The sequence below is a fragment of the Cornus florida genome, unplaced genomic scaffold, assembly GCF_030987335.1.
Source record: "Cornus florida cultivar Cherokee Brave unplaced genomic scaffold, ASM3098733v1 CherokeeBrave_3.0.0_Hap2_Chr06, whole genome shotgun sequence".
NCBI classification, from domain to species: Eukaryota; Viridiplantae; Streptophyta; class Magnoliopsida; order Cornales; family Cornaceae; genus Cornus; species Cornus florida.
Window position 1 is genome coordinate 97,640,684 of NW_026775576.1, and position 60,983 is coordinate 97,701,666.

General features: G+C 35.0%; 2 protein-coding genes and 1 non-coding gene across 4 annotated transcripts; all 3 read right to left on the reverse strand.

The window, feature by feature from the left end:
• Positions 1–3,073: 3,073 nt before the first annotated feature.
• Positions 3,074–4,672, reverse strand: LOC132314677 (putative F-box/FBD/LRR-repeat protein At4g03220). The gene is made up of 3 exons (XM_059813509.1): positions 3,731–4,672; positions 3,453–3,629; positions 3,074–3,361 (listed from the first exon to the last, which is right to left on the reverse strand). The coding sequence occupies exons 1-3, from the start codon at positions 4,670–4,672 to the stop codon at positions 3,074–3,076; spliced, it is 1,407 nt and encodes a 468-aa protein (XP_059669492.1).
• A 21,767-nt stretch (positions 4,673–26,439) lies between these two features.
• Positions 26,440–34,319, reverse strand: LOC132313198 (PRA1 family protein A1-like). Of its 2 annotated transcripts, none has more exons than XM_059811881.1 (8): positions 34,011–34,319; positions 33,626–33,666; positions 33,453–33,531; positions 29,209–29,295; positions 29,046–29,134; positions 28,868–28,939; positions 28,610–28,764; positions 26,440–26,778 (listed from the first exon to the last, which is right to left on the reverse strand). In XM_059811881.1, the coding sequence occupies exons 1-7, from the start codon at positions 34,166–34,168 to the stop codon at positions 28,661–28,663; spliced, it is 630 nt and encodes a 209-aa protein (XP_059667864.1). In that variant the 5' UTR covers positions 34,169–34,319; the 3' UTR covers positions 26,440–26,778; positions 28,610–28,660. The 2 variants fall into 2 exon arrangements, with proteins under 2 accessions (XP_059667864.1, XP_059667862.1); XM_059811879.1 differs by having other exon boundaries at positions 26,440–26,783.
• A 60-nt stretch (positions 34,320–34,379) lies between these two features.
• TRNAV-CAC (transfer RNA valine (anticodon CAC)) lies at positions 34,380–34,453 on the reverse strand. The gene has a single exon. It is a non-coding gene; the product is annotated as a tRNA-Val (tRNA).
• Between the last annotated feature and the right edge of the window lie 26,530 nt (positions 34,454–60,983).

Here is a 60,983-nt window from a genome sequence, read left to right on the forward strand (position 1 = left end):
AACAAATTTGGGATAGAAAGACAAAGTTGTCTCAATCTTTTGGGGGACGAGATTGATACGAGCAATGTCTTTGATGGGAAGGAAGTGGAGAATTTCAAAAACAACCTCATCAGGAATATTACAGATAAAACTCTCCTTTGGCCCTTGCGCTGTTCTTCCCCGAGGCAAGCATTGTTGTGATAAAAGATTAGGTTTAGGGTTGTTATAATGAAGCTGTAGTTACAGTATTTGGTTAAACCAAATACTGTAACTACAGCTTCAATAAATACGGAACTGGTAGTTAGGGCTCAACTCGGACTCGTTTGTTAAATAAATGAGTCGAGCTCGAACTCATTTTTGTTAAGATCGGCTTGTGATTCGTAAGCAAGTGTAAGTTTTTATTTTTAAAAACATAGCACATCCGTATAAATTTAGTCCAAATACATGTGGATCTTTAATTGGCGCAAGTTGAAAACATGTAAATATTGAATTGGTCCAACTGGAAGCCCATCTTGCACCTATAATCCCATTCAAACTAAACAATACAATGGCCCAAGTTCATCTAAGTCGTTGGATCTTACAATATTGAAAAAGAATATATATATATATATATATATATATATATATATATATTAGGTAGAGTCAATTCATGCCCAGAATGGGCACATGTCCCTCCTAGTTTGGCCCGCCCACTATATTATTACAGTATTTTTTTTAATTTTTTAACTTACATATGAAAATTTGTATATAATACCCCACCTAAAATTATTTTAGTTTCTAAATTTTTTTTTTAATTTTTGCTTATTTTCCTCTTTTCTCTCTATAAATTCCCTTAATTTCCTTTAAAAAGTAAAATTTTCCTTCTGCACACTCTATTTCGTTTTCTTTCCAGAGTTATGTCGTTATTCTTTCATTTTTCTTGTTCTTCTACTATCTAAAATTCTTCGTTTTTGACTTTGTGATATTTTTTTCAATCATGCGTTGCTACTAGCTAGTACTATTTAGCGGGAAAAAATTAATAATAATATACAAATGTTTATGCACATCTTTAAAGTGCCCAAAATCTTTAACTCATATGCTAGAGAGATTGGTATGATTCGTATTTTAAGTTGTTAACTGGGTTCCAGAGTGGTTGTTTTTTTTTTTTTTTTTTCAGAGTTCCAAAATCTTTAACTCATATGCTAGACAGATTTGTATGATTCATATTTTAAGTTGTAGATTGAGTTCCAGAGTGTGTGTGTTTTTTTTTTTTTCAGAGTTCCAAAAATGAAAGAGAAGATAAAATTGATATGCATTTTTTTATTCTGTTATAAGCACAAAACCGGCCCGACAAATTGTAATCACAATATTCATATCCAAAATTTGCCTTCGAGATAGATAAAGACTGAGCTAAATATTACAATTAAAAAAGAATCACACACCTCCAAAAGAGAAATTCACAACAGATTTTTGATAAAATCTTTGCATTTTCTGTATCAATTCATTGTTCTCGAACCAGATGCATCTATTAGTCATAATAATAAAATTAAATAAATAAATAAAAATTTGTATTATATGTTCCAAGTGATAGAAGTGCATGAAAGCTAATATAAAAGATAAGTTTTACCCTGCTTCGAATCACCAGAAAATTCAATTGGATGCAAATTTAAACATGGAAACACTTTGATCATCTTGGTGATGTTCAAATTTCCTATAAACCGACTCTCTTTGATTCTACTAGCAAATGCACAAAATTGCATATTTGCCAAAACCTTTTGTCGGTAAAAATCTTTTTCAAAAAATAAAATAAATAAAAAGTGGTTGGAAAGACCAGCATTGTAGCAAGATGAAAAATGACATAAGCTAATATATATTTGTTCTATTATGTGTCAATAAGACCTTCTAATTCTTTAAGAGGTTTATCTAAAAGATTCGTAATATAACTAGAAAGACGTTTCAAATACTACACATGAGTTACCCATTTGATATCTGTGTAGCCGAAAATCAACAAATTCGACTACGCATTGTTCACAAAATTTCGGGTCTTCCTTTTCATTTCCGATTACTGGATAATTTCCACAAGCACAAATTCTGCTTTTTATAGGTCCAAAAATTCTTTGGCAAACTAGTCCATCTTTTTTTCGATTTATTGGTTTTGTAATGAAAAGTAGAGGGTTTTGTCACCTCTCCAACTATCTCTCTCCATTAGGTAAGAGTTCAATTTAGTTGAGCATTCTTCTCAATACATAGTGTAAACTAAAGGTCTCATATTACTTTGAAATTCTAACTTTTTGAAAATATAAATATTAAAAAAAAAAAAATTTTCTAACAGTTTCATCTCAAAACAAAATTTAATGTTTCACAAACTTCTTTTACGTATCCCATGCTTCCACAAACTGTAACAGAAACCACATGAACATGGCGTCATCCAACTTAGTCTCCTTGAATTTTTTTTTTAACAAGCAGCTAGCAAACAAGAGGAAGAGAGCAGTAGCCAAGCATCAACTGAGATAACAGGTCAACACAAAATCTAATGTTGCATTAGGAAAAGTCTCATAGAATGATGATAACTTTTCGCACATTTGCCTTGATCTACTAACATCAATATCGTATGAAAAAGTAACATCAATATCGTATGAAAAAGTAACGATCATTTTGTCTAGTGTTTTTGCTTGCTTGATCAAATATTTTATCAGTCCAACTTCAAATCCCCAATTATTAATTTGAATATTCGCTTCCTTCAATTGATGAATAAATGCAAAATCGTGAGACTCTCAATACTGTATATCAAACTTACATTGATCTAAAGCCAACAAGTTGCTTAGCTAGTGATATTTTTTATTTGTGCACATTATTAGTCAAAAAATAAATGAAATAAATAAAAAGTGATTGAAAATATATAGTGGTAATAATATATCATACAACCATTGTAGCTTCATGAAAAATGACACTAGCACATATATATATTTGTTCTATCAGGTCAATAACATGAGTCCATTTTAGTTCAGCATTCTTCACAATATAAAATGTAAAATTAAGTTCTCATAATACTTTGAAATTCTAACTTTATAAAAATATAAGTACTAAAGATATAAAACTAATTTTTGTAACAGCTTCATTTCAACACAAAATCTAATGTTGAATTGGGAAAATTCTCATAAAATTCAGATAATTTGTCACGAATCTGGCTTGATCTACTAATATCAATATTGCAAGCAAAAGTGACCGTCATCTTGTGGAGTGCTTTTGCGTGCTGAATCAAATATTTTATGAGTCCAACTTCAAATGCCCATTTATTAATCTCAATATTGGCTTCCTCCAATTGATGAAGAAATGCAAAATCGTGAGACTCCCAATACTGTATATCAAACTTACGTTGATCTAAAGCCAACAAGTTGCTTAACTGAGAGATGAAAAACAATGATATTAAAAATAAAAAATATTGAGGCAAACAAGAAGAAAAGCAAAGAAAAACTATTGAATATCAATATTACCTCATAACCAAAAGGGTATAAATCAAAGCAACTCATGGTCAGCGTCTTCAGATTAGGGAACATTCCAAACAAGGAGGCTAATGCAAGCATTTTATTATCCTTCTTAGAAAAAGATTGCACAACCAAGTTTTGAACATTAACCAACATATACCATAGCGAACCTCGTCTAAAAAGCACCTAAAATAGAACCACAACTAGAGTCAGTTTTAATTAAATTGTTAAGTTGTTGTCTAAGAGATATATATATTATTAAGCAATTGTGTATTCATGAGCCGTACCTCATTAAGAAAGCCAGCTAGGAGTGTAACTGTTTTGGCATGGTTCATAAATTGAAGAAGCAGAAGCAAGCTTTTACTCTCTACAAGCATTGGAGCATCGATGTTCACACTTTGTAGGCACATAGAGCTCCCTTGGAAGCAGTAACGATCATCACACAATTTTACTTCACGAAGCCTTGGTGCAAAAATTCTTAATAACCAATCGCGGTGAGAGAATATGACACCTAGAGTCTGGAGTCTCTCGGCAGACACAACTACTCTGTGAAGGCCATAACAGCCAGTTATGTCCAAATATTCAAGAGACGAGCTTGTGATATTGAGATTGTCTATCCCTTTTACACTTACCAGATTTAACTTTTTAATCGCCGGGAAGAGAGATGAAACCCAATCCTCAGATAAGCTGCGAGCAAGTCTTGCATATTTTATGTCCAAAACCTGGAGCAAATTGAAGCTAAAAGAAGGCAGTTTCAGATTGCCATTGTAAAGATTCAATTTGATCGTTCTAATGAAGGTGGACAGTGGTAGAGAAAAGCATTCTTTGTCTTTGGAGATTCCAAATGATAGATCTAGTTCTTGCGCTTTACAGATCACTGTAGTATTGTGAATCCAATTGCCTACACGACTATTATCCAATCTCTGAGTCTCAGCAATTTCACAGGGTGAGGTCGACGAGGTCAGAACAAAACGTCGCAGTTTCGCCCCATTACGCAGAGTGAGAAACCTATCTGTCCAATTACCTAATTTGCATAGATCCTGCAACTCAAAAGCAAGAAACAAATCTGGGACAGAGAGACAAAGCTGTCTGAATCTTTTGGAGACAAGACTGGTACGAGCAATGTCTTTGATGGGAAGGAAGCATAGAATTTCATGAAAAAGGCCATCAGGAATATTGCTGAATCTATCAAAACTCTCCCTCCATAACCTTGACAACTCTTCTTCCATGTATAACTGCAGCTTCATTCTAATAAACCTAACCCTAATCTGTCTTAAATAAATAAAAATCGGCCAGAGTTTACTCTGGGCTGGCCCAATAAGCCTAGCTGTCGATTTCAATTATTCACAACAATGTCACACATTTTTAGTATATTCCACAAGTGCATCAGCCGATGATTAGCCCGCTCACCCTAAATCTAACAATGGATCTCATGAATCAAATATGTTCTCTGGCTTCTTATTGTTAATTAATTATTTTTTTATTTTTATTTTTATTGCCAATTACCGATAAAAACACAAATTGAAAATAATAATAATAATAACACAAATCTTTCCCTCTGAATTCAAAATTAAGATTCAAATCAAATACTATATTTTTCACAGAATTGTTGTCTTCTTGTACACACAAATTTCATAACTGCAAATTAAAGAACGAAATATGTATCAAATAATAATTTTATTGATTTATAAAAATTGGGTACAATCCTCTAGGGTCCGTTTGGTTGGAGGGTTATGAAATGAAAAGAAAGGAAAGGTAATGGAAGGAAATGAAATATCATGTTAAAGAAAAAGAAAGGAAATTGAGGGATTTGGAAGGATACAATTTAGGCATCTTGGTTGCTTTTATTATCCTTCCAAAAGTGGGAGGAAATGGAAGGAAATTGTAACGACCCAAATCCACTGGATCCGGATCATTAAACGGGTCCTTGCCCGACCCAGAATCATCAAAGAGTAATATGGTCATTTCACGTTAAATTTAAATATTTAAGTCCAACAAGGACAAGATGGTCTTTTGTCACAGTTCTAATGGTTTGAGACTCCGAGTGTATAATAGTCATTTACTTGTGTCAAATAATAAGTAAAATAAAGTCAGGGGCAATATAGGCTTTTCTATGGTTAAAATATAATTATTGTATTTTATTTGGTCATAAAATAAATACTCGTAACTCTAAATAGGTGATAAAAAAAAAAAATTTAATTCGGGAAACTAAATAAAAAATCTATGGGACAGGAACCGGTCAACGTGTATATATTACACGTCAGCTAGTTTGGGTCATGTACAGTAATATTGCTCACTGCCAAGATACCGGTCAACGTGTGGGAGGCTACACGTCGACTGGTTAAAGACGTGTACAGGGAAAAAGCACATTGCCAAGATACCGGTCGACATGTGGGAAATTCACGTCGACTGGTTCAGGTCATCCGGTCGATGTATGGGATTTTATGTTGACTGGTTGGGACACTCACGTACATGTTTAAATACATTTCAACACCCACAATAACAACAATCACAATGTTAATATAATTTATCACACGTTAGTTAAAATACACTGAAGGATTTAGTGTAATTAAAAGTTAATTACATTTTTCCCAATGGCCATATACAAAATGAACCTAAATATATCACTTGTTGCAAAGTAATACATCTTTAGTCAACACTTTACAAAATTATTAGGCCCAAATACAAACGATAGCAAAAGAGACATTTTCCTACTCTGGGCTAAGACTGGGGTGGATTAACGTCCGCTACTTCTTTGCCGTGTCCTGAAAATGTTAAATATAAAGGGGTGAATAAATTGCTCAGTAGGTGGTACCTAAGACATACCTCTTGTAACCTCGTAAATCCAAATAATGAATAGAACAATAGGGAGTGGGGTCATGCTCAACCAGGAAAAGATACAATATCAATTCCAAATTCAAAACAAACAAATGCCATGCCATGAATGCAATGCCATGCATGTCACTCCCTATTTTCAGAAAACATCTATCGCTTCACAAACTGTTAATATAACCCGTCCTTTGGTGACTCCGCAGCGACACGAGAGAAGGATTGGCCACTATCCCTGACCCTTGGTACGCCCGCGACATCATTTGGGGCCCAGATAGCTCAACCACGCTAGGGCGATTTCCTTAGTTCCCTCTAGGTTACATTAACACACCGGCCCTTTGGTGACTCTGCGACTATCGGGTTTTTTCAAAATCATTTTAATCAAAACATTTCCCCAAAAATCCCTTTTTCATTTATTACAAATCATTTTCCTCCATTCACGCCCCTTGGTATGCATGTATGCCTCATGCTTTCAATGCCATGGCAATAAGGGATTTTATACCACACAAATAAGCATGTTTTACAAAAATTATTACACATGCTTTCATATACCACTTCTAGCAAGTTTACAACATATTAAAGGAGTAATCAAGAATTGAATCTTGAAACCAAGAAAAAGAAAAAAAGAAGAGTCTAGAATGGGAGAGAGAGAGAGGCTTACGGGAGTGAGAGAAGAAATAGAGAAAATGAGACCAAAATTGTGGTCTCTAATACACTTTAGAAGGTTAAGGTGAGTCCCACCAATTTTTCTTTTTTTTTTTTTTTTTTTTCATTATACACCATATATATACTTATACACATTAATTCACAATCACTTAAAACACGTTAAATAAAATAAATATGATGCAAATGAATCCAATCAAGATCCTCGGATGCAACAATTCCGGCAGTGTAATACCCCTAGTTTAAAAGGATATTTTAACTGTTTTAATTATTTTTTTGGCTTTAATTCCATTAAATTGTGTTATTTGATTTGTTACCTGATAGAATTGTTATTAATTAATTTTTTTCATTTTTTGAATTTATTTACTTATTGTAAGTTAGGTTTAAAATTTACATGGGTAGCCGACGTTGATTTTAACCTAGGTACCTATGGGCCGGGTTATATCTTTATGGACTTAGGGTTATCAGGATTCACCTATAAATATAAGCATACTGGGGTTTAGGGTTTTAGAAAACATAAAGCTACGTCTGTATCACCAAGGGCTGCTAAGAAACAGAGCGTGAACTTAGGGAATTGGCAGAGCAGTTCAAGGAAGACTACATAAACTGTGGAATTAGAGTTTCAAAGTCTGAAACTCAAGGCAAGTCTTGTTCTTCTCTATCTCTATAATCTGTGTTCTGTGCATGTTTAGGAAGACTCCAGGAACTAAACTAAGGCTTAAGTATAACCTTTATGTATGTTTAATTAATGTTTAAACTCATGAAATTTAACCTGTTCTTCGTTGTTTCAGAAAGATAGTAAAGAAACTGTAGTTCTGTAACCTTGCTCCGTTATGTAGTGTTTCGTTTTCAATTTAAGTTTGATGGTATATCATTGTTTTAAAATCAATTTGGAACTGAATTAGGCCTTAAAACATGCACTAAAAGTTTACTACAAGAACTGGTACTCACAGAAATCAGAGAAGACGATGAAATGGACGAAGCTGCTAAGGGGAAAAGGGAGCAGGCTCTGAAAAACCCTTAGAGCCGGCTCATAGAAGGTAGAGCCGGCTTTAGGATGTTGTGGAGCCGGCTCTAATGAGCCTAGAGCCGGCTCTGAAGAAAAGAAGAGCAGGCTCTTTTAATTTCTAGAGCCTGCTCTCTCTTAAACTGTCCAGAAATTGCATTTTGTGGTCCGTTTGGCTGAGGTTTGATTTTTTAAAAATTAATTGAAAGCTACTGAAGGTTGTGACTTAAGTTCTAAGACTTATAAAAGTGTTGGGGAACATGCCTACATTCGAATAATGAGGATGGAATTAATCCGAGCTTAGATAGAAAACTGGTAGGAAGATGAATGGAAATTAAATTTCTGTTGTTTACTGATTGTGGAATTTTGCTTCCTCTGCCAAATCTTAAACTGCTAATCATGTTTATGTTGTGATACAAGCTTATAGAAGTATAGTCAAATGTATGCATGGATGGAATTAACTGATCGTGTAAACGGGATATAGATTGCATCAGTTATGGTAATGGTTGGATAAGTAAATTGCATGTCTTTGTTTGTCATTTAACGGACTGTAATTTGGATTTCTTGGTTTAATACTGTTTAAATTATATTTACACAGTTTTCTAAGCATAGTAAATTCTTGGAATTAGCTATGTTTGGTTGGAAGTAAATTGATATAATAAATCAGTTAATTGTATCAATTAGTGGACTTGTTGCATGATGTTAATGCTATGTTTTATAAATAACAAATTTAATGGTTGGAAAATAATTTCTAGGCCTGGACTGAATGCCTAAGTTTTATAATTATGGATTAATTTGGTTTGTGCATAATTTGGGAGTTGGGTTGATGACTATCTAATACTGTTTTATCAACTCTGTTAACTAGAGGATGGTATGTACCGGTATGGGACGGTGACATACTAGGTATGGACTAATTCCAACATTAAGTCCTACCTAATTTGGATCAAGGTATGGATTAATCATAAAGGTTAAGTCCATCATCTACATGTGTCATATCAGTTGTGAATTGAATGACCTACTAGGATTTCAGGATGGATTTGTTATACATATATCAGACCACTACACAGATGGATAGTATACTGTATTAGGAGGAGTACGGACTTTATATATATATTATATGGTGCCGTGGAATGAGCTTGAGTCTCATGACCATGGTTAGGGCGCGTATATCGCCTAGGATGGATAACCGGACATAGGTGTTGTTCCCTGGTAGGTCTAGGTACTCATGCCCACCCTAGGGTGCGTATTCGCATGGTGCCTTCTATTCAGGCTGAGACAAACCTACTGGACTAGCGAGCGTCCTATAGTGTGTATTATATACATATATGGACTACTCTAGATATTGTTGAGTCTTCCTAGGATGTATCTGCGTATCGGATTACTGTTTGGATTGTAGTAGATAAGGACTTGTATGTGGGCCTGACCCACTTCTTTATTTTTCAGGTGCTCATCAGTTTCAGGGTTAGAGTTTGGACATGCAGAGCAGATACAGCTATTCATTCCTCCGATTATGTAGGAATCTTCTCTATGTTAGCTTTGGATTTTATTTTTATTATTTCAGTATCTTTTGGAGAATTTTAATAAGGAGTCCAATGGATGGATTTCCGAGTTGTAAACCTATAGAGTTTGGGATTTAACAGTTTTCAATAATTATTTTTTTTAAGGATTTTAAATTAGCATTCTTTCAGCTTATTGTTATTATTATTTATTTCATCTTGTATTCTGTGTTCAATTACATATTAATTGTTTGATATCCCACGGGTTTCGGCCTGGGCCTGATCAACCCGTGTCTCGGATCCGAGGGGTATCACAGGTAGCGAGTCCCACACGGAACCGTCTGGTCCGAAAAACAGAAAAATCCGAAAATGGTCACCCTTACATTTTAAAGAGTTTTGAACTCAATGAAATGCCCTAAATAACTCTAGGACATAACCGGCACACTCCACAGTGTCCGATACGTAAAACGGCAAAAGACGAGAATGCCCTTGCAACGACAAAAATTCCAAAAAATTAGAAAAAGGTGAAATTCAGAAACATCACAAAAATGTAATAATTTTTAATGAATCTTTATAATTAATCCCAATTTTGTGCTTATTTTTATAGAAGACAAAATCTATAAAAACAAATATGATAGTAAATTCATTAAAATAGTTTCCTTTCCTTTCTTTCCCAAAATATGATTTTTTTTTTTTTTTTTTTTTTTTTTTTTTTTTTTTTTTTTTGCCTTTCTTAATCAAACCAAACACAATAAGTGGTTAACAATATCCTTTCCTTTTCTTCCCTTTCTTTTCTCTCCTAAGTAACGTTATCCTTTCTTTTATTTTTCACTATACCAAACATATGGTATTCTTAAAAAAAAAAAAAGAAGGTATCATCTGAATCATCTAATTCAATTTCCTTTGTTGGTTGCTGTAAGGGTTTTAAAGCTTGATCAATCTTGAACCAATTGTGATGAACTTTCTTCAAATCTTTAAAGAATGAAGAAAGCTTGAATTAATTTCCGATTGAGGGCCGTGGAGTCTTAATCTCAAAATGTGTTGTTTGGTGATTTTTCGAACTTATTGGATCTTGGAGAAGAACGACAAAACTTTGAATATGCTTGTTGAATTTGAGAAAGAAGATTTGGGATGTGTTTGTTGTTACTTGAATGAAGAAGAGTTTAAGATTTGCTAGGTTTATTGGGTAATTTTACTTTACCGACTACCAATATTTAATGGTGGGTTAGGCTGGTGACCCAAATTACAATTGACACTATGCAAATTTTTTATTCTGTACACTTCGTATCTTAAAAAAATATAAATGAAAAATATGAGATACGGCAGATGGCTCAATAGTTCAGTGAGTTAGTACTTTCGGTGGACTTTGGACTGTCTCAATAGCTCGGTGGACTAGTACTTTCAGTGGACTTTGGAGTGTCAGGCTTCGATAAATATAAGAAATTGCTCCCTCTACCCCAAAATGTTTAGTCAATTTTTTATTTTAGCATATCCAGAATGCATGTCTCTCTCCAAAAATAGTTCCCATACTATTTTTTAATCACATTTCCAAACTACCCTTTTGCATATTGACTTTGTTAAACAAGTGCTCTAATTATGAAGTACTCATTGAAAATTTTGATAATTCAGTCTTATTAATCCAAAAAAAAAAATATTTAAAACTCACTACCCAAAAAAGTTTGATTCCCTAACAAACCAAAAAAATTTGGGACTTAAGAGCATGATGTTCGACCATGAAAAATAATCCACTGTCTCTCTCCATCACCGGGATGGCAAAAATCCCCACCCTGTTTGGGGTGGTTTTGTAGCACCGTTTATGGAAATGGGGGCGGGATGGGGGTCTATTTTAAAAACCTAATCGGTTTTCAAGGCGGGGTTGGGGAGGGCCGCCCTTCCCTGATTATACTACAATTTTACTAAATTATCATTACACATTATTATATATTAGGTTAAGTGTATATCTTCCTTGTGAGCAGAGCCTTGATTATACTACAATTTTACTAAATTATCATTACACATTATTATAAATTAGGTTAAGTATATATCCTCCTTGTGAGCAGAAAGCAGCTTACTCATTTTTAATTGTACCCTTAAAATCTACTCCGCAAATTCTGATAACTTTTCGCAAATGACGCATTGATCTCTCAATATTACTATCGCTTGCTAAAGTGACAATCATCCTATCTAGTGCTTTGCTTCAAATCCCAATCTTTGAATCTCAATCTTGGCTACCTCCAATTGACTAATAAATGCAACATCTTGAGACTCCTAAAATTCTATATCAAAATCACTCGTCTCTAATGCCAACAAGTTGTTTGCCTGAATCATGAAAAGCAATGACATCAAAAATAAATAGCTCCTATTATATTTTTAAAAAAAGCAATTCCTCAACTACTTGAATTGGTTGAAACTAATAGTATATCCTTGCAATTGAAAAGGTCCACATGCTCAACAAGGCTTGCTTTCAAATAGGACCTTCCAGCTTTCATGCATCCGACCACAGCTTCATTTCAACATAAAATCTAATGTTGAATCAGGAAAAGTCTCGTAGAATTCTGATAGCTTTTCGCGAATCCACCTAGATTTCTCAATATTAATATCGTTCGAGAAAGTAACAGTCATACTGTCAAGTGCCTTAGCGTGTTTGATCAAATATTTTATTAGTCTAACTTCAAAACAACATCTTTGAATCTCAATCTTTGCTTCCTTCAATTGATGAATAAATGCAACGTATTGAGACTCCCAGTACTCTATATCAAAATCACGTGTCTCTAAGGCCAACTGGTTGTTTGTCTGAAACATGAAAAGCAATGATATAAAAAAACAAAAAATGAGCCAAACAATATTTACCCTAAAGCGGAAGAGTAGCAAAGAAAAAAATATTGAATAGTAATACTTTATCTGAGCAAAAAAAGTAATCAACGCATCTCATAGTCAAGGTTTTCAGATTAGGCAATCTTCCAAAAAAATGAGGCCAAAGCAGGCATTTTATGATCCTCCTGGCTAGTAACTTCCAAATTCAAGTGTTGCACATTATCCAACATATACGGTAGCAAATCTTGTGTATATAGCTCCTATAACATGACAGCAAGTAAAGTCAGCTTTAATATTATTTTGTGCAAACTGTTTTATCTATAGGATGTCATTAAGCAATTGTGTTCACATTGAGAAAATAATAATAATAATAATGAGAATGAGAGTACTTAATACTTGTGGGGGTAAAAGGAAGTACCTCAAGAATGCCGCCTAGTAGTGTAACCGATTTGGCATGGTTTATAAATTGAAGAAGCACAAGCATGTTTTTGTTAGCAGAAGTACTTGCAGCATCAATGTTCACACTTTGTAAGCACATACAACCGCGCTTTCGGAAGAAGTAATGACCAGCCTACCACCAGATTTTTTGAAGGCTGGGTGCATAAATTCTAAATAACGAATTGTTGGGTGTGTGATAACTACTAGGATAACATGCCCCTATACAGAGGGTCTGGAGTCTCTCGGCGGACACAACAACTTTATGAATGCCACAGGGATTTATGCTTAACCATTCAAGAGAAGAGCTTGTGATATTGAGATAATTTATCCCTCTAACCTTTTCCAGGTTTAACTTTTTTTTTTTTTATCGCAGGGAAGAGAGATGTGTGAGCTCAATTCCTTTCTAATTTAGAGTCGTAGTTCAATTTAGGAGAGAATTGGGGGCAAAGTGTGGAGGGAAAAATCCCCCACCAATAGAAATCAGCCATATCATTAAAAAAGATACCATCCTATTATTTCTTTACTAGCCCACCAAAGTCTAGTCTTGATCAAGTCCAAACAAAGACATCATCGGCCCAAAGCTATTAACATTAACCTCTCGGCCTGCTAAAAACTCATCCAGCCCACTCACAATTATAATCCAAGTACGGCTATAAGGAAACTCTGCCTAAGAAGAAGTCCTTACCGTAAAGAATCCTATATTAAAAGAATTGAAGAAGGAAAGAACCTTGTATGAAAAGAATTGTATATAGAATGAATTGGAGGACAAACATACTGAATCCTACTAAAATTCCACCTTCTTTTTGTATATAAATAGAGGCATAGACCTCCAATAAAGATTATCAAGCATTACAAGCTTTTCTCTGGATTGTTCTTATTATTAATTGTTTTTTTTTTTTTTTTTCCTAATTGGTACTCACACACACATGTCTCTTCTGAGACTCAAATCCCGGACCTCCCTTTGGGAAGTAAGAGGCTGATACCGCTAGGCCACTGGCCCGTTGGTATTATTAATTGTAACGACCCACTCTACCACATGGTATGATATTGTCCGCTTTGGCCTGATGTAATACCCCTAATTTAAAAGGATAGGTTTGGAATTTATTTTATTGTTTACATTATATTTTTATTTATTTAACTATGAATTGATTGGTTTTAATTGAAAATTTGTTTATATTTCAATGTGAGTTTATTTTGTTTTATGTGTATGTCTTATTTTAATTTAATTGTTCATTGCTGTGGTTTAATTGCATTTAGTTATTTAATAGATTTAATTGTAGTTTTCCTTTAAGTGGGTCAAATTAGTTATTTTAATTAGGATTAAATGCTTTAATTGATTTAATTTAACTGTTTAGGTGATTTAATCTAATTTAATATAATGGTTAATTATTTGAATTTAAGTGTTAATTATTTTCATTTAATTGTTGTTTTAATTAGGGTTATGTTTTAAAAAGGTCATGTTATAGCCGTCGTAGGAATCTAAGTAAGTTGGATGGGCCGGTTAGGATTACAGTTGGGTCTTGCATTAAGCTAGGGTTTAGTAAAATCCTATAAATATATGTGAGATGTTTGGTTAGGGTTTTAGGAAAAAAAAATAACAAAACCAAGTATACGACTGTGGAGACAAAGGAAGAACAGAGAGTGTTCACGTTGGTTTTCGTCGGAAAGCTTAGAAGAAGACGTAGATATTTTTTAAACAAAGGTCTCAAAGGCAAGTTTTGTCCTTACTCTCTCCCTTAGGCTTCGTGTTCTTTGCATACTCAATAGTTCCAGGATGAATTACATGTTTAAAAATAAAAACGTTATCTGTTTCATGTTTAGAGTTTAACTGAAACTGAATTTGTTTTAAAATTGTTAAACTGGTTAACTTTGAACTTTCTTGTTTAATTCTTGGTTTAATCCATATTAGTAGCATAATAAGGACTGAATTAAGGGTTGGAATCTTCTGGGATTAAGTTAAACTCTCTGAAAACCTATACTGTGAAGTGTCGGAGGCGTAAACGACGACTGGAGAGGAGAACACGAAGAAGAGGAGGGAGAGAGCCGGCTCCTATTGGATTGGAGCCGGCTCTCCTTGCATGGGAGGCGGCTCCAATGGTCTAGGAGCCGGCTCCAAGGCCATTGGAGGCGGCTCCAATATTCTGGAGCCGGCTCCAGGTTGTTTTCTACGTGGTTTTTGGTTCTGTTGTTTGTTTTTCCACTTTTCAGTGATTAAGCTTCATAGTGATTGTTTTCCTATGTTTTAGTGGAGAATGAATACTGTAATGGATGGTTTAGGAGTGGTCCAGAGTAAACATAAATATTCAAAGATCAGATTAACATAGAATTGGACACAAAGCATTAATCATTAGGATTACATGGAGTTAATTACGAATGTCTTGTAGACTTGTGTGGATTTGGAGTTTCTAACTTCTAGATTATAATGGAAAATTTCCTGTGAGAGTTTATGCACTGCTAATTGCAAATTCTTAGAATATACATACATACAAGAAATCTGTATTTTTGCTAAAGATTAATTGATGATTAAACTTAACATTTAACTCGTCAATTTTGTTGGATAGGAACTTAACAGTATGATAAATTGTCTAGATTTATTATGCATGTCATGGAAATAAATATTTTAACATTTGTTTAGGCTCTGTTAATTATGGATACCGGGAATAAACTTATATTTACAGACACAATCATGTGGGTGATCAGGTAATGGCTTATTGTTGGATTAATTAAGCATGTTTTTCTAGTATACTTTAATGTGCTTAGTTTGGAACTGTGGGTTTTGACACTGATACTGTTAGTACTTAATCAATGGTTGTATTTGTTAAAGCGTGATGGTTAATCTATTCTAACATGGTTAGGTTGAAATTGTTGGTTTTGGCATTTATAAATTATTTAAATGTGTGGAATGGAGTAATTAATATTGATATTTATGTTTCCAATGTTAATCAATTTGTTGGGACTATTCAAGAACGGTTGTTAATACATTCTGATATGCTTGATATGGACTCGTTGATATTGTTATGTACTTGTATATGCTTTATCAACTATTGGACGGATGGAATTGTATGTACCGGTATGGGACGGTGACATACTAGTTTTGGACAGCACAAGTTGCTAAGTTCTACCTATTTGGAATAAGGGTACGGGTTATTAAATAAATCCTCCTTATATGAATGTAAGTCGGTGCGGTTGACTACGCCGAACGACTTAATGGATTTCTTGTGGATGGATGGAATTGGAGTTTAAATATATTTTTATGGTACCATGACATGAGCTTGAGTCTCAGAGTCGACGGTTAGGATGCGTATATGCAGTTGGATGTGTAGCTGTCTGTGGGGATTGAGGTATACCCTGTTTAGGCCTAGGTACTCATACCCACTCAGGTGCAATTTGTGTGATGCCTTCTATTCAGGTTGAGACCCTCTTCATAGTCTAGCGAGAGTCCAGTAGTGTGGATATATATTTATGTACAGACTATTAGCTATTGTTGAACTATTTAGTATGTACATGGTATCGGGTCTCTGCTTGGATTGTAGTAGGATAGAACTTGTTCGTCGGCCTGACCCACTCCTATTTTACAGGTGTACGTCAGTTCCAGGCTTGAGCTTGTTCGTGTGGAGCAGAGACGGTCACTCATTCTTCCGACGATGTAGGATCTCTTTCCAGATGTTCGACTTGGATTTTATCTTCAGTTTGGGTTTTTATATTAGGGGTCCACTAGAGATGGATTCCTGAGTTGTTAAAAGATTGGAGATTTTGGATTGTAGGATTTTAAGTTATTAATATTTTAAGGTTTTTATATTGAGGATTTCTTTTATAGTTTCTTTCCGCTTATTCTTTTATTTCTTAAATCATTTTTGTAATCTGTGTTCGTTTAAAATACTTTAATTGTTTGGTACTCCTTGGTTCTGTGCTCGGACTTGATCTCCCGTGGCTCTAGAATCGAGGGGTATTACACCTGAGCTCGTACGGTTTTGCTCTTGGGCTTTACCCCAAAAGGCCTCATACTAATTGAAGTGACATCACCTACATATAAGTACTTCACATTTTCCTTTCTTGCACCTGTAACTCGCAAGTGTGGTAACTTGTCAGTGTCTCACACTTGCCTACGGCACACCCGTCCACAGTGTCATCACAATCCACCCCCCTTAGAGGCCCGACGTCCCTGTCGACACACTTCTCGCTGGGTCAGGCTTTGATACCATTTGTAACGACCCACTCTATCACATGGTATGATATTGTCCGCTTTGAGCCTGATCTCACACGGTTTTGCGCTTAGGCTTTACCCTAAAAGGCCTCATACCAATTGAAGTGACACCACCTACATATAAGCACTTCACATTTCCCTTTCCCAGGGAATATGGGATTATGCACCCGTAACTCGCCAGTGTGATAGCCTATCAGTATCTCGCACCCGCCCATGGCACACCCGCCCACATGGTTATCACAATCTCTAATTGGTATGAAGCCTTTTAGAATAGAAGCCTAAGAGCAAAACCGTGCGGGCTTGGCCCAAAGCGGACAATATCATACTATGTAGTGTCGATTCCTAACTTTTATCTCATAGGCATATTTCATTTTAACAATGACTGAACCAATGAACGAAAGTGGGAGAAATGGAACTTAACCCCCTTTTTCTTTTATGACGGACAAATCGCTCCCTGAACGAATCCTAATCTTATCCTTCGTATTATTTTTATTTAATGTAAAAAAATATATTAATATTGATTTCTATAAATAGATTTCAATATAGAATGGTGATCAAAATGAATGATTCATGAACATGAATATGAATTGACGAATAAAAATGTAACGACCCAGATCCACGGGATCCGGATCGTTAATCGGGTCCTTACCCGACCCAAAATCATCCAAGGGTAATACGGTCCTTTTACGTTAAATTAATATAGTTAAGTCCAATAAGGACAAAACGGTCTTTTGTCACAATTCTATTGGTTTAAGACCCCAAGGGTAAAATGGTCAATTACTCGTAGTATAAAATAATTAAGATGAGGTTCCTGGGTAATATAGTCTTTTATGTGGTTAAAATATAATTATTGAATTTTATTGGGTCATAAAATAAATACTCACAACATCAATTGGGTGCCTAAGTGTAATTTGGAAAATTAAAAAAAGAATGTTTATGGGACAAAAACCGGTCGACGTATATACATTATACATCGACTGGTTTGGATTATGAACAGTGATGTTGCCCACTGCCGAGATACCGGTCGACGTGTGGGAAGCTACACGTCGACTGTTAGAGACGTGACTGGTTCATGCAACTCGGTCGACGTATGGGATTTTACGTTGACCGGTTTGGGTTATCCTTTTGCCACTGTCCAAAGAAAAATAGAATATACCACTTTTTGGATCAACCACCCACGCCACTACACTCACGTACAATTTTAAATACGTTTCAACATTTCATACAATCCCAACCACCACGTTGTAACGTAATTTACCACACGTCACTAAAATACACTTAAATGATCAAATGATTGTAAACTTAATTACATTACCCCATTGGCCATGTACATGCTAAAATTCAAATATTTTACATGTTGCAAAAGTAATATATCCTAAGTCAACATCTTTACAAAATAAATTCAAGCTCTACAAAAAAAATACATCCAAAATGCTTTCTAAGTACTCTCAAGCATGAGGTGGATTATCATCCGCCAACTCCTTGCCGTGACCTGAAAAAAAATTTAAATATGGTGGGGTGAGCAATTTGCTCAGTAAGTGGCGCCTAAGACACACTTCTTGAGTCCCCGTTAATCCAAAACAAGGAATAGAACCATGGAAATCGGGGTCATACAATGTCGGTAAATTACAACATGGTTTCCAATCTCAACATAAAGAATATGATGCAATGGGAATGCAATGCATGCCGATGTCGCTCCCCATTTTTCACGTTTAAAATCATCACTTTCGAACTGTTAATATAACCCTTCCTTTGGTGACCCCGCAGCGACACGAGAGAAGAATTGGCTAGTATCCCTGACCCTTGGTACCCCCGCGGCGTCATTATTGGGCCCAACTAGCTTAATCACGCTAGGGCGACTTCCTAGTTCCCTCTAGGCTATATTAACACTCCGGCCCTTTGGTACCCCCGCGGCGACCGGGTTTTCTCAAAACTGATTCAAAACAATTTTCTCCCGAAAATCCCCTTTTTACTTTATCCAAAACATTACCCATCATTAAACTCAATGACTTACATGCATGTCTTATACTATTAATGTTTTAACAATAAGGGATTTTCACATACACAACGAAGCATGCCTTCATCCATCATTCATAGTGTATAAACAACATAATAAGCATAGAGATTTAATATATAAGCATGCTTTCCACATAATACATTTAATACATGTCCTTACATAACCACATATACACAATTAAATCATTTTAAACTACAATTAGCACAAATAAGCATGCTAAGTCACAATTCAAGTAATTTGACTCACAAAAGTGCAAGAATATGCGAATTAGGAAGCCCCTACCTCTTGATTGCGCAAAACCCTTAAAATAGGTCCTAAATTTCGAAGGCCAAATGGAGCACCAAATCTGAAATTTCTGGTACACACGCGTAGAGCTCGTCGTGCTCTTCGTTTTGCCTCAAACGGCTTTTAAAATCACCAAGTATTGAGTGAGATATCTTGATTCAAAGGTTTGAAGTAAAAGAAGAAGAAAAAAAAGAAGTTTGATAATAAGGGAGAGAAAGTTGCGGGGAGAGAGAATGTGGAAGCAAGAAGTGGTCTCTAGACTACTAAATGGTGGTTGTGGGCCCACCTTGATTTTTATTTTCTTTTCCCTTTTCTTTTATTCTTCCATTATACACCATATAAACATATAAATGCACATCATCCAAATACCACATAATTCTCATAAATGAAAATGCACAAAATGCAAATGGACCCAACCACAATCCCACATACAGTATGTGAAAAGATGGAAATACCCTTGCACCAACGAATTACCGGAAAAATGAAAAAATGCAGAAAATCGGAAACATCACAATCTTCCCAACTTCAAAGGATTTCGTCCTCGAAATCAGGCCATACCTGGGGAAGAAAACAACTCTGGGTACCTGGAGCAAACCTGCTGTTCAAGCTCCCAAGTAGCCTCCTCGACTCCGTGGTGCCTCCAAAGAACTTTCACTAACTGTACTATTTTGCCCCTTAATACCTTTTGCCGTGTGTCAAGGATCTGCATTGGTCCCTCCTCATAGGAGACATCTTCATCGACATCTACATCAACCCAATCCAAAATATGAGATGGATCTGGCTCATACTTCCGTAGCATCGACACATGAAAAACATTGTGAACTTTGTCCATCTGTGGTGGTAGAGCAAGTCTGTAGGCCACCTTTCCCACGCGGTCCAAAATCTCAAACGGTTCAATGAATCGTGACGACAACTTGCCACTTTTTCCAAATCTCATTAAATCCTTTCGTGGAGAAACCCGTAGAAAAACGTGGTCTCCCAATTCAAAAGATAGCGGTCGTCTCCGCTTATCTACATAGCTCTTCTGTCAGCTCTGAGCTGTGAACAACCTTTGTCTGATCAACTTAATTTTCTCAGTAGTCTCGAGTACTATGTCGGGTCCTAAGGCGGCTGTCTCACCCACCTCGGTCCAACAAATAGAAGATCTACAAGGTCTACCATACAACGCCTCAAATGGAGCCATCTGGATACTCGTCTGATAACTGGTATTGTAGGCAAACTCAATAAGCAGTAGATGATCTTCCCAACTACCACTCAAGTCAAGCACACATGCCCGAAGCACATCCTCCAAGATTTGGATCGTACGCTCCGACTAGCCGTCTGTCTATGGATGGAATGCCGTACTAAGATGCAATGCTGAACTAAACGCTGCTTGAAGTCCCTCCCAGAACTTCGAAGTGAACTTGGCATCCCTATCCGAAACAATGGTTACTTGAACTCCATGTAACCTTACAATCTCCTTCACATATAGTACACCAAGTGTTTCTGCATCATCTGTTGCCTTAATAGGCAAAAAGTGAGCCGTTTTGGTCAATCTGTCAATGATGACCCATACAGCCTCGTTGCCTCTCCGTGACGTTGGAAGACCTGTCACAAAATCCATAACAACCTGCTCCCATTTCCATTGTGCTACAGGCAATGGTTGCAACAACCCAGCTGGCTTCTGATGCTCGGCTTTCACCTGTTGATAGGTAAGGCATCTAGCCGCAAACTGTGCAACATCATTCTTCATCCCGTTCCACCAATACTGACGCCTCAAATTGTGATACATCTTAGTACCACCTGGATAAACTGCAAAACGGGAAGTATGAAACTCCCGTAAGACGTCTTCACGACAAACTGTGGGAACCACCAACAAACCCCTGAACTGTAGACCCCCATCTGCATGCAAGGTCCAATCTTTCACTGTCTCACCACTGGAGATCAAGGTGTGAATGACATCTAAATCAGAATCTTGTCTCTGTGACTCAATCACTCGCACAACAAGAGTAGGCTGAGCCACAAGACTAAACAAGAATGCCGATTCATCGCAACCATCGTCGTCAACACAATACAATCTCATCTCCATTTTCGAATAGCTAATCCGGCCAAAGTTCCACGAGATTTCCGGCTCAAGGCATCACGGTGGCAGGCTCCTCCATCATTACCGGCATCACCACCACCATAACATCCTCCGCCTCAAGCAGCTGTTGAAGAACTATTGGTTTCTTTCTTCTTACAACATCGCTGGCAGAGACAGCATAAAATTTGAATTGCTGTGACAGCCAAACCACAGACTGTGAGAGCAATATCCAAGCCGTTCATTCTATTTGTATCTATTAGCAAAGCTAGCTCAAATGTTTACCCCTCCTATAGTCCCATGTGTATATATATATATGTACATGTTAAAACACACTCTCTCTCACACACACGCACATATAATATATACATATGATAAACAACTTATTTAAGAATTATGGTGGTCAAGCAATATAAAATTTTCAGTTGTGCAGGGTGGATAAGAAAGCTCTACTCTACCACAGATTTTACGTAGATTGTGCCATTAGGCAGACCACCCTCCCACGAAAAGTACAGGTCACCAAACTATGAGACTTCTTGATCAATAAATAATGTTACTGTATTTTTGAACAAGAATGAACGATGGATGCATTAATGATATTGATAAAAACTTATTTTTATTGTGATTCTAATGAATAAAATCTAATAAGACCTCAGTATTTATAAAGAATAGAATCTCTATTAAGGTGTTTATTTCAAGTATTGAAATTCACACTTGGTAATTTGGTAATCAGATACCAATTGTTAGGAGTGGTTACGGATTGAATCGGATTTCGATATGTTCTGAATGGATTAGAAAAATCTGAATCTGTCACCAATTCGTTATCCCATAGAATGAATCGGATTGGATCCGCAAATTGTGGTTTTTTCTAAATAGTCCAATATTATTTAGTTTTTAACCATAACCTAATAGATAAAATTTCAAGTTATCACCATTAATTCATATATTTAAATGAACATTAACTAATACATTATTATAATCCATTAAATGAATATCAACTAATTAAATTAACTATACATTATTTGAATATATACATATAAAAATCTCACGGATCGGATTTTTAACAGTACAATCTGTAAGTTACGGATTCGATTTTTTGAATCCGCCACCGATTTGTGGGTGTAACAATCTGATCCGATCTGCATGGACCGGATCGAATCGAATTTGCAGATTATTTGCCCATCCCTACCAATAGTCTACTCTAACTTTTTTTTTTTTTTTTTTTTTTCAATAAAAATTACTATGTGAATGCAAATAAGTAAATATTTTTGTATCAAATGGTGTCAAAGGTTAACTTTGCCTTTACTCTCCGTTCCTATGAACCAAAGAAAGACAAACAAACATCTCAATTTCAATTCAAACATGAATTTGATTTACACTCCAATCTTTTGAGAAAATATTTACCCTGTTAAACAGAGTCCCTATTGAAAGAAATGTGTTGAGAGAAGAGTGACATCTATAGAAGCTAAAACAGTATAGAACACTCATCGATATTTTTGTCACTGACAGTATTTCGCAATCACATTTTTATTATTCTTCTAAAAAAAAGAATGTTTATATTGTACTCATGTAATGTATGGTATTTTTCAGTCTCTAAGTGGAAGTATATAGTCTAAAATGGTAGTGGGAGTATGGTTTGCTGTCGCGATATCAGTGGTGGTCGCAAAGTAACCGACTCGAATGAATATTTGTATAAATCACTTACTCCGTTAAATATCTATATAAATCGATCAAATCGATCGATTTATAAAAGTGTATAACGGTTTTTGACCTCTTAAAAAGAATTATAAGCCGGTCAATATATGAACCATAAATGGGAGTGCCTTGCACAATAATATTTGGGGCCCAGAATTTACCACATTTTGGTTGGGAAACATCATCTAACACATATCATACAATACTTAATCGACCTTTAAATAGGGGGTCTCATCTAATGCTGGTCTTTTCTCATATATATATATATATATATAAATATGTTAGAGAGATGTATGTTGAAGAAGGCAAATTATGGTGGATCTCATTGGTGGGTTCTAAAATGAAAAGTTGAGATGCTAATTTTGGACGGTAGAAGATGAGCATCTCTCTATGTGAAGGTTAAATAGGTGAGAGACAGCTGTCTTTGTGCAGTACTGGTTAACAAGAATTTGTACAATAACAAAGTTAAAGGGTTACCTTTGGAAAAAGAAAAAAAAATAAAAAATGCTAAAGGTTAGAAAGGAATGCAAATAATGTTTTGCTTCATATATGTTATAGTAAAATTGCATATTCTTTAAACAAGATGGAAGTTATGTGTAATTAAAACAAATCTAAAAGGAGGTTCAGAATATATGTAGAAAACACAATAACAATGTTGATCCAAACTGATACTCTATACGACAAAAGAAGATGATACAAAAGAATGAAGATTGAGAATGATATGAGATGATGATACAATCAAACACCACCATAGCCACCGTCGCAACTGCAACTGGCGGTGCCGGAGCTTGCGTTGCCGTGGGGGCGAGGTTTGGTGCTGAGGCAACAACACATGAGACCTAACAATACCATGAAACCCCAAGCTGAGGCCAAGGCTTGTATCCAACTCAACGAAAACCCCATCTTAATTAATTTGTTCTGATGCTGATGCTTTATCACTTTTCTGCTTCACCTTTCATCATCATCACTTTAACACGGCCTTGGTGGTATCAGCTCTCTCCAGAGAGAGAGAGAGAGAATGAGAAATAGGGGTGCACATGGACTGAGCTAGAAAGAGGCCTTAATAACATGGGCCAGCCTGTGAAACCAACTGCTAGAAGTAGCATACTCCCTGTCAAATTTTAAAATGCCACACTTTTTCTTTTTTTTTAATTTAAGTTTTTCCAAAGGTAAATATTATTTTGGAGGCATCCAATAAGGGAAGGGTTAATTGGTCATTGTGGCTCGGATACACAATTCATGCTCATGCTAATTAAGAAAAAAAATATTATAATTGATTATATTGTGATGAAGTGGTGGACTCTACACACTGTATTTTTTTTTTTATCTTTTCTTAGTGGTAGACTTCACACACTCTTTTCTATCTTTTGTTTGATAATTGAAACATTGTTCATTAATAAAACATGAACAATTCCGATTTCATTCATTAGAATTTAAATAAATAGTTTTGACTTGCTAATCGTATGTCTAATAAATTTTCTTTTTTTTTTTGTTTATTATTATTATTATTATTATTATTATTATTTTGTACTTGTGAAAAAACAATTTTTTTTTGGGAGGAGTAACCATTTATTGATGGTAGTAATAAAGTATAATGAAAAAAAAATAAAATTATATCATTATATATTACCACCCATGAGTTAACAACTTAGTCAAGCAGGTATATGAACAAGCCATAGTCAAACTTGAGTTTAATTCTCTAAAACTTGTCCCAAGTACAAGCATTGACAGGTGAACTGGTTAAGTTCAAAATGTCTGGAATTAAGATTAAGTATTCAACTCCTTGGAGATTTATTAGATGCAATATTAGGTAAATAGTGAAGTATTGTATTTGTTGAGTATTAAGTATTTTGATTCATACTCTTGATCAGCAAATTTTTTATTTAATTTTTATAAATGGTAAAACAAACACACATTCAGTTAATTTTTAAAGAGGGAGAGTTTATACCATTTAAATAAGACTATTAAATCATCCTCCGTATCTAATTATATCACAAAAAGTCCCCATCTGATATTATTCTCCAAGCTCACGTTTTGTAATCACATCATTGTATAAGAAAAATTATTTATAGCATAAACAATGTTAAAAAAGAATCTTATCATCATTGTGGCATGTAATGGTTGTCTCTGCTCCGTTTTTTATTGTTTTGAAGCAAAATTACTTTAATTATGTTACTAACTTACTCGATTCATCTAATAGTTAACCCAAAACCATTATTATCATATTATTTATATTCTCCATATAAAAAAATTTATCTTGTCCCATGCCGCGTTATTAGCACGACGCTCTAACCAACTGAGCTAATGGGCCATTTTTGTTTCTGAATTCGTGCATTAGTTATAAAAAATCTACCATCTTAAATAAACCCAATTTATTTTTCCTTAATAAACCAATTTCATCAATAAACCCAATTCAATCAATAAACCCAATTCACTTTTTCTATTTTAATTCTATTTAATTCTGCTTGACAACAAAATCAAAATTTTCAGCTAACTAAGATTTAATTTTTCTCAATACAATAGTTTTGCACACTCTCTTAGTCTCACACTCTTCACCAATTTATAAGCATTCAATGTATTAACAATTTACTAGAATTATCTCAATATTTCTTTACAAAAGTATATAAGATACTTATAACTTTACAAAATTCACAACTTTTTTCCTCATCATCTCTACAGGTGAAAGACTCTGGAATCCAAATTTTTAATGTAGACTGGTATCGTGACATATTTTCACCTGATGATAATTCATTTTTTTTTTTAAATAAAAAGAATCGCTTGATAAAAAAAAAAAAACTAGCCTTGTATCAAAAAAATTTAGAATAATATTTTACCTTGATAATAAACTATCAATATATATATATATATATAAAGGTCATCAAACTTAAAATTAGATTACTTATAACGGCCATAGGAGTTTATTAATTTTACGGATCAATTAGTAACTGGTCACCTCCATAGACAATATAAAAAAAGAAGTGTAGCGATGTGAAGAGTTCCAGTCCGACTCTGTCGAAATTGAAATGATGCTCACATTTTGGTGTACATAAGCCATCGCACCGGTTTTTAAGGTTTTATGTAAAGTATAAATTAGTGATAATTACTACAAATAAAAAATATACATGTATATGAAAGAGAATATATTTCATAGTAAATCTTTTTTAAAATTCTAGAAGTGATAAAACCAAAGAGTAAAATACTAAATATTATATTTAAAAACCATCCAAAGGGTAAACCAATTATATCTCCTCTCATTTCAATATAAAAAGTATAGGGTTCTAAGTCCCTCCAAGAGAATTGCGGAGGTTATTTGTTAGAAAGAATATATATATATATATAAAAGAATTCTTAGATTAAACTCTATATTTGAAGAGTGAAACTTTATATAAGAAATGTTTGATTTATACAAAGGTGATATAAATGAAGTGACGAATGTAATTTATGCGTATATTAAGGGTCTGAAATTTGTACTGGTAGAAAGAAATTGATGGGATTCATAATCAACCTTATAAATGAAATCAACGTCTTTGAGCTACAATATTCAAAAAGTAACAAACTTTTCCCTCTAACAAATATTATATAACAAATAAAAAACTACACACTTTAAATAGTAGTTTAGATTTAGATAGATAGATTGGACGACAAAGGCAACAGTTATTTTGCTAAAACAAAATTTCCTGACAATTTACAACCCGATAACCATCTGCTAAGTTCCGTCACCAGTGATTTTAACGTCACAGCCAAAGAAAATGAATCCATTGCAGCAGCAGCAGCAATAGGAAAAATCCCCACTTAGAACAGTTGCATTAGCTTCAGACCGATCAAGAAACTGCCCTAAACAGAGAAAAAACACATACTCAGTACAACCATAAAGCATAAGAACAGTGATAATAATCAACAATACGTTTAAGAATCAAAATCAGTACCCCCGACTTCTGAAGCTTCTCAACCCTGGTAAATGAGATACTTAACCACTCTAGATTGTATAATAAAGAACAGACACAAGTACCGCACCATCTTGACAAACCTTGCTTATAAAAGAGACGAAGAAACATAACTCCCGACTGCTAAGTTACAGTCATTATTAATCTTCATCTGTCTTCTACAAGGCAGTTTCATCAAGATGGATGTCAATCCAAGAAAATGAGATGCATCCTATAGATAGTATATAATCATAAATCCTTGTTCTAATACATATTGATGTGTGATTTATCATGCCAAATGGAAGCAACACAAGTAAAGAGGGAGACATTTTCTCAAGAAATCAAAATAAAAGTACATAGCCTTAATAAGAAAAGCAAGGGAATAGACGAATCCCAAAACATTATCAGTTTCATCTCACTCCAATACTCCATGCTACCCATCTATTAAGACAAAAGGAAATCCTTGTATTCTAGCAGATATGGAGGATTGATCCAATAAAAGGAAAATATGTGGCACAAACTACAAACATGAAGATACACTAATTCTATCAGTATCAACCACCCATATATTCTCATCCTTTTATTCGAGACAACTGATTGAAGAATACACTGAAAATAAAGGTCAAAAGTACTACACAATTTCTCAGCATTCTCAAAGGCAATAGTACGAAGGAAACCGCACTGACACTCGGTTCTTCTCCCCTACCTTTTTGTTTGGGAATAAGGTTGGGGATTTGGCAGTTGTGGATTGTGGGTGTGGATATCATGTATTTTTAAGTAGGCTTATGCCCAATCCCTTTTTAGATCAGTTTTTACGTTATCTTGGCTCCGAGGGTTTCTGATATTAGAATAGAGCTGTTACAATTTAATCCATTCACGTTACTCTAAAGATAGCTTCATATGCCATCTCTACACAAGTAACATTTAAATCAAGGATAAATCACCATCAAGGGTGAGACTTAATAAGACAAATCCAAATATTTAACTCACACACGCTGCCTGACTTAAATACCCTTCCAAATCAAAAGGAACTTCTAATTTTAAAAATTATGAATCTAAAATAAACTTTTGAATCAAAAGAAATTTCTCAGTTAAAATATTCTTTAGAAAATTATTTACCATGTAGCTTTTGATGCTAATAGTCACACTTACAAAAGACACATGTTCCAAACCCCTAGCATCCAAGTCATTAATCTAGTCAAGGACTCAAGAACAAAATTCAATTTTTTTTAAAATTTTCTTACACTTTAGAAAACACAGATATTATCCAAGAATGGGTGCCGAATAATACCCAAAACTGCATGCTAAATAATAAGGCCTCATCCGACATCTGCAAATCCTAATTACACCGAATCTCATTAACTTTCCAACAAATAGTCCTAGTTTCAGTTAGGCAAGTAAGTTTGTCACTGACTTTCCCAAAAATAAAAAATAAAAGAAGCAAGATCTGGACAGATCCCTCCCTAACTTTCATATGGACAAACTATATCATTTTATGTCATGAAACTCCAGAAAGTGAATCCATAAACAGAGAACCCAAATGCAAGAATAGTAACCACCCAAGAATGGTGGAAAAAGCATGTAAACACTTATGACAAGTAATAAGTAAAAGAAGAGATGGAAGCTTGAAAAAAAAAAAAAAATTTATTTAAAAAAATTGTACAGAAAGGTTACTGAAATCCAAATAGAATACAAGGATCAAGCCCAAGTTATTCACATCCAATAAATTCCCCTTACCAAGCCAAAGAAGAAAATATAGTTACTCTCTTTCAATAAACTCCGTGGAAGCTACAGCTCACTATAATTTCGCCAAACTGCCCGAAATTCCTCACGGAATGTGTTTAGACGTGCCTTCAAATTAGGTGTTCTGAAGCTAGCATGGATGATAGTGGCTGAGATAGAGATAGAGAAAGAGAGAGAATCAGTTAGAAAAAAGTACATTAATGTCAACAAGCAAACTTGACAATGTCATGAGATACTGAGGGCATAACATACCAAGAAGGCCAACGGCAAATGCCCATAGGACGCTTAAGAGGCCACAAGAAACAAACCAAAGGATGAAACTTACTACAATAAAGTGGAAAGGAGAAAATACAGTCGGTCAATATTTATAAAAGAAAACCAACATTTCTATCATAAAGTGGAATTAAACAAATTTTTTTCAAACCCATACCAGAAGAGAATATAAAGATGAACACCCAACGAGGCCGTCCGCATATAAAAATTGATCTTTTAGCTGATGGGCGCCCTCGAATAACAGGCCTAGAAATTCCAAGAAGTTATTCAAGCACCAATACTAAAGGCCTTGAAAGTACAATAAAAGGAAACAAACTTACGTTAGAGGAGGCCTCATCTTTGCAGCTAAATGTGGAGAAAACTGCCTAACAGTTCTTGTTACCTTTTCACTAAAAGTACCTGCAAAGCTGTAGCACCAATCCTTAGTGAACATGATGGGCAAACTGACAGGATGGTTAGGAGAAAAATTGAAGTATCGTACAATGGTTACGCTATTGCATATGTACATGTTTGTGCGCTTGTGCAAGTGAGATAGCGATTAAAAGGTTCAATTCTCATTCCACTATGAATGATGCACAAGAAACCCAACGGATCATATTGAACTCTTCAGGTCATGTTAATCAAGTTGACAATACATTCTCCAATATACTATAATATACAACATCACTTTCATACTTTCACATATATTAAGCAACTTAAGGCCACCCCACCAGTACCATTACAGCTAGAAGCCAAAACAGCATGGTGTTGCAGGCCCATTTGTATTGTTATCCCTTTTCCCCTTATGATGGAATTTAGAAGATTAAAAATCATATAGAGATAATTTAGGTGGAAAAGACAAACAGTCATCTTAATAAATACCAGCTTCCATAAGTAACATACATTCACTTAATAATTACAAATTGGTCAAGTTATAGTCTTCTTAAGATTTCCAAATAGATAAAAAACAGTAAAGCTGGCATAGTACAATCACTTTGATAGGTATTTTCCCAGAACCTTTCCCTCCTCTTCATGTTACATGTAATTGTTAATCCATGAAACCTGCACGCACTTCCTTGTTGAATATAGAGCAAGTGTACAAAATTAGTATTTATGCAACCCTATTACTATTAAATTCAGAGAAAAACAAAAAAAATGACCGATTTTGGGGACGCGTTCCCCTTTTGAACGTTTTCTAATACATATTTACTTATCAAAAAAAAAATTCAGAGAAAAACAACATAGCCATACCCTGATGAAATTCAAAGGAAAACAGAAGGAGACAGAGAATGATTTATAATATTTATTTTAGGGCTTGGAAGGTTGCGGTGGGGGAGCTTTGACAGGGTAGTATTACCCATCATAAACATTCCTAAAAAATTATCTATAATTTTTTTAATATAAGAATAGACAGCATGTAAATAAAAAACAAAAAACAAAACTTTTTTTCCTAGTTGGTACTCAACACACAGTTGTCTCTTCTGAGACTTGAACCCTTGACCTCCCTTTGGAAAGTAAGAGACTGATACCGCTAGGCCTTGCCCGTTGGTAAAAAACAAAACTTGCTTCTCATAATTATTTAGGTTATAATTTACCATGACAAATAATACTATAAAGATCTCTTAACATGATTTTCATGACCACAACAGCCTTTGCACAATCAACCTCCTCTACCCCAACCCCATTTCATCTAGCAGGGAACCCTCTTTGATTGTAATTTTAAGTTGTGGACGTGATGGTGGTGTAACGAATGCAGGGTGTAATGGGTGTTACATAAACATTATAAAAAATCAGAGTCATGAAATATTCTCGACCTTATACACCATCATATGCGCTGACTTGGTTAAGTCATAAGAGAATTAGCCAAGTCCCTAGGGAGTACGGACACAGACTAGACTCGGCCAAGAGTTGATCGAGTCTGATGTGACTTCAATTCCCACCGATATATTGGCAAGTATTGGCACAGAATTGGCCGAGTCCATTGGCCAACACGCAAAGACTTGGCCGAGTTTCAAAACCGTGTCTCAAACTGCATCCTCAAACAGCGATGAACCTTATATTTTATCGTATACACTATAAATAATATGAGAAAATAATCTTATCCTAATCATCTATATTATTTTCTCAAGCCATTCTTCTATAGGAACATGACTTTAAATGCCTAAGCAATGGGCGCTGAGGAGACCTCACTGCATATCCACCTAGTTAGCAACTATAATAGCATGCACCACCTTGTTCCATTGTACCACTGTGAAGCCTAGGCACATAAAATGTGGCCCTCCATATACAATGTGTGACTATTGATGCATTTTGTGTATACAGTAATGTCATAGCTCCAGCGACAGCACACCATAAGCTGGCTGACTAGGATTCTAGAGGTACTTGATGCTGTCGTTGAAATCCAGGGCTTGTCGAGGCGACCACCCTTGTGGTCTGTACACACTTCTTGAAGTTGTTTGACACTTCTGCAGTACTTTCAGTCAACCCTTTTAAGTTTATCAAATAGAAATAATCAGACTTATTGTTTGTGACTATCAAGGATAAATCATTTGTAATTCATTAATTATTTGTTGCCTCCCTAAGAAAAGCATGGCTCCAGATTGGCTGTCACTAACACAACAAACAACAACAATATTAAATTCAAATTCACCAGCATCACCATCAGATCCACCTATACCAGTAGGACTGCCGGAAAATGCTTTTTTCTAATTACTTACTCTTTGGGGACTTACAACTCTATATAACATATAACATATAACAATATATATATATATATTATATTATATAAACTAGGGAAAAAAAAATATTCATATACATAAAAAATATTTTAAATATTTAATTAAATATTGGCAGATGCTAAAATTTTCCCTTAATTACTCCAAATTTGTTGTGCTTAGCGGATAATTCTAGCAGGGCGTCAATTATTTGAAAATTTTCTATGCGTAGAATGCACAAATAATTTCCTTAATAATTTTGCAAATGCCAAAAATATACACACTGCAAACCAGCTAGAGCAGACAAATGTATGAAGCAGAGGATATAAGAATGGGACATAACTTGTTGCTCTCATCAAACATATTGTTATATTAAAGGAAGTCACAACCAAAACCATGGTCATACGTCCAGAGTCTTATATCAAGTATCATCTTGTGGCTTGGAAGACGGTATGTGCCCCTTTGCATTATAGGGGCCTTTGAGTGACGATGTTCAGATTGTTTAATCAAATCTTGTTTGGGAAATATTAGTGAAGATTTGCCAAGGTAATCAATGATCTTGGGAGAAGGCAATGAAGGGGCAATTCTGGAGTATTATTAACATTAAGGGTGGACCTCAAGGGAGGAATTTTATTTTACAGGCCAAGTGTAGAAGGCATTGGGAGCAGGCGGAGTGAGTTCCCTAAATTTCTCAGTTTTGTAGGGGAGAAAAATTATTGTGAGATTCTAATCCATTCAGCCAGGGAAGTGTCCCTGAAAGCCTTATTCCCAGGACTTTTCATAACTGAATAATACGGAAAGGCACTTATTTATTACAGGTCAAGTCAGGTTTTGAGTGAAGTTGATGGGAGACCCGATCTTTAAGAGCTCTTTGAGACTGGTGGTTAGACTCTGCTATTAATTTCCTCAGAATCTTGTACACTTTTTCTATGTTTGGAGTGAGGTCGTCTCACAAGGGCATTTGTTGGTCAGACATGCCAGGATTCCCTTAAAAAGGTATTTGACATCTGACTTTTGAATATCTTGTTGTCCTCTATCTAGACTACTGCCATAGAGGATAGCTACAAACAATTTGGGAAGGATGGGAATATTCATGCCTAGTTGGTCTGCATCTATAAGAGGGGCTGAAAGGAGAACACTAAACATATTTCCACCATTGTTTGGGAGGCTGGTAGCTCAAGAGTTGTTTATATGGTTTTCTCAGCCTGGAAGGCTAAAGGTTATGCCTAGACTTGTCACCTGCAGATTCTCTTCTTGAATGCTGCAAGGAGGCTGCAGTAGTAAGACAGATTGTCAGGCTTGCCAACTGATGCTTTTATGTCTGATATAGAGTGTTTAGTAGAAGTGAGATAGGCACACCTTTGAGGATGTGGAGATCTATGGTCATAGGCTTAAGAGAGCTATGTCGGATAATTTCCATTTTAGGATATCTGGAGGATTTCCGAACTCTTCAAACCTTTTTTATGACTTTTTAGAAATTTGAGTTGTATAGGAGTCTATTTTATCAACTCTTACATACTTTGAAAAAGAATAGTACTATTCATGCCCCTGTTCTCTTTTTGGGTCATTATCAGTAAACCAGTGAGTCTTATAACAATCCAGAGATTCAAGAACTAAAAATTTGCTCCCAGTTTACAAAATATGTTGTTTAAGAAATTCAAAAGAGAAACATGTTCAAATGCTTAACAAATTCCAAGAAATGAAATGTTAACATATACAAAACCCTACAATAGAATTATTCTTCTACCAAAAAATCAATAATTCAGACCATTCAGATTAGTTCAAGTTCAGGCTTCCCATGCATAATAACAAAATAACACAACAGGCATCTCTAAAAACAGAAACAACACAACAGATGTTAAACAACATACCTGTCGTTTAGAAAAGCTATGGTAAGAGCTGTCAATCCGGCAGCAACAATGGCAAGCGGCCTCCTAAGAAATCCCAATCCTGCAATTGCCAACGCACACTCATACTAACACAAACACATGCATATAAATTGAACATTAGAAACGGGAAACTGAAGTTTTAAGGGTTCCCTTACCAAGAATGAATACCATCATGATGAAGTAATTTGTCCGATAACTGCAAACACAAAAAAAGAGTTTCAAAGCAAATAAAGCCACTTATAATTCCAAAATAAACCTAATCTACCGTTCGGTTTGTAAGAAAATGGAGGAAATTTTGTGAAGCATAAATTAAATATCGTAAAAAAATATAGCAAAATATCTAACCAAAAAAAAAAAAAAAAAAAAAAAAAAAGGTATACTGAGATCAATACTATGTGAGAAACTTATTGAGCTAGCAATCCGTTTCTAAGAACCAAAAGAAGACAAAATTGATCGATCCTAATCAACTCAAAAGAAAATTGCATTCATAAACATATATATGATGGCGATTGTATTGGAGAGAGGGATAGAGGAACGTACTAGTAGAGATTACACTTGAGGCGACTGTTCCATTTGGAGTAGGATCTGGGGACGGTGAATCTGGAGAAGAATTCAGAGAGAGGCCGAGGAGGCGATGACCAGTCGACCTCGCGTAGGGCTTCGATCAGATCTTCTGAGGTCACGTTGCCCCAATCCATTTGACAGATAGACGAAACCCTAGAAATCTATTGGTCAATTCGAGGAAGACGATGGACGCGTACGAAAGTCGATGAAGAAAAAGAAAAGAACGTGAGCACAGAAAGCTAAGAAGATCACAGGTTCTCTAATTGTGCGGTGTTCTAATGATGCGAATAAGAAAATTAAATACAGCGACAGACTACATGGTAGTGAGTCTAAAAAGTCAATATTTGTCTGAGCCCGGGTTCGAACCGGGGACCTCTAGTGTGTGAGACTAGCGTGATAACCAACTACACCACCCAGACGATTTTGTTAAGGGGCCTCTCCGAATAGATATTGAACTAAGGTCACAAAAGTATATATCAATTTTTTTAAGCAATTTATTTATTTTTACTGTTTCATTTATTTCAATGTCCAACATCACTTTGGTGTGGGTGAGACAATTGTTATACATAGATTTAACACTTTTTTATGACACACATTTTAAAATCGTGATGGTCGTAAATCTATCAGAACTTTAACCAGGAGTAGTGCCAACATAAGTAACCCTTGGGAAGTCTCTGATTTGGAGGAAAAAAAAAACGAACAATATTATATCTAAATAGAGTGAGGGTCGTTAGATCTTTCACCTCTTGAGTTGCCATCTAGCCCATCTTTCTCTCTCCCTCTTCTTTTGGGTTTAATTTTGAATACCATGTGGTCTAATGAATCAACTTGCCCAATAGATGATTCATTTAACTTTTCACATATATTGTAAACTGTCTCAATTTAATAGTTAATTAAAGCGAAATCCATGTCTTTTGTTAGAGAGTTGTCATAATAGAAATCATATTGGGTTGAATGACATATGTGCCTTTTAACTAGTTGTATTATTTACTCAATAATTGAGAAACTAAAAGACTATTTTTCAGAGAATATTTTTTTACTTTCATCTAACTAAAATTATATTACGGTGAATGACATGGCATGTGTGCCTTTTGATTAGTTATATTATTTACTCAATAATTGAGAAACTAAAGAGCTATTTTCCAGAGAATAATTTTTTACTTTCAGACTCGAAATACAAAACTCAGTTAAAAAATACTCTCTTTTTTTCACTGGGCCAAACATATATATATATATATATATATATATATATATATATATATATATATATATTGTTTTTATAAAACAGTTCTTACAGTTTTCTGGAAACAATCTTTATTATTATGTATTTCTGACAATCATTTTTTAAGAAAACTAAACTAAATAATTAACTTGTAACTGTATCAATTCCACCTCTCATCTATCTTATATCATCAGTCAATTAACTTATCGGATTCTTATTGTTCTATCGGAGTGTGTATTTGGTACTTTTGGTGAGGCCAAGAGGAAAGAGGACCTAAGAAACTTTATAGAAAATCTTAAATAATTTCATACAGTTTCTTCTTTCAAGTATATTTGTTCACACGAAATTTGGCTCACACAGTTGATAGAGTTTATGGGCGTGCCAAAATGTGTATAACTCAAAATTGTGAATATCAACTATTCTTTTTAAATTGGTGGCTGACTTGAGACGGTTTTGCCAGAAATAATAGAAAGAACTCTCAGGAAGTTCTTTTTTTACCTTAAATGTAAGGATCTAAAAGAATCAATATAAAAAGTAAAGTGCAATGAAAGAAATTAACTTGCAGAATTAGCAAATTTAAATAAAAATGGTCATTGGGTTTGATTTTGATAAAATAGGAAGTAATAACATAATTAATCATTGAACAATGATGATTGATGAGTGACCTAGAGTCACTTTGTTGTGCTTGTTTTTTGGGTGGTCCACCTGAAATGGTTCACATCTTCCTTCATTTATTAAAGTTTTCCATATCTGAAATGTCTTCTTTCCTCACAAAAAAAAAAAATATATATATATATATATATATATTTTAAATTCAAACTAGGTCAATATTTGCCTTCACGTTAGCTCATTGGAGCTTTCCTTCTTTAACTAAACTTTCTTTTTTGTAGGAGTTATCTGTCTCTAATTGCCTTCACGTTAGCTCATGTTGACCAGGCCAGCTCTTTAAGCCACAACCATAGCAGCCTTTTCTTCTAAAGTTGGCAGACGCGTCCGCTCTTGTCCATGTGTCATTTTCTCATTCGTTTCATATTTTCACGCCTCCAATCCCATGGCGGCAATGTCAATAATATTTCGTTGCCTAGATGACTGTCAAGGTTCGGTGTCAACAATATTCTCATTCATTCATAATAATAATAATAATAATAAAATAAAATAAAATAAAAACTTGTTTAACAATCCCCTAAAGTGGTTTGCAAAAAGAAAAAAAAAATGAGAAAGTTATTAAATGGGGATATCTTATTGTTGAGATTTTTTTATTTCTGTTATAATGATGGACGATTCAAGTGTGACAAATTTCCCATCAAAATAACTAAATAGAAAAGGACTTTTAGTCTTTTTCCTGGTTTTAACGCTCTTTGATTGGATTGTGCTGCAAAAATGGAATGTGGGCGAAATTTACTGTAGACTATAAAAGGACACCATACTTGACTTTGACATTTTAATGGAGTAACCTAAAATCCTATTAAAATTCTTTGGTGTTTCTTCATGTGGGAACGTAAGACTTCCAAAACGTAATGTTGATGATGTAAGTCTTTAATGATTATCTTGGTTGGTTTGGCTCAATTTATATAAAAAGATAAAGTTCACAAATAAGACTAATATTGTTGGGATTTATATGTTCTGGAATAGCAAATTTCTATCTGAATTATAATGACATATATTCCTAACGTTTCTGAAATATTTATGTTTTATACCATTGGTGAATTCAATGTATTATGTTTCGATTCATTATAGATATGTATGTGATGGCAATCAATGCATGATATATAAATAGTAATCATAAATTATTCATAGTCAGTAATTATGGATGGACTCATAATTAATTAAGACTTGAACTGGATCCGCGTTAGGTTGAGATATATTGCGAGAGCCGTCGTATGCAATTGCTCCCTATCACCGTCATGGCATTTGACTCTTAAGCATGAGAAAAATATAAACTCTTTTATTAATTAATAATTACTTTGATTTGTTCGGCGGATTCTTCAGGATCCTTAGACCGACACTTTGGGTAGTTATGTAATTAATAATTAGAGGGTTATATTTTCAATATTTGCATCATTAATACTTGTATTTATTTTGTATTGATTATGGTTTTTAGACAAAATGATTTATTATATATTTATTTATTTAAATTATTATTTTTGTCAAACAAATATTTTATTGTGATCGAACCAGAAATAATCAAAGGTACCAAAATAAATATATTAATTAAGTAGTCGGATTGATGGCTTTATTTATCCGATAACTAATTATGCATAGAGGGGTCAAAGTGTAATATTGACTTAGAGGTTATTTATTATTTAATTGGAGTTCAATTAATTTCTTTTAGTGGAGTAGAAATTAATTTATGAATTAATTGAATTGGGTCCATGGATCGGGTCAATTATTAATTCATTGTAGCCAATAAAATAATAAGCCCAATGGATTCTCACTCATAACCCAACTTGATATTGGAATCATATTAGATTTGAAACATGTGAATTAGAGATTGAGAAGGATTTGTTGTTTTCTTTTCTTTACCTTTATGTTACCTATAAATATACATGGTCTATGAATATTTTAGGGGTGATTTTTGGAAGAAGGAAAAAGGAATAAATTTTTTCTCTTTAAAAAATTAGGGTTAGTGTTCTCATCTAATGGAGGCTCCCACAAGTCTAATTTTCCAAGGTCATTCATGGAGGCTTATGAGTGATTCCTAAAGGTAAGACCATTACCAAGAAGATGGAGATTCATGAAAAAGGTGTCTAGCAAAAGGGATCTACAATAAGTGAGAACATTCACTTTAAAGGAGAGATCTAAGGTTTACTCAAACCTTGATGTAAATATTCAATCTTTTAATTGAATGATACATCATGTTTTATTTTTGCATAAAACTTGTCTCTATGTGATGAATCAAGATCTATGAGTTAAAATCCCTCGAAAAGTTTTTAAAACTAGCACGTTTCCCAACAGTGGTATCAGAGTACGGTTTGATTCATTACTAGAGATCACGTTTTTATGAAATTCATCATCATGGATCCAAATTATATATATATATATATATATATATATATATATATATATATATATATATTGATGTATGATTTAATATATTGATACATGATGATGTATGTATAATTGTGAATGGATGATGATGTGTGTTTGGGCCATGGATGAAGCTTATAGGTTTATTGAATGTAATTTTATTTTTGGATGAATGTAATTAAGGTTTTGATTTAGCCATTTGAAAGTTCAATGATATAATTTAATTTTTTTCATTGTATTTCAAATTGTAAATATTTTTAAAGCCATGTAATTTTCATCAAAGGATGCTATGAAGCTTCAAGAGGGTCCAAAAGGGTTAAATTATGTTTCAGTAATTTTCTGGAATTTTTTTCGATTTTTTTGAAATTTTTCTAGAATTTTTTGAGGCTTAATTTAATTTTCTGGGAATTTCTCTGATTTTTTTGGAATTTTTCGGCGTTTTTCCGGTGGCCGAAGCTTCGCCGGCGGCGAGAAAAGGCATCGGAGGAGGCTGGAATCACATGCTTCGCACCAAATGGTGAGGAGGTAGCAGGCGCATGACATGCTGGCGCGTGGAAGCGCGTCCCAGCGCGTGGGGGCGCGTGCATTCACCTGCTGCATGCCCCCGGCGCGTTCCGAACGCTTTTTTCTTCTCCAGGCTCATACCAGCTCCTTACAGGTGTTTACATGTCGGTGGTGGGCCCTCGCGCAATACTTAGAGTAATTAAATGTTAAAAGCTGAATCCATTGGCCATTTAAATTGCTTCTGTCTGTTATTTATTTATTTAACTGATGCATGGAATAATTAATTGTTTATTATTATTGTTCATGCATTGGATCCATTATATTTAATTAAATGACTTGATTTATATTAATTAAATTATGAAAATTAATTGGATTTGATTACTAATTAATTTGAGGGCACTTATTGGGAAACGAAAAATTATTTTTTTGTAAATTATTTTTGTGCCTCAAATTAAATATTAGTGAATCATTTAAAGTCCAAATATTTTCTAAATTTAATTGGATTAAAATCAAGGCGTTTTGCATGCATTATATCATGTAAATGAATAAATTCAAAACCCTAATTATTAATAATTAAAAATTGAGTGGGAGCGGGAATTTTTATACATTACCCCATAACATTCGTTATTAAAACCATTGTAATTAGATCTTCAAAAATAAGGTCCCAAGCATGATTTGAAGAGTCTTAATATTACAAGAATGGTTGTCTTATGAAAATAAAAATATTAAATATTCATTGTAATTAGATCTTTAAAAATAAGGCCCTACGCATGATTTAAAGAGTCTAGATTATAATGACAACATATTTAATGTTTTATTTTTCGTTAGAGTATTAATAACGTTACACACTCAATCTAAAATCAATAGTGTTAGCTCCCCAACGGAGTGGTCTACAATAGGTGATTTTAGAAAGGTTAAACATAAATCGGGAATCATTTCATATGATAGACAAGGCATTGTCTTAAGAGATATGGAAATGATGGGATTTGCCCGCCAATAGTAATAATGAACTTCGCCAACCGAATAAGTTATTGGCATATTGGTTATCCGATTTTTCATGCAGTGGTTAAGGGACCCACATATTATTATTTTAATGGAAGTGCTCACCTAATAGCAAATGAATCTCTACAATAGTAATAATGAACTCCTCCAACAGAATAAGTTATTGACATATTGATTGGTTGATTTATTATGTGTAATACCCCTAGTTTTCAAAAGGATAAAATGGGAATATTTTGGTTTGTTTTTCATTTTTATTTAAATTATTGGACTTATTTGTTATTTGGTTAAATTAGTTGATTTATTATTATTTGTGTGTATTTAATTTAATTGTTATATAGTGGATTGGTTTGTTTAATTGATTAAGTGTGAATTATTTGTTTTAGATTAATTGATTTATTTTACTTGTTTATTGGTTTTAAATTAATTGTTTAATTGAATTGGTATTTTAAATTAATTAATTATTTATTTTCCTTAATTAGGTTTAGGGTGTTATGATTAAGTAATTAGGTAACCGACTTGTAGTTGGGCTGGACTTAGGGTTAGGATTACTGGATTTGGGATTAGGGTTTCAGAGGAGTCTATATATATATAACAATATATGCTGCAAGGGTTTTTGGGAGAAAACCCTATTCACGTAGGGGTAATTTAAGAGGAAAAACAGAGATACATAGAGAGGGTTGTATACACTTCAATGTGTATATTCTTGTGTAGTCTGCAAGGGTTAAAATAAAACATTATTCACGTAGTATTAATTTATGAAGCTAAGGAGGAAGAACAGAGGAATGGAACAATGGTCAGAGGTGGGAGCAGTATAAGAGAATTCTGAAACTTAGAGACGATGCGGCTGTAAGGTTTCAAAACGAAATCTAAAGGCAAGTTTCATTCTCTCCTTCCTGTAAACTTGTGTTCTGTGCATTCTAAATAGACTCCAGGAATTTAATTAAAACTTTTAAAACAGATTTTATGCATATTAGTTTAGTCTGAAATTTGGTTAACCGTATACTAACTGAAGATGGCTTCCCTTGCATAAATTGTTAGATTATATATTAAACCTCTGTAAATTAATTCATAATGCGATGTGGGGTGTTGTTAGGATGGTTAGGAAGTTAGTTAACCTTTATAATGGAAGTTTGACACTTGTGATCAGACTTTAGATTGTTCATACATTCAGTTAACTGTGAATGGCGTTTTTGGATACGGTTTTGTTTTGTTTTAGATTTTTGTCAATTAATGCATGCTGGATGGTGAGAAGTTTCTAGGGCTTTAAGAATTTAAATTGAACCCTAGGAATGTTAAAATACTTGGGACAGGAACGTCGGACTTCGCCGGAAACGCAGAAAAATCATCGGACGAAGTAGAGACGATGCAGAGGGGCTCTCAGGGGTGAGAGCCGGCTCCTAAATGGTGGGAGCCGGCTCCCATGAAGAGAGAGCCGGCTCTCCATGAGGGGGAGCCGGCTCTAGAAGCCTAGGAGCCGGCTCCAATAAAGGGGAGCCGGCTCCCATGGAAAAAAACCCCTACGGGGTGTTTTCTGCAATTTTTCTGGAGTTCTGGGGTTAAACGCAAATACTGAAAATTAAAGGGGGTTTCAAATATGTTAAAATTAACCTATTAAGACCCTTAAATAGTTGGTTTATGCTAGGGTGCTAATCTTAAGGGGCATCAGGAAACAGAAACGTGGAATAGGTATGCTGTCAAGGACGGATGAATGTTTAAGTTAATAAGTTTGTTTTAATAACTTAAACTGACTGGTATCGAATTACTTTTGGGATATTATATAAATTATTTATATACTTTAATGGAGGCCAGAAAGTTCGGTGTGGGATATGGGCATAGACAGTATTAACTTAAATATTAAATGGTATGCTGTCAGGAGTGGTAGGAATTTTGGTTGCTAGTTTTGGTTTAGCGAACTAAATGGACTAGTGTGGAAATACTGTTGGGGTTTCATATAATGAGCAGTTTGGAATTCAGAGTGTCATATTATATCAGGCACAGGTTTTGGAGTGGAGGATCAAAGGGACGTCATGTGGTGTAAATGCTAACTTTTATGTTGTTAAGGATTTATGGAGGATTTCATTACTTGTCTTTGTTTTGGCAATTTAAATAATATGGTATGAGAGGATGGTTTGGGATATCTAGTATAATGTATTTAGTTCATATTTCTGACTGATCATTATAACAGGTTATGGATGTTAATTGATGAACTGTTTAACTTCTGTTTTATCAATTGTATGGATGTGGATAATATAAATTGTTTATCAATACTTTAACAATTTATTTGGAGGATTAATGATTATAATCATATACTGGATGCATAATAGGATCTCAATAATATCTGTTTTCTATTGTGCTGGTTTCTGGATTTATTTGATGTTCTAATGAATGTGCATCGTTTATGGATCATTTGCATTATATGTACCGGTATGGGACGGTGACATATCAGGGATGGATTAGATCAAAAAGCTAAGTCCTACCCCTTCTTACATACGGAATGGATTAACTAAAATAGTTAACTCCTACATGGATACATGTCCTGTCAACTAAAACAGTTGAACGACATAATGGATGCTTGTTTTATCTTTCGGCATTAGGAAGGAATTTATATATATATTTATGGTACTGTGATACGAGCTTGAGTCTCCTGATCACGGTTAGGGTGCGTATATTGCAAAGGTTGAGTAGCTAGATATAGCTAATGTTCCCTGGTGGGTCTAGGTACTTGGCCGCTGAAAAGCGTGTTTTATATGTCACCTTCTACCCAGGCTGAACTATGTTATAGGCTAGTGAGCATCCTATAGTGTGTATATAAATATCTATGGACTATTGTAGATATTGTCGAGCTATCTAGGATGTATCTGCGTATCGGGTTTATGTACGGATTGTAGTAGGATGGAACTTGCATGTGGGCCTGACCCACCTTTATTTTTCAGGTGTTCGTGAGTACCAGGCTTAGGGTTTGATCGTGGTGATGCAGATACAGTTACTCACTCTTCCGACTACATAGGATTTTCTTTCTTATTTTGGTTTTGGATTTTAATTCTGTAAATGTTTTACCAGTTGGAAATATTAGGGGTCCACTAGATGGATTCCCGAGTTGTACGGATTGGAAAGTTTATTTATATTAAAACTTTTATTTTGGAGGTTTTACAATTAGAATTCTTTTCAGCGTATCATTATTTTATTATTAATTCAGTTTTATTCTTGCTTGTTTATATATTAATTGTCTGATATCCCTCGGATCTGTGCTCGGACTTGATCACCCGTGGCTCTAGAATCGAGGGGTATCACAGTTGGTATCAGAGCACTCCAGGTTCTAGTGTCCTTAGGAGTGTCTTTCATTAGAAGTCTTCCGCGTTGCGTCTCTTAAAAACTTAGAGCCATATTAGGATTCGTTGTACTCTTTTACGGTTCATTAGGAGGAGCTCCTGGTATCAATTATATTCCATAATTATGGAATGGTTGACACTAGAAGGAGGATGGGGTCTGCGGCGACAGCAAATCAGACCGAAGGAGTAGAGGAGTACGTTATCGAGTTCTCTATCAGAAGCAGAACTTGGGATTTAAGGTTTAGTTCTGGTTGGCATTACTTTTGGAAGTATAAGCCAATGAGGGATATAGGAGTGTGTTTTAGGTCCCCGTATAAAGGGACTAACACGATTTTAGTTATTCTCCTAAAAGAGACAACCGAGGAATGGGAGTCCAAAGAGGATTCTAGTGGAGGAGATTTCAACAGACTCAAGAAAGAGGATATTAAATGTTGAAAATCAGGGATCATGTGAAAGTGATCTTGTTCGCTAATAGGATAGTGAACAATACTCACAGAGTTGAGGTGGATAGTTAACTTTGTGTATTACCTTTAAACGAGGTAGATAAAGGGAACTCTTCAGGGGTTTGGGAATCGGATGAAGTTCTTCTCAGAACGAAGTAAAGATTATATAGCACGTTCCGGGGAGTATGAGGATTAGGTTTTGATGATCTAAGTTGCTTTATACAGCTACATTAGACGGTTTGTAACCTTTGTATAAGGAGGATGAAGGTTAAGCCTTTGGCATTTACTGAGGCAAATGGAGTTGGTTTTGAGCTATGTTTTGAGGTCGGGTGAGTACCTCCGAAACTGTAGGAAGGAGATTATGAACCAATCAGGCATAGTTGATCTCTAAAAGAGATTTTTTTTTGCAAGGAGGAACGATGTTTTACGTAGGAGTTTATTGTGTTTTATTGTGTGTGCTTTATATGTTTGTTTTCGTCAAGTATCAGTTAATTACCGTTTTGGAGGAATAACGTTAATTATGCTAAGATTGTAGGCAAGTGATCATAGGATTTGGTTAGTATATCTAACTTTAGTCAATCAAATGAGCCTAGACATGCGTGGTTGTGGTATGTGTTCAGGATGGGATAAGAAAAAAAAAAAACCAGCAGTTTTGAGTCAAATGATATAGATTCAGTGGATAAGCTGTAACGTCATGCTGGTTTATCGAAGGAACTGGCTTGGCTGAATATCTTCTAGGAAAATTTTAAATAGGTGTTCCTAAGTCAGTAAGAGGATTTTGGTACTGGTTTAAGTACTTGTTGGAATGACACCGACTGAGGTTAGTAGACGAATTTACTAGTCATCAGTAAATTCTTAATCAAGAATTTTTCCCATCAGGGGGGTGTCATTAGGAAGAGGTGCTGGCGATGCATATCAAGGAGGAGGCAAAGTCACTCATTTGCACAAATAATATGGAAATTTTTTTTTTTTTAGGTTACTGTTCGCAACAAATAGTTGTTGCTCGGAAATTGTTGACTATTTGGAGGATGAAAAGATTTCCATATGCGGTTACAGTAGACGGGATGTCTAATAGACACTTACTTATGTTAGAAAAGTAAGATGTCAAAGACTTGAAGATGAGACCGAACATCTAATATCCGTCTCAAAGTTTGATATCTGGTAAATAATCTAGATGGACCGTCAGAGATCATTCGATCCTTGCGGCCACTTCTCATGCTAGAGCGGGACTAACAGAGTAGTTTTCACGGATCTAGATGAGAGATTACTGATCTTACACAGGGGTCAGGATCCTGGTTGGGATATCGTTGACTGATAAAATTAAGTCAGCTTCACTTTGTCTATTTTGGAACTAGTAAGATATCAGTTCCTACAAATAGCACGGATCACGAGACAACTTAGATGGATAGATGTGGTGATTCACATTTGCATTAAGCTTCGTCTGGTGAAAGTAACGGGGAGGATGATGATCTTCTTAACCGTTATGGAAATTGAACCTTCGGTGGTTATTACGCAATCCGTTGTGGTTTAGCATGTGAAAATAATACCACTTGCTATTACCAGGGAAATAGAAGTGGTCAACTTAGAATGTTTGAGCTGACCCCACAGGAGGTAGTACCTTACTCAGATGAGTTTAAGGTACTGAAGGAAGATTGGTAGTTATCTTTTTGCTTCTAGGAAGGTTGGAGTGACTGAGCTGTAAAAAAAAAAAATTCATAAAGTTTTCGGTGCAGTCAATTGGTTATGGTTTGCATCTCGACATACAATGTTAGTTTTGGTGCGGTACGGGTAGGGACATGTACATAACTGTCTCCATGAGTATCATCTATTAGTAAGGTGGAAAATTGATACTTGGATATCACTGGAGGTTTTAGTCCCTTCTTATATCGAAATAGGAGTAGGACTAATCAGGAGGGGATAGTTAGTAGAAATGACTGACATTTGTTGGAATTTTAATTCCATATGGTTTAAGAGTAGTGGATAGAGCAAGTTCGCTTGTGGACTACACTTTAGTGGAGTTTACTTTGGCATTTCTTATCAGTTGTACATTGCGCTGATAACAGAGTTATAGCATGTGGTTATTCAATATGGAAGGTAACCGGTGCTATGTCAAAGGAGCTTTCTGAAGGTGTTGGAGCAACAACTATGCTTCGCATCTCTAGACGGGAAATGGGATCGTAATATTCTATTTAATCATGGCATATATGCTTAGGATACATATCCTAGGTTGGCATGGGTAATTGAAAGCGTTACTTACCGTTTCAGATATTATCTGTGCTATTGTTGGCACAAGGGGGTTCGTGCGACAATGTTTGGGATTTTAGATAGTCGGGTTGTGTCGATCTCTTACTGGTTGGTCTGACATGGAAGCGAGGTTATCTAGTAAGACCATGACTTTATGTAAGGATACATTGGAGAACCATGCTCTCTTTTGGTAATGATTGCGCACGGTTTGGAGGCGGCAGTCGGATTTTGTAGATAGTTGAACTCGTACATGAGTGTTTTCTATCAGGAAATGGTTGTTGGGAGGACTTTCGTATTGGAAACAATGTTTTGAGAGGAAGGTCAGTTTTATGTATTACACTGACTTTTCCAGGATGTTGTCACTCGAGTTAGGATATAGCCTATTGTTTAGCGTTACTAAATAACTAGCGCTGGATGCATAGGACTTTTATGTGTTAGTTCTATGGAATTGGAAGGACGAGGGATGGTTACCCTTTATTAAATATTGGGTAAGATTGGATCGTTGCTAGATACAACCTAGGAGTTGTACATTATTTACTATTTTTCTTTTACATAGAAACTTGGTATGTTGTTGGTTATGTTCGGAATTTGGTGGAGCTCATATAAGCGGCTGTGCCACACGAAAACGGAAATGAATTTTGTAAAGTTATTAATTCAGAGTTTCGTGAATTCCGAGGACGGAATTCCTTTTGTTAGGGGGGAAGAATGTAATACCCCTAGTTTTCAAAAGGATAAAATGGGAATATTTTGGTTTGTTTTTCATTTTTATTTAAATTATTGGACTTATTTGTTATTTGGTTAAATTAGTTGATTTATTATTATTTGTGTGTATTTAATTTAATTGTTATATAGTGGATTGGTTTGTTTAATTGATTAAGTGTGAATTATTTGTTTTAGATTAATTGATTTATTTTACTTGTTTATTGGTTTTAAATTAATTGTTTAATTGAATTGGTATTTTAAATTAATTAATTATTTATTTTCCTTAATTAGGTTTAGGGTGTTATGATTAAGTAATTAGGTAACCGACTTGTAGTTGGGCTGGACTTAGGGTTAGGATTACTGGATTTGGGATTAGGGTTTCAGAGGAGTCTATATATATATAACAATATATGCTGCAAGGGTTTTTGGGAGAAAACCCTATTCACGTAGGGGTAATTTAAGAGGAAAAACAGAGATACATAGAGAGGGTTGTTACACTTCAATGTGTATATTCTTGTGTAGTCTGCAAGGGTTAAAATAAAACATTATTCACGTAGTATTAATTTATGAAGCTAAGGAGGAAGAACAGAGGAATGGAACAATGGTCAGAGGTGGGAGCAGTATAAGAGAATTCTGAAACTTAGAGACGATGCGGCTGTAAGGTTTCAAAACGAAATCTAAAGGCAAGTTTCATTCTCTCCTTCCTGTAAACTTGTGTTCTGTGCATTCTAAATAGACTCCAGGAATTTAATTAAAACTTTTAAAACAGATTTTATGCATATTAGTTTAGTCTGAAATTTGGTTAACCGTATACTAACTGAAGATGGCTTCCCTTGCATAAATTGTTAGATTATATATTAAACCTCTGTAAATTAATTCATAATGCGATGTGGGGTGTTGTTAGGATGGTTAGGAAGTTAGTTAACCTTTATAATGGAAGTTTGACACTTGTGATCAGACTTTAGATTGTTCATACATTCAGTTAACTGTGAATGGCGTTTTTGGATACGGTTTTGTTTTGTTTTAGATTTTTGTCAATTAATGCATGCTGGATGGTGAGAAGTTTCTAGGGCTTTAAGAATTTAAATTGAACCCTAGGAATGTTAAAATACTTGGGACAGGAACGTCGGACTTCGCCGGAAACGCAGAAAAATCATCGGACGAAGTAGAGACGATGCAGAGGGGCTCTCAGGGGTGAGAGCCGGCTCCTAAATGGTGGGAGCCGGCTCCCATGAAGAGAGAGCCGGCTCTCCATGAGGGGGAGCCGGCTCTAGAAGCCTAGGAGCCGGCTCCAATAAAGGGGAGCCGGCTCCCATGGAAAAAAACCCCTACGGGGTGTTTTCTGCAATTTTTCTGGAGTTCTGGGGTTAAACGCAAATACTGAAAATTAAAGGGGGTTTCAAATATGTTAAAATTAACCTATTAAGACCCTTAAATAGTTGGTTTATGCTAGGGTGCTAATCTTAAGGGGCATCAGGAAACAGAAACGTGGAATAGGTATGCTGTCAAGGACGGATGAATGTTTAAGTTAATAAGTTTGTTTTAATAACTTAAACTGACTGGTATCGAATTACTTTTGGGATATTATATAAATTATTTATATACTTTAATGGAGGCCAGAAAGTTCGGTGTGGGATATGGGCATAGACAGTATTAACTTAAATATTAAATGGTATGCTGTCAGGAGTGGTAGGAATTTTGGTTGCTAGTTTTGGTTTAGCGAACTAAATGGACTAGTGTGGAAATACTGTTGGGGTTTCATATAATGAGCAGTTTGGAATTCAGAGTGTCATATTATATCAGGCACAGGTTTTGGAGTGGAGGATCAAAGGGACGTCATGTGGTGTAAATGCTAACTTTTATGTTGTTAAGGATTTATGGAGGATTTCATTACTTGTCTTTGTTTTGGCAATTTAAATAATATGGTATGAGAGGATGGTTTGGGATATCTAGTATAATGTATTTAGTTCATATTTCTGACTGATCATTATAACAGGTTATGGATGTTAATTGATGAACTGTTTAACTTCTGTTTTATCAATTGTATGGATGTGGATAATATAAATTGTTTATCAATACTTTAACAATTTATTTGGAGGATTAATGATTATAATCATATACTGGATGCATAATAGGATCTCAATAATATCTGTTTTCTATTGTGCTGGTTTCTGGATTTATTTGATGTTCTAATGAATGTGCATCGTTTATGGATCATTTGCATTATATGTACCGGTATGGGACGGTGACATATCAGGGATGGATTAGATCAAAAAGCTAAGTCCTACCCCTTCTTACATACGGAATGGATTAACTAAAATAGTTAACTCCTACATGGATACATGTCCTGTCAACTAAAACAGTTGAACGACATAATGGATGCTTGTTTTATCTTTCGGCATTAGGAAGGAATTTATATATATATTTATGGTACTGTGATACGAGCTTGAGTCTCCTGATCACGGTTAGGGTGCGTATATTGCAAAGGTTGAGTAGCTAGATATAGCTAATGTTCCCTGGTGGGTCTAGGTACTTGGTCGCTGAAAAGCGTGTTTTATATGTCACCTTCTACCCAGGCTGAACTATGTTATAGGCTAGTGAGCATCCTATAGTGTGTATATAAATATCTATGGACTATTGTAGATATTGTCGAGCTATCTAGGATGTATCTGCGTATCGGGTTTATGTACGGATTGTAGTAGGATGGAACTTGCATGTGGGCCTGACCCACCTTTATTTTTCAGGTGTTCGTGAGTACCAGGCTTAGGGTTTGATCGTGGTAATGCAGATACAGTTACTCACTCTTCCGACTACATAGGATTTTCTTTCTTATTTTGGTTTTGGATTTTAATTCTGTAAATGTTTTACCAGTTGGAAATATTAGGGGTCCACTAGATGGATTCCCGAGTTGTACGGATTGGAAAGTTTATTTATATTAAAACTTTTATTTTGGAGGTTTTACAATTAGAATTCTTTTCAGCGTATCATTATTTTATTATTAATTCAGTTTTATTCTTGCTTGTTTATATATTAATTGTCTGATATCCCTCGGATCTGTGCTCGGACTTGATCACCCGTGGCTCTAGAATCGAGGGGTATCACATTATGCTACAGAGTTGAGGGACCCGCATTAATTAAAAGGGATTGTTCACCAATAATGATAATGATCTCTTGTTCGATTGAGATTTATTATATTATGTGGTTAACAAACTCATTTTAATTTTAAATATGCATGACAGTATTAATAATTCACCTTGCATATTGTATGAATGCATTTATATTCAGATTAATTATGTCTAATCCTGTTTATCTACTTGCTAATATATTCTATGTTATTGGACCTCATTTATAATGACTTGAAAAGGAATTTAGATATTTTATTCACAACGTAAGGGTACAAAATGTATTTAATACTCCTAAACCTAATCATTTTACTTTAGATACTCAAGAGAACATTAATGCTTTGAATAAGTGAAATAAGGCAAATGAGATGAATTGGTACAATATTCTAGAGTTTACCTCGAATACGCTCCAAAGCTAACATTTACATTATTTTATTTTTTTTAAGCATCATGTTAAATGTCAATAAGATGTTTTGATGAGATTATATAGAGAGTACGCGAAAGTACTATGTCAGACTTGAATACCATCAAGATAGCCTAAGGAACTCCAGTATGAGATCGAATTTTGTAAAATGATAGTTTATTATTTTTAAAAAATTAGCTGGAGATCAATAGGGCTGACTTGGGTGGTAAGTGTGAAACCCCCACATCTCCACGTGTAGGCTGGCCAGGCCCACACCCGAGAACATAGGAATATCAAAACAATTTAGTATATAAATGAACACAGAATACAAGAAGAATAAAAAAAATGAATAAATCGCTGAATGAAATTCTATTAATAAAATAAAACCTCTTTTACAAAAATAAATTTCATGAATTTAAAATTCTAAAAAAAAAATACAACTCGGGAATCCCATAAGTTAAGGACCCTAAACCATAATCTATTAATCCACCAGTTTATATAAAACATCTAATAATAAATAACTATACTATTAAAGGTAAACAAAATGAATAGATGAATAACAGTTTCCCAGCTGCGGATTCTCAACCTCGAGACTGGAACTTCTAATAACTTGAAAAATAAATCGTGGGTTAGACCCACGAGCAAGGTCCATCTACCAAGCCTCTGAAAACCAATAAATAAAACATCTCTAACCAAAATCATCCTAATTAAAATATTAACCTTTAATATAAGATGCTACAAATATATAAATACCTTTATATAAAACAGTAATCCTATCTATTAATAGGTTCACTAAATTGTTAAAACCATTCACCAATGATTAATTCTTAATCATACATAGACCAAATCCATCATTTATAATTCTCTTATAAAATAAACTCTACTCATCATAATTCCATCCTAAACAGTAATTTAATCATTTAAACAATAAAATATAATTAAAAGAATATCATATTTAATTCCCAAAACCAATAATAATTAAAAGTATTTAAATCACATAACTAGGCTTTGACAAATCATTCATGTCATCACCAGTATTATTTTATTAATATGAATAAAATAATACACTAGCTTGTAAGTATTAGACTATTCTAATTTAAGAATATCTAACCCTAATCCAACCTATACATGCAATAACCATAGATGATATATTTTGATCATCTAACACATAACAATAATTACACTTTGGCAAATCAACCATGCCATTATAAATATATTTATTTATATACTGGCAATTCAACCATGCCTCCTTAAAGTATATTTATTTATACCATTGGCAATTCAACCATGCCTCATTTAAGTATATTTATTTATACATTTGGCAATTCAACCATGCCTCTACAAGTACATATATCTATACTAATAACCTAGCAACTCATCAATGCTTCCTATGTATGTATTTTTATTCATACAAATCCCTAGGCAATATAATTACGCCTATGGTAACTCATCCATGTACAAATTGTAAGCTCAACAATAACCAATTTATACATAGATATCTCATGTAGATTATAAGCACATTCCTAACTTAATAACCAGTTTATCAAAATATATTAAATAAGAATAATAATTTTAATTAACATACATATATATATACACGTATATTATGTAATATATACGTGTACAATCCTTCCCTAATAACCCCCGATTATTCAAATACCATATACATATATATATATATATATATATATATATATATATACACACACATATATACACATTCATCCATAACAATATAATAGATTATTATATTTACTCAACATAAATGCTACTAATCCTCGTAGTAACACTCTATGGTTCTCAGAATACCAAGAATACCTCCTCTAGTGGTTATTCTCAACCCTAACAGGCTTAAAACTAATTCTGAAAATTCACCAGACCTCACAAGACCTTTTCGGGACTCCAAACACCCCCCCACGCGCCGCCAAACGCGCTTAAAGCTTTTACACGCGCCTCCACAAGCAGCCACGTAGCTTCACGCGCGTACACGTGCTCTCACGCCCTTCCCACGCGCTTGATTACTACTCTAGATGACGTGGCATTCTCTGGTTAGTCGGTACTCCATGTTTTGTTGAGCTGCGCCACACCGGATCATTTATTTGTTGACTAGACCTTATCTACGGTCCATAGACGTGCGCGTACCATGTCTCCATGCGCCGCGATGCACCCCGAACAATCCAGCATCCACCCATTTCATCCAAAAGTCCAGATCTGCGGTGTACCCTCTCCTCATGCGCCGTACCACACCGAAACTTTTGCTGGTCATCAGGGCCATCCCATGGTCCTGATTTGAGGCGCACTGTAGTGTAGTGTACCTGGCCGCACCGAATCAAAACCATTTTATTGCGCCGCCGCCTCCAATTCGTCGTACACAGTGTGTATATATTATATTTATACATATAAATAATTGTATATAATTCTAAAAATATTAGAAAAATATAAACCAAATCCAAAAAAAAATACATAAAAATTCCAAGAAATTCTAGAAAAATTCCAGAAATCATTATTAATCCTCTTGTCCCAGATCAAACCTATAAATTAATTTTTAAATATATGCAGCACCTATATACATATTTAAAATCCGATAAACCCACAAATCAAATATAATAATTTATGTTTTTAATTATTTCGATCTAACTTGACTTAATTAATGATTTTAATCTAAAATTCTGGTACCCAAGGTGATAAATTTATGGGTCCTAAGAGGAAAGTTAGAGAAGAACTTGCCTGAAGATTTCGAAACAAAATCGAAGCTGTAATCTTTGATTGTCTCCTCCAATTCCGGCATCCTCTTTCTCAGATCCGGCCTACTCCTTGTCCATTTTCTCTTCTTCTTCTCTCTCTGTCTCTCTTAATTTTTCTAACGTGTAAACTTTTTAACCCTAATCCTTATGTGTATATTTATACACATTAAACCCTAAATCCTATTCGTAGTAGGACTACCAAATAACAATAATAAACTAATACTATTTAAATAATATAATATATATAAACATATATTATATTACTTATATATATATATATATCTCCCATAATTAACCATCGGTTAATTAAATCATAAATCCTATATATATATATCCATAAACATATATCCTTCCGTAACACCTATTATTTAATTATTATTTTTATATATAATTAAATAAACAAAAATGATCATTTAAATAATCCAATAACCATGGGCCTTTATTAATTAACCCATCAAGGCTTCATCCAAGTCCAAGACCATGTCCTTTGGTCCAATCTCCCTTAAGCCCAGTCCAAATAATTTAAATAAATAAAATAATTAAATAAACACTTAGATTAAAACAACTAATTACATAACTCATATAAACAAACAAGAATGTACAACTAAGTCACATCATAACTACACGCTAATAATACAATCAATAATTAAGTACACACACCACAATCATCATAATAATAATTCACGAAATATAAATAAAACAATTAATCTAAGCATCCAACAAAACAAATCAATTAAAACTAAAATAAACACAATTAATTCAAATTAAATCATTTAAAACAAAATAAAAGTAAATAATTTCAATTAATAAATCCTTTAAAATATCGGGGTATTACAGTAAGTTTCAAGTTGACATGATTATTGCCTTGTTACTAAACTCGTTCGACTCTTTTAGAGTGAACTAAATAAGGAATCAGTTTGAGTTCACACTCGCTGATATTCTTATAGAATTGGTAACAAATGAAAGGATAATCAAATAGTATAAGCATTCCTATCAATCTAACCTAATCTATACCATCTTCTTCTAGGCCCAAGTAGAAGGGCAAAGTAAAGAAGAATGATGATAATAGGACTAGGCTAGCACAAAACATGGGTATCCAAAAGGTTAAAGGGAATAAGGCAGTGTATGTTGAGGGCAAATAAAACTGTTTCTTTTGTCGCTAACTAAGACACTAAAGGACAAACTGTCTAAGCAATGACGTGACATAGGAAAATATATATTTAATCATTGAGCTATGTTATGTGGTTGTATCTATTAATTCCTGATGAATAGATTTTGGAGCCACTAAACATGTTTGCAATTCATTGCAAGGATTTCAGGAATCCAGAAGCCTCGATGATATGGAATATATTTGTACTTGACCTGATGTCAAGGTTGTAGCTAAGTCAGTGGGAGTATTACATCTGAAATTAGAGAGTATGAGAATATTAGTATTAGAGAACTATGCACAGATGTTAGACGCAATCTCATTCTTATTTCACTTTTGGTTTATAAAAACTGTGTTGTTATTTTGTAAAACTGGTTTTATAAAATTGAATAGATATGCGATTGCTTCTGGTGCATTGAAGATGGTTAACATACTATAATCACAAACTCTTAAGATTTGCAGGATATAGAAACTAATGTTGCATATTCTAGATTGAATGTTAAGAGAAAAATTGTTATTCCTGACTCATTGTATTTTTAGTGTCTATTTTTGGGTTATAATCAGTCAAAATGAGATTCAAAGATTGGTCAATGAAGGTTAATTACCTAGTGAGGCAGATGAGCTTAATCCAAACTTGTGAACCCTGTTTTGAAGGATAGATAACTCTAAGGGCTTAATCAGCCAGATGAAATAGACATAAAGGACAATTGGAGTTGATACACACTGACATGTGTGGTCTTATGAACATCCAAGCAAGATTACTCACGTTTTGAATAAGTTTATCTGATGCAACACAAGTCTTAAACTCTTGGTATATTCTGAGAAGGTCAAGACTGATGTGGAGCACAGATTAGGTAAACTTATCAAGATACTTCGATCTGATCGAGGAAATGAGTATTTCTTGGGATAGTGCAAAGACTATATGGTCAATGAGGGTGTTGTGTACCAGTTTTCCGCAATTGACGCTAAATGCATTTAGGTGTCAAATAGGAATAACAAAATTCCACTTAACATGGTTAGATCTATGATCAGTTATGCCACATTGATAAGCGCCGAATATTATATATTCAAGCGCCCTAAATTGCATTAGTAAAGTCCGTTGTATGTTAATTTATGTAGATTATCTTCATTTCTATGTTTTTATGCATTTTCAGGTTCATTGGCCAAAATGGAACAAGAATAAGGCCTTGTGGAATCTTGAGCAACAAAAGGTGCCAATGCTGAATTCTGGCAGCAGTAGAACCTAGACTTTGCTTGCCATTTTGACCTTCCAAACTCAAGAACTGGACTTCCCTCATAACATGAAAGATTTAGAGCTCTGAATTAGCTTTCAAAATCTTCAAACGGTTTGTCATTCGGAGCTCAGAGCAGAGAGTTATGGCCTTGTTACCAGAGGTGCGCAGAACTGCCTGGCAGCAATGAAATTCTGCCTTGATCTTCATTTTCGACCAACCATCCTTGAGAATTGGATCTCCACTAAAACATGAAATATTTAGAGCTCTGAATTAGCTTTCTAAATCTTCAAATGGTTCATCATTCGGAGTTCGGAGCGCAAAGTTATGGCTGTTTAACCAAAGTAGGTCTGGGCGGAGCAAGTGAAGCATGGAGCTTTTTACACTAAATTCGAGTGCTCGAGGCCTTGCTTAGAGTGCTCGAATTTTGGGCAGAATGCCCTTCGAAAATGGCTCATTTCAGCCCACTTGCACATTGGTTTCTTCATTTTGTTTTCCTCTTTAATGAAGTGGTTGGAGATGTTGGTTGGTGGCCTTTTGGTGGTAGATAAGAGGGATATGAGCCACACAATAGAGGGGAGCTTCATTCTACAAGATTAGAGGAGAGAGAAGAGAGCAAAGGAAGGAGAGTTCTTGGAGCAAGAAAGGGGAGCTCGAAAATGGAAGGAGGATCCATGGTTCTTCTTCATTCTAAGGCTCCCATGTGTAACTAACTCCTCCTCTAGGGAGGTAATGGAACCCCTCATTGTAAGCATGTTTTACTTTTGATTCTAGTTTGGGAAAAATAATGTATTTTTGTGGTGATTCCATAATCTAGAACTCTTACTTGATGTAATGAATTGATTTTGATTTAATGATCATGTTGGACCTACTTTCTTGTCTTAGAATGTATGTTTTCATGGTTATATGGTTTACATTTTCATGGTGACAATGAATATGAGATTTTTGGAATGGTTTTAATGGCATGTTGTTGAGAGATTTGATAGGCCATAGCTTAGGTTCTTCCCTTGATGGCTTATTCTTAATTCTTAGCTTCATGTGCTCTTATCATGTGATTGATGGTTTGACAATTTCTAACTTAGTGAACATGTCTTAAATTACACTTTAGTTTAGGTAATTGAGCATGTAAAATCTTTGATAAATTGTTCTTGCCTATTGATTCCATGAATCCTTTGAAGGTAATGTAGTAACCATGAGTAACTACTTATCATAGCCACATATTTATGTTGTTTTTCCCCGAATGAATCATATTCTAGCATGTTTATATTGTAGGTGGTGAAGTTACTTCCCTAGTCTCTTTTACCGACATTTTATCTCTTTTAAATTCTTGCAAGTTCTATTTTATGCATTCTAAGTTCTAAGTTTAAGTGACAAACAACCAAAACCCTCTATAAACCCCTTATCATTCTAAGAACAATTCTAGACACTTAGATTGCCATAGACTAGCGCAGTCCCAGTGGTTCGACTTACCCGACCAATAGCCCTATTTTACAATGATTCGTGCTATTGCGAAGGTTGATGTTTAGTTGATCAACCGATCAATTTTTGGCGCCGTTGCCGGGGACTGCAAACGGTTTAGCAACCAAAGTTTAGGGTTAATTTTAGTTTGATTGTGAATATTGTGTCTTGTGAATATTCCTTGTGTGTTTTGATCATCTTCGTGTTGTAAGATTCTAGGGACTCGAATCTCGCCGTGGGAACGCTAGTAAAGTGTAAGTCTAGAGGACCCCAGGTAAGTTTCTTGACCTTTTAGTTTCACATTGTAAGATATTGTGCATGTGTTAAGTTTAGAAGTAGTTAATTTATTTGCAAGCCCTTGTCGAGGCTATATTATTGTTTTAATTTTGTGTATAAGCATCGGTCCTTGTCGTGGCCATTTATTTTCTGTCTTGATAATTGAGGAGAAAGGGAACATCGTATGTGGAGTTGTGGATAATGAATTGCTTTGTTGATTATATACTGTGCTGTTGATGTTCGGTCGTAGGTCACTCTCTCTACCCACAATCGATTCACCCATTGATATCAATTCTCTTGAAAGAACTCTTAGACGGAACCTTAGGGAACCCACTCTTACAAGGGACTTTGAAACTGAATTCAATATAATGGGGGATAACGTAGGAAATCCGGGGAATGAAAGAGCTGAAATTCCTAATGTAGAACCAATGACTCTTAGAGATCATTTCATTCCTACCACCTATGCTTCTCCTTCTTGTATAGTGATGCCAAACATCGATGCAGCTCAATATGAGATCAAGTCTAGTACCATTCAAATGCTTCCATCATTTCATGGCTTTGATAATGAAGATCCATATAAGCACCTTGATGAGTTCCTTGAAATCTGTTCGACCATCCGGTTGAGAGGTTTTCCGGACAATGCACTTCATCTCCATCTTTTCCCATTCTCCCTAAAGGATAGGGCAAAATATTGGTTGAACTCCCTCGCTCCCAACTCTATTACTTCTTGGGCTCAATTGCAACAAGAATTTCTTAAGAAGTACTATCCGGTGAGTAAAACCAACAAAATGAGGCGTTCCATTCTAAGCTTTTCTCAAGTTGATGGAGAACAACTCCACGAGACTTGGGAAAGGCTACAAGATCTTCTTCGAAAATGTCCTCATCATTTGATCCCAAAATGGCAATTAGTGCAAGCTTTCTATGCCGGTTTGACCGACACCCATAGATTTATGGTTGACTCTTCTTGTGGTGGGATGTTCATGTCCAAGAATGCGGATGAGGCTTGGACCTTACTTGAGAATTTGAGTGAAAATTCACTTCAACACAATTCTCGTAGGGCTCCGACCTTAACCACTCCAAAGAACACCAATCCTTGTCAACAAAAATCAATAAGGGAGGAATCATCTTAAGTGGATGCCATAGCTCATAAATTCTACCAATTAATGGCACCACATCTTCTTCCTTCATTGTCTCAAAATTCGGCAAGTTCGGTTTGTGCCTCATGTAATAGTCCATTTCATCTCTCGGAAGATTGCCCCACACCGGAGCAATTTCCCAATCCCAACCAAGAGCAAGCTAATGCCATGTTCTCACGGCCCGGAAACAATCCATATTCCAACACCTACAATCCGGGTTGGCGAGACCATCCGAATTTTTCGTGGAGGCAACAAGCCCCACAAAATTCCCAACTTCAAAATCAAAGGCCTCAAAATTAGCCCTCTTCTCAATATCAAGGTAGGCCTTTCCAAGCCTCTTCAAGCTACCAACCTCCATACAATCCAAATGTCTCCACTCAACCTCCTGTGAATCCAATTGATGAGATAGTGGCTGCAAACAAGCAAATGATGGAATCATTAAATGTGCAAATGATGGAATCATTAAACAAGCAAATCATAGATTCCAACAAGCATCTCTTGACATCCTTGCAACCTACTCTCCAAATGGTTCACTCCCATACTCAATCCATAGCTAGGTTTGAAAATCAAATGGGACAAATAGCTAACCAAGTGAACCAACTTCTTCAAAAAGACAAGGGTAAGCTTCCCGCTCAACCATTTGAAAATCCTAGAGGAATGCATGTGATTGATGAAACCCCTCCTCCGAGTGGGCTGACTCATGAACAAGTTCAAGCTATCACCACCCTTCGGAGTGGTAGAGTGGTTGACAACAAGGTTGATGGAGACACAAGTGAGAAAAACCCCCCGTTGAAAAATCCAAATTCAAGCTCTTCAAGTCCAAATCCAAGTTCTTCTTGTCCAAATACCATTCACGGAAGTCCCACGCATGCCACCCCAAATGTGGAAACTACTTATGAGTCAAAAGCTCCGTTCCCTCAACGTCTTCAAGAGTCGACACATTTTGGGAATAAGAATTGCAAAATTCAAGACATGTGGGAGGTCTTTAGGCAAGTAAAGATTAATCTTCCTCTCTTGGATGCTATCAAGCAAATTCCTCCCTATGCAAAATTCCTTAAGGATTTGTGCACTCAAAAGCGCACTTCCAGAAGTCATTTACCAAAGAAAGTGAGGTTAACCGAAAATGTTAGTGCGATCATTCAGCACAGCACTCCTCCGAAGTATAAGGATCCGGGTGCCCCCACAATCTCTTGTGTCATTGGTGACAACAAAATCGAGAGGGCCCTCCTTGACTTAGGAGCTAGTGTGAATTTGATTCCATATTCGGTTTACCTACAACTTGGTTTGGGAGATCTAAAGCCAACTCCGATAGTGTTGCAATTTGCTGATCGATCTATTAAGCAACCACGGGGAATTATTGAAGATGTGATCATAAAAGTGGACAAATTCTACTTCCCGGTAGACTTCGTGGTTCTTGATATGGAACCAGTCCATGATCCAAGAAAACACATTCCCATAATTCTCGGACGTCATTTTCTAGCTACAGCTAATGCTTCCATTAACTGTAGATCCGGATTGATGGATATCTCTTTTGGGAATATGAATGTTAAGCTCAATATCTTCAATGCTGTGCAACTTCCTTCAGATGACAATGAGTGTTTTGAAATCACTATTGCTGATGAACACATTCAAAATCCAATCCCACCTCCTTCAACGGAGGATCCCCTACATGCTTGCTTGGTCCCTTTTGATTTTGAGGATTTTGGTGTGGACAAATCCATTCGGGAAGTCAACTCCTTGCTTGATATTCCATCACCATTTTCCTCTCTTTTATGGGAAGCACCAAATCCATCTCTATCATGGGATTGTCCATCTCCTTCCATTTCTTCACCGGAGTTACCTCAACGTTTTGAGGGTGAACCACTGGACAAAGGTAAGGAGAATGTTGACAAGTTGCTGAAAATTCTTCCAATCATTCCAGCCCAATCTAGAATCATTGTCCATGATACTCAACCTGTGAACAAACCATTTGAGTACAATGAGGTATATGACTTGGAGATTGCAAATATGAAAGGTCATGATCCTACCATTGTTAGTCAAAACAATGACATTCAACGAGCCTCCATAATCTCGAACAAGCAACACCTTTGCTTAAATCTGAAAATAAAAGAAGTGAGATTAAAAGCGATGCTCAAATCCTCTAAGGCCAAACTTGTTTCTCTTCGGAAGGATCAATATCCCTCACCATTCATTGATCCAAGTTTGAGACCATATGAAGGAGGCAAGTTGCATACGGAGCGTTAAGGATCCATCTCTCCAATGGATCCTGATCTTGGTTCGTTTAGCTATCGACATTAAATTTAGCAAAGCAAAGGAAGAAATTCTTTCGATGTTCCAAGCTTCCCTACCTTCTCAAATTGCTCGTGCCTTGAAATTTTCTGGGAAATGGTTTAGAAAAGCCAAAAATTTGATTTTTCTGAAATGGTCTTCAGTTGCGTTCCGCAATTTTAGACTGGCCTCTTAGACCTTCTCAGCTCTAATTTTCATTCCCGGAAATTTCCATCGCTTTCGAGCAAGTTCATAGGATCTTTGGCATGCAACTCATGTGCACAACCTCTCATTTTCAATGCATTGTTGGATCATGGTTCCCCAAAATTTTCCATGCATTGGAGATGAAATGCAAAGTTTGAAAATTTTTCATCTAGGCATTAGAAATGTTGAGCAATTTGACATTTTTTCCAAAAATTTTCCATCCATGCAGTGGAATGGACTGAATTTGCAAAATTTTAAATTTTTTTCCATGCTTTAGAGATAAAGTGCTAAGTTTCAAAAATTTTCCATCCATGCATTGGATTGGAATTATCTTGCAAAGCTTCAACAATTTTCCCTGCATTAAAATTGGAATGATGTTGCGATGCAAAAGTTCAAAAATTTCTTCTATGCATGGGAATGCCATGCAAAGCTTCAAAATTTTTCTATGCATAGCTTGAATTTAGGTTGCCGCATGCAAAGTTTAAA

Coding starts and splice junctions, on each gene's coding strand:
- LOC132313198 (XM_059811881.1), bottom strand. CDS start 34,168: ATGGATTGGGGCAACGTGACCTCAGAAGATCTGATCGAAGCCCTACGC. Junction 33,532..33,625: donor CATGATGGTATTCATTCTTG/GTAAGGGAACCC, acceptor TGGCAATTGCAG/GATTGGGATTTCTTAGGAGG. Junction 28,765..28,867: donor ATTTGCCGTTGGCCTTCTTG/GTATGTTATGCC, acceptor TCTCTATCTCAG/CCACTATCATCCATGCTAGC.
- LOC132314677 (XM_059813509.1), bottom strand. CDS start 4,672: ATGGAAGAAGAGTTGTCAAGGTTATGGAGGGAGAGTTTTGATAGATTC. Junction 3,630..3,730: donor TAGCTGGCTTTCTTAATGAG/GTACGGCTCATG, acceptor GTTCTATTTTAG/GTGCTTTTTAGACGAGGTTC. Junction 3,362..3,452: donor TATACCCTTTTGGTTATGAG/GTAATATTGATA, acceptor TTCATCTCTCAG/TTAAGCAACTTGTTGGCTTT.